The sequence below is a fragment of the Saccopteryx leptura genome, chromosome 1 (assembly GCF_036850995.1).
Source record: "Saccopteryx leptura isolate mSacLep1 chromosome 1, mSacLep1_pri_phased_curated, whole genome shotgun sequence".
Taxonomy (NCBI): Eukaryota; Metazoa; Chordata; class Mammalia; order Chiroptera; family Emballonuridae; genus Saccopteryx; species Saccopteryx leptura.
Window position 1 is genome coordinate 133,269,246 of NC_089503.1, and position 70,294 is coordinate 133,339,539.

The window sequence follows — 70,294 nt, forward strand, 5'->3', positions numbered from 1 at the left end:
CCTGTTAAATTTAATTTTCTAAATAAAATTTAAAAGAGAGAGAGAGAGAACATAATGGTTTCAGTCATAAAGGATAGCTCAGGTTGTAGAGAAACTTTCCAGTCATAAATGACAAGACAGGTTAGAGGAAGAATGTTTCCTGTTGTAAATTATAACTCATGTGATAAACATTTCAAATCATAATTGATAATTGAGGTGATAGAGCACAAAATGTTTTCAGTCATAAATTGTAACTCAGGTTATAGAAGAAGTAGGTTTCCTGTACTAAATGATAACTCAGGAGAACATATTGTCTTCAATCAGAGATGAAAAGTCAGGTAATAGAGAAGCATTTCCAGTCATAAATGATAATTCAGATGATAGAGAACAAAATGTTTTCAATCATATATCTAACTCAGATAATTGAGAAATAGGGTTTCCAGCCTTAACTGTTAACTTAGATGATAAACATTTCCAGTTATAAATGATAATTCGGCTGATAAAGTTTTCCAGAGGCAGAGTCGTGGTGCTAGTCACAGAGGTACATCCACAGAGCCACTGCTTCCTTACCTGGGCCTTCAGGGGGTGGATTGCACTAGGAAGCTGAGCCTCCAGATGGAGGCCTCACTGGCCCTGCACGGCAGCAGTAAGTGATCATTCCGTTCAGGCCCGGGTACTGTTTACTGCACGGTGCCATTGCTACAGCAGGCTTGAGCAGCTCTGACTGAGTGTAGGTGTGATGATGGCTAAACTCAGTGATGTCAGGGAAGAGGTGGCAGTGTGGGGGCCACTTTCATCCACGCAGGCCCAGCCTCGGGAGGCTGCATCACTCTCCACATGTGGCCCGGGGCACCTTTCCATGGAAGCTCTATGTATGCCACCCCTTGCTTACCTGAAACCCATGCACTCTTATTAATCGATGTCACCCTGTTAAATTTAATTTTCTAAATAAAATTTAAAAGAGAGAGAGAGAACATAATGGTTTCAGTCATAAAGGATAGCTCAGGTTGTAGAGAAACTTTCCAGTCATAAATGACAAGACAGATTAGAGGAAGAATGTTTCCTGTTGTAAGTTATAACTCATGTGATAAACATTTCAAATCATAATTGATAATTGAGGTGATAGAGCACAAAATGTTTTCAGTCATAAATTGTAACTCAGGTTATAGAAGAACCTGAGGTGTGCTCCCACAGGCCACACCAACTCAAGGGAAGCTGAGAATGCATGTTGAACAATCACGGGTGGGTTTGGGGAGCACCATCTCTGCCACGATCTCCTCGGAAGGCCCTCCCCAGCCCACCTGATCATGCATCCCTGTTTCTACGCCACCTCATCTTCCCCAGGGTTAGGGCCATCCGCTCACCGTGATAGGCCCCAGCAGAACCAACCCAGCATAATTTTCCCAAAACTAGTCAGTGGCCTTTCCACACATCCCCTCAAAAAATATAACCTTGTGCCAACTCTCTCTGGCCTCAAGACCTGTGCAGAAGTGGCCAGGGGCTTCCTCTGTGGGCTGGGGCAAAAATGGCTGAGGCTGCTAGAACACCTGTACAATTGGAGATCCCAGAGGATGGTGGCATTTCCTCTGCTCCATGTGTCATTAGGAACGACACACTTGGCAGTTGGGGTGACCCTAACAGTAGGTCCTTGCCTGGGGATGAGAGCTATCCTAGATGAGAAGGCCAAGTAGAAACCACATGGGGGCAGAGTACAGGGTGCACCCATCCTCAATGTCTGCCTACGGCCTGGCCCTGCCGAAACCGAGGATCCTGGCATGACCGGACTCCCTCAGCATGGCTGAGCAGTGGTTCCATCAGCCTGGCCCTGCACCTCTGTGCCAGGCACAGCCTCGTGGCTGCTGCGCCCTATAGAACCCATGGCTCATGCCATTAATTTGAAGAACTCAGAAAGGAGTAGATGTTGTCACATGCACATGGCTTCCTGATGGTGCATACTCTCCCCTGCCTTGAGTCTCATGACCCTGTGGACTTCTTGGGGATAGTGCTGTGGTCCGCATTACCAATGAGGAATGAGTGGTCCACCACTGGAACATGGCTACCTTCACCCCTTCACAAACCTGCCTTTTTTTTTTTTTTTTTTTTTTTACAGAGACAGAGAGAGGGATAGATAGGGACAGACAGGAACAGAGAGAGAATAGAAGCATCAATCATCAGTTATTCATTGTGACACCTGCGTTGTTCAGTGATTGCTTTCTCATATGTGCCTTGACCACGGGCCTTCAGCAGACCAAGTAACCCCTTGTTTCAGCCAGCAACCTTGGGTCCAAGCTGGTGAGCTTTGCTCAAACCAGATGAACCCACGCTCAAGCTGGCGACCTCGGGGTCTCAAACCTGGGTCCTTCCACATCCCAGTCTGACGTTCTATCCACTACGCCACCGCCTGGTCAGGCTCAAACCTGCCTTTCATAGGCAGGGCAGAACCTCCCCATCCTTGTCCTGGGCCAGTGGGAACATTTTGCCTTGCCAAGCAATGTACACCTCAGGGATTTTGACTGCATCCTAGAATTGCCCATGATAGCCTGCACAGTGTCCTATTTCGGGGGGGCCCAGGTATAACCACTTCCTCATACCTTGTCCCTCCCATCTCAAGCAGGGGCCTCCTCTGGAAGGACTGGTGGGTGTGGGGATGGCCCATACTCCTTCTCTTTACTCAGGTCCAGTGAGCTAGCTCCTGAGACATGACGGGCTGAGAACACCTGTGTTCCCAGGCCCTGCTCCATCCCCTCCCCTGCAGACACGCACACGTAGATAGGTATCTGTATACACACACACACTCACAGGTAGATACACATGTACACACGAACACACATGACTTGTGGGGAGGAGAGGGGGCTATGAGGCCTGAACAGGGACACATGGTCTGGCTAACCACTCTTTCCATCCAGAGGCATTGGTGAGCCTTGAACTCCCTCCAACCCATCCCACAGAGTGGTGTTGCCCTCTAGTGGCCCATGGGCAGACACGTCAGCCGCACCCACAGAACCTCTAGAACCCATTTTCTGGGAAAGGATCGGTCTGGTGGATGGATCCCCCCCCCCATCTCTCATCCTCAGCCAGCAGCGCCTGGGCTCTAAGGCTCTCTCTGAGCTCTCTTGCCCCTGGCTGTCTCCCTTGCTATGTCTATCTCTACATCCTCAGCACCCAGGGGTTTCCCTCTTATCCCCAGGCCCCTGCCTCCCGACTCAGCATCTGGACATTGGGTACTTCAGGAGCAAACCTGTGAAATGAAGTTGTTTCACGGTCCCCACCTTCTCCGGCCCCAGTACTAGGTCATGGAGCATCCCACCCCCTCTGCCCTGGTGCCCACGGACTCCACCTTCACCTCCACTATAGGAGGGTCTTTAGGAAACCACCGAGTCAGGCTAGAGCTCCAAGGCAGAAGTCGCTGGGTCTGGTTCTGGATCTGGCTAAAGCCCAGGATGGTAGATAGCACAGAGACAAAACCTCCATGTGCCACACGCCTTGGCTGTGGAGCAACCCCTCCCCGTTGCTGTGAGTGCAGTTCCCATAAAACTGGCACAGCCTCTTCTGCCTTGATTCTCAAAGACAGAACAGGCTAAAAGTTAAATCATCATGTGAACAATTTTAAAGTTATATTCAAAGCAGTTGAGAGTCATAAGAGAAACAAAATGAGAAAATTCTGGAAAAAATCTTTTAATACTTAAAAAGTTATATAACAAAAGGTAACATGTTCTTTAAAAATGTGTACAAAACAGTAATATAAAATTTACTTTGGCATAAGATAAAGGCAAAACATAATGCTCTGTGGAATATATCAATTATTGACCAATTATTTATCTCACATCCGTTAATGTGAGTTTTCATTTGAACTGTGATAATGTTCTGAACAGAATGGGAGAAATACTGCTGCACTGCTCCCTGCGCTGATTCTGAGGGCCTTTTGACACGTTTCAAATGAACGCCGAGGGCTGCACCTTTCCCACAAAGAGGACCGTGTCTGACTATTATTAAAAGCACTTTCCCTAGAATTTTTTCCTTGATTTCTATAACACAGAAATAGGTTTTCCTTACTCATTAAAGTCTTTGAAATGTCTACACTAAATAAAACAAGCTCACTTCAGATAGCAAACGCCGCCTTCTACCTTGAGTGAGGGATGTGTACATTTTTAATGCTAATACTGTATACATTCTTACTGACAGCGATGTAGTTTCTTTTGTTTCCCTAACCTATATTAATCGTCATTTTTAAACAAAATGTCAGTATTTTGTGTTCTATTGATCACAAGTAGGATGAAATAAACACATCTAGGCAGTTCTTTACAAAAAGACAACAGAACTTGTATTACCCTTTAAAACATAAAAAAACCCAGCAGACCACGTGCCTCCTACCATGCATTTAAAAACAGGTAAATACAGCATACTTCTTTTCACAGCGCTCGGCTCTGCTGGTCCATGCCACGTTGTACGAAGATTTCTAGGGAAGTGACCCCACTGGTCGCATTCATGATTTGAAAACCACAGGCAGGGGAGCCCAGATCAAGCACAAGAGGAAAGTTTCTTTCTCTCTTCAAACTGCTTGTCCACCGCCAGAGACAGGGCCTGGAGGAAGCCCTCAATGGTGACAGTAGGGGCCTGGAAGGATATGCAATGGTGGGGTGACCCTCACCCTTGGGGGCCACTGGCGCACCCACCCTATATCCATGACTCAGACAGCAGAGGGGGAACTCCAGTTCCCCCAGGGGGAACTCTCAGTTCTGTGTGAACTGAGCCCAGACCTGAGGGGCACGAGCACATCTGTGGAGGCTTGTGTGTGGGCGAGCAGAGACATATAGCATGGCCACCTCCTCCCACAGGGCTGGAGAGGGCCCTGCCACTGAGGCACCAGGGAGAGCGCCTCCTCCAGCCCCAGGAGCACATCCCCTCAGAAAGTAATATACAATAAGGCAAGCATCTCAATGGTATGAAGTGTGGCTCCCAGCAAGGCCACGCCCTGCTGGGTGAAGTGGGAGGAGTGAGAAGAGTGCCCAGAGGGAGGCCAGCTGTGGAAGACTCACCTGAATGTACAGAGCATGAGCCAGAAAAGGGAGTTTTCTTAAGACACGGCCGCTGAGGCCCTCGCTTTTCCTGTGAATGCAATCAAGTTTGGGGACGTCAATTCCACAAGAACAGTTGTGCGTTTCAGGACTACTTTGCCCACCCCTGTCTCTGAAGGTCCCTGTCCCACAAGCCCTCTAGCTGGCTGGCTTCCCTTAGTCCTCAGTTGCTGCTCCAGGTGGGGCAGGGTTCTTGCTGCTCTGATGAGGCACCTAATGGCACCGTTGTGCTCAGGGACCACAGTGCCTGCGCAGTGGCAGGTTACATCTTTACTAACTTTTGCATAAGTCCCCGGACTGCTCCCCTCTGTGCCATCTCAAATGGTTTAAATCTCTTCAACAGATAATCCAAAACAATAATCTTTTAAAAATACTGTTTATTCTATCCCTTCATTCAAAATGTTCCATGTGCCTCAAGACCTCAAAGGCACAAACTCTCTTGTCAGAACTCAGAAGCTTCCCCAACTTGGCCTATAACCAGTGCCCACAGCCTTCCAGATTTCTCTCCAGTTTATCCGAATTCTAACTGTCCTTTGAGCCTCTGCTCCACTTTCCTACCTCCCCACCTCCCCTTGATCCCCAAAACCACCTGAGCATTTGAAAGTACTACCAGTACTGGACCTCCATCCTCTGGTTCAGGAACTAGGGGCCTAAGGGTATTGGGGGCTCTCAAAGCTCCCCCAGCCGGTGTGTTGACTCAGGACTCAACTCCCTGTACTCTGACCCTAAACCACTACCTCATATGGCTACAGTCAATTATGACTCCCCGTTACTACAGTGAATGGACTTTTCTTGGTTACAAGCACACGTGCCAGCAACTCTCAATGCTCACGTGTTAGGTATTTCTCTCAGCAGCCAGGGCAGCTGGACCACACATTCCTTTATTTCCCAAAATACCAAGCATAGGACCCTGAAGTTATTTACTTTGTTTATTTAAGTAAAAGCTCCCATTTTTTCCTTGCCAATTATGTAAAATTTTAACAAACATTGTTTAAGAAATGCATCAAGAAAGCCTTAATCTGAACAGCTATCTTTTCAGATATAAGCATAGCACTTTTTTCAGCTATCAGAAGGGCAGCTGACCTTATCTTCTGGTCCAGAAACCTAGGGCCCAAAAGGGATTGGGGGCTCTTGAATCTCCCCGAGCCTGTGTGTGATGACTCAGGATTCAACTCCCTGTCCTCTGACCCCCAAACCATTTTCCCAGACAGCTACAGTCAATTATGACTCCCCGTTACTACAGCAAATAGACTTTCTTGGTTATAAAGATGAGGTCCATTCTCACCTTGAAATTTCACTCAAAAGAAGGCTCAACTTTGACACGTTGTTTTCAATGAAGCCAATCATCTCCAGCTCACGAAGGGTCAGCAGCTGCTGGCGAGGGTATATGATCTGACACTGGGAAGATGGGAAGACAGGGGCGGGAGCCACATGGTCAGCAACAGGACAGCACTGACAAAGCCCACACAAACCACATCACATCTTATATAAGTGCAAACGAGGTCATTTCACATGCACAGCTGACCAGGAGACAGGCTGGTTCCACTCTCCCTTGCAGATACCACAACACACCTGCCCCTGCTTCTTCAAAGTCAAGAATACAAACAACAAAACATATCTCAGAAACCAGCAGTGATCCAGCCTCTTCTATGCTTTTGGCCAAAATGTGTCTTCACCACGTGTCAACATGGGAGTCCAGTCTGGTATTCGGTTTCAAGGATGTGACACAATCCAGAGATGTGTGTATGTGTATGGGTGTGTGCGAGGTATTAAATCCCACCCCACCAGCAATTACAAGATGCCATTACTTTGATCACCATGTAAATGCCCATTTGTTGGCTAGTTTGGTTACTGCCCATGTCCCTCCCTTCAGTGCTCTGATACTGAGCACACATAAGGTCCCTGTTAGACTGAATTATAAGAGACTGACTGAACATTACTGTAGTCACTGCTATCACTAGAACATGTGACCAAAGGGATGAACACTGTAGCCAATGACACGTTGTGAACCTCTAGTTAGGATGACTTCCCTGTGAACTCCAGTCAGATAATTCCCTGTGAACTAGGACCTCTAGTCAGATGACCCCCCTGTGAACCAGGCCCTTTATTGTTCTTTCAGGGGAAGAAAACAAGGCTCACTGAGCATGTCACTTGCAAAGGACATGAGAACCGGAACTTAGCAATACTGACCATAGCCCACACCCCTCCCACTCACTCATCACCTGCAGGTAGATCAAACAATCATGATGATGTTTTGTGCCAAAAGAGCAACAGTATTGAGTTAAGTGGCTGTAATTTTGATTAGCACAACTTGTCATATACAACTGAAGTTTTCAATCTAAATGGTTAATGCCGGGTCAAGACAATTTACTGCATACTGAAACTAGCCATTTCAAGCTATGTCAGGGAATTAAGAAAATGTAAGGAATCTACTGGTTAGTTGAGGGGAAAAAACCGAAGTACCTTCATCAGTTCTTCCAAACAGGAGAGGTAGATCTTGAAGATGGCTGCCGCAGAAGGTGGCCCAATATACTGCTTGATGTCAGCCCTGTCCACAAAGGCCATGTCAATCCTCTCCGTGATGTTGGAAGTGGTCAGAATCACCACATTGGAGTGCCTGGAGGCAGAGGAGCAAGTACCAGTTAGCCTGTGCCTCTGTGACTCAGTTATACCCTCCCTACACAGGGAGTGTCAGGAGATGCCTTGAGGATTCTGGACATTTAGGCCTCATTCAGCTAGCTACACTGTCAGTCCCAATACTGGTCCACGAGGCCCAGCAACTCTGAGATCCTGGCCACAACACAGCGTGCCACGCCAGTTTTCCAGGGGCCTTTGCCCTGGTGCTTCTCTGCCTTCTGAAAAGCCCTCCTGGCTGTTCCCTCTCTTCTTTAAATTGTGGTAAAGGTCTAATCCCTGTAGAGCATCCCCGACCGCCCCATCTCCTGAACCCCCAGCACCCACACCCCGCCTGCCTGGACACAGTCACACAACTGCTCATCGATACACCATTTACTCCCTTTACCAGCTGCTTTCCCTTCTAGCTTTCAAACTCCACAAGAGAACCGCCACGGTTGCTCTGCTCACTGACATGGGCTGGCACAGAGCTGGCACAAGATGCCCTGGGAAGCATACTTCCCAGCCTGGTGGGCTTAGGCACAGGGGCTGTGGCAGCGCTGCCCTCAGGGCCCATGGTCAGCAGACAGATGGTGCCCAGGCAGCCGTGTGGCCGGGGAAGCACCTAAGAAGGAAGATCAACTTCACCTGGACTCTGGCAACAGGCACACAAGCCTCTGCAAGCAAAACAAGGGCAGGGATGGGAGCACAGCAGTTCCAGGAGCCTGGGCAGAAGGGACTGGTGTAGAGGCTGGGTGAGCAGGCTGCTCGGTGCAACACCCCAGTGGGGATGCAGAGGGTGCACGTAGCTGAAAATGCAGAGGGTGGGCTTTGTCACGAAGGTCGAAGCCACACAAGGTAGGCGGGCAAGGATCACCCAGAGAGGAATCTGAACCAGGGTGTGAAGAAACATGAGGCAAGGAAGACAAGAGCAAAACCAGAGGCACATGCGTGGGCTCCTCGTGCCCCAGTGACAGAAGTGTCAGGGTGATCCCATTCCTGGCCTAAGCGGTGGGTGCATGGCACGGCCATCAGTGTCATGGGAACACAGAAGCTGGAGTTTCAGGGCCAAATGAGCAGTTTGGGAGTTTGTCTGATGCCTGGTCATGGTGGACACACAGACCTGGGGCCGGGACATGCCCACCAAACCCTGAGTGATGCTAGAGGACAGAAGGCTATGAACAGGCTATGCAGGGACCCCACGAAGAGATGTAAGAGGAACTCCGGCAGCAGAAACTCAGGTAGTCAAGAGTGGAGACAGGGGAGTCAAATGCCCTGCAAATTTCCAGGAGGAGGAAACTGAGCACTTGGGCAAATAAGGGGCAAGGGTGGGGTAGGGGCAGGGCAAGGGCAAAAACCAGACTGAGAAGCAACTCAGGGAGGGGTGGAAGTAGCAACAAGGAGGGGCTATACTTTTCCACAAAGCTTGCCTGTACAGTTTTAGAAGGGCCAGAAGTAAGAGACGTCTGTAGCTGACCCCAACAGACAGCTGCATCACCAGGAAGCTAGAGATACTCTCTATTGTATAACAATGGTGAAGGCTGGGGTAAAATATTCCTTAGCATAATTTAGTTTCCTGTCACTCCACATTCAGAATGTCGCTTTGGAGCCCTAGGACCCTGGAAGAGATGCCAGAGAATAAACATAAGGACTCTGGCTGACAGGGCGTGGGGCGGAGGAGATGACAACACTGAAGTTCTTTCTGTAAACAGCTGGGGTTCTGGTCTGGATATTACCTCGTGAGTCAGGTGAGTGGGATTCCCTCTTTAAAGTTGGATCAACTTTGGGTACAGTGAGCACTAGCCCCAGATCTGCAAGGCTAGCCTCTGGAGACATGAAACCTGGCCTACAAAGGACGAGCAAGGGATGCTCCCCCTGCCAGGCACCAACCCTGACACGACACACCCAGCTGTGCTGGAACTGATGCATGGACACAGCAGTGACCACTCTTCACTTTATGTCTCTCTGCAGGATGTGAGTGTTCACCACGCCCAAGTTCTGTCTTACATTTTTAATACTTTAAGAAAGTAAAAAGTGCTGAATTTCTTAAAAATGTTGCCTTAAAGGTAGAAAAAGAGCAAATAGTCAATGCCAGAGCATTTTTAGTTAGGAGAGCTGAAGTAGGGTCCAGAGGTGTGTGATCCTCACACATCTTCTCTGTGACTTCTCACATAAGGTTACTGGGTGTCAGAGCCTTTACAGACAGCCACCACAGAACAATGTTTCAGTCAACACCGAACTGCACATAGGATGGTGGTCCCATAAGATTACAATGGATTAGAAGCAAAAGGTATTATTTGCAATACTTAAAAAAAAAATGTAGACCCGACTATAATGCTGAATTTACTGCTAGCTCTGGGAGGCAAACAGATGAGAAAATTCAGCATGCTGTCTTCCCGCTCTGCACCTGCCATGGATAGGGCCCCAGGGCTAGTGAGGGAGAGAGGAGGGGAGCCCAGGAGCGCGCGCGCGCGCGCGCACACACACACACACACACACACACACACAAACTCACTTTCTTTGCGTTTCTCCTTTTACTATTTCTTGTCTCAGGCTTTACCTCTCTGGGACTCTCTTTCATTCTGTTTTCTCTTTCTTCTCTTCTTTTCTTCCTTCCTCCTGACATCTAGTCTCCTCAGTGCTTCCCTCCAGAACCCTCCCCCGCCCCCACAACATGTGTGTACACATAGACTTTCTCTTCTATACCGTATTCTTGCTGCAATTTTCCTGTTTAGGTATGTTCAGACACACAAACACCATATGTATTCAGTACAATGCCATGCTGTACAGCCTTGTAGCTGAAGAGCAATAGGCTGTACCATACAAGCTGGATATGCAGTGGGCTATGCCATCTGGGCTTGTGCAAGTGCCTCTACGATGTTCAAACCACAACAAAATCACCTAACAATGTATTTCTCAGAATATATTCCCATCATTAAGTGGTACAGGACTTTATTACCTTTTAATTTGATCAATCTGGGTCAAGACAGAATTGACCACACGAATGGCATCCGAAGGCTCGGTGCCTGCCCTGCAGGCATTGCGGGCAGCTGTGAGGCTTTCCACCTATGAGGATCAAGCAATGGATCAAAAATTACAAACCTGGCAGCCACAGAACACGTCAACCGAGTGAACGACATATGAATGAGTGTACAGGTACCCAGGTGTGCCAGGAGCTCAACATGTGGGATGCAAAGGACAGGACTGCAGGAGACAGTGACTGCCTGATGGAGGCTAAACTGAGCAAGGGGTTGGTTGTACCCTGGTAACAGTAAGAGGCAGTCAATCTTGAATTTCCTCCATCACAGGTTTAATGCCCATACATGCCTACCTCATCAATCAGCACGAACACCAGAGCGTCTTTGTCGTCAATTAGATCCTGGATCTTCTGGAACATCTTAGTTACTAGCTTGCCACTCTGGAACCAAAACACTGCACTCATCATGCTGCCTGGTGCACACACATCTCCCTGGCATCGTTCTGACCCCAAGTGCTCTGGCCCATTCCTGACGGCCCTCAGAGAACTTCCTAAACCAGAGAAGCCAGGTCTGCAGGGCGGAGGTCAACCCAAAGGCCCTCTCTCCCTGTATTTTGTGCCATAACACTGAACTTGGGCCCATACTGACTCCCGTCCAGGGCCACAGCTCACCTGTCTGCTTTCCTCCTATTCCCCTTCCCAGCTGTCCTCACATCTGGGATTAAGATGAATCACGGGTGCTAACATGCAAAGGCGCACCCCTTATAGACACTCCCTGTCCCCACTCCCATCCACCAAAAGGGCTTAATGACAGGGCTGCCAGGGCAGGTACTTCAGAGGTGAGGTATACTTGTGCTGTCACCTTGTCTGAGCCCCTCAGTTCATAGATGGTGGAATAAGGTTCAGAGCCCTGAGGGCATCCTTAGGTGCAGGGTACAGTCCAAGTTAGAACTCTGGATGTCCTCGCTCCTCAGACTATGTTAAATGTCCTGTCCCACCCACTGGAAGGACTGGATGTGCCCAGCCTCTTGGGTCTCAGACTATTTCCAAGATACTGCTTAGCTCTGGGAGTTTCCTCTGACCACAAAGTCAGCCACACAAAAAACATCTGCCTAATATATATGACACCTTCTCCACTACATGGTTGGCAATCCAGAGAATTAGAGTTAATATTAATACTTACTTCTGAAAACCACTTAGAAAAGAGGCTGTGGCTGTTTATTTCAATTAATTGGCCATACCGGTACCTAGGATGACAAGGAAGAGTTAGACAATTACTTTACAAATCAGCCCTCTGGCATCCCCAGTGGCAGCACTTTTGCTCCTTAAATGCAGCATCTCTTAGCTGCCCAGCATGGTGAGAAGTACCAGCTTCAGTCATTATAATGACTGCCAAAGAATCCAGGCCCCTAGCAAGCTGCAAACTAAATAAGTATAAAAAATCTAGCAGAATGCAACCAACAGTCCTGGTTGAATGAAACAAATTAAGTTTTTCAAACTGAATAATATCTTCATTGGAATTAAAACAAGAGTAAAATCACTCTCATTTTTAATCTACTTATAATTTATATTTATGCTTAAAAGGTACTACTGCTACTAATACAGCAAACAAATCTGAACAAGCATCAGAAGTTTTGACTGGAGCTGAATATTTTTTCCTCCTTCACAAAACCTTAAAGAATGTGACCATTTGTTTTCTAGCACAAACCCTAGGAGCCTGTACGCTCAGATGGCAAAAAGTGAACCTAACACACTGACGGAATGACACCCAGCACTAACACCCTAGTCACTGGGAGGTGGCTGAGGCCTGGACGCACTTTTTGCCTGGAATCACACAGGAAACCAGGCTACGGCAGGACAGAAGCTCACTCCCAGGTTCTCTCCAGTTTCTTTCATATCAAAAGTCCACAGAAGGAAAAGAATTGTTTTCAGAAAGTATCACTGACTTTCCATTTATAAAAGAGAAAAAGGCCGCCTAACCAGGCAGTGGCACAGTGGATAGAGCGCTGGACTGAAATGCGGAGGACTCAGGTTCGAGACCTGAGGTCGCCAGCTTGAGCACAGGCTCACCTGGTTTGAGCAAGGCTCACCAGCTTGAGCTCAAGGTCTCTAGCTCGAGCAAGGAGTCACTCGGTCTGCTGTAGCCCCCGGTAAGGCACGTATGAGAAAACAATGAACTAAGGTGCCGCAACAAAGAATTGATGCTTCTTATCTCTCTCCGTTCCTGTCTGTCTGTCCCTATCTGTCCCTCTGTCTGACTCTGTCACAGAAAAAAAAAAAGAGGAAAAAAAGCCCTGGCTGGTTGGCTCAGTGGATAGTGTCAACCCAACATATGGATGTCCTGGGTTTGATTCCCAGTCAGGGAACACAAGAGAAGCAATCATCTGCTTCTCTCTCCCTCCCGCTACCCCTTCTCTTTCTCTTCTCCTCCCACAGCCAGTGGCTCAATTGGTTTGAGCATAGCCCCAAGCACTGAGGATAGCTTGGTTGGTCCAAGCAGCCTCAGGTGCTAAAAATAGCTCAGTTGATTCGAGCATTGGCCCTAGACGGGAATTGCTGGGTGGATCCCAGTCAGGGCACATGCAGGAGTCTATCTCCCCTCCTCTCACTTAAAAAGAGAGAGAGAGAGAGAGAGAGAGAGAGAGAGAGAGAGAAAGACCATTTACTAATTCTGTTCACAAAAAAAGGAAAAGAGAAAGAGACAACATAACAAAATAAAGACTGGCTTGAGTATTAAAGTTAATAATAAAGCATTTTGATTAAGTGAGCAACAAAGGCCTGCTAAGCCTTCTTTTTATGGTTTATAAGACATAAACACATTATTTCCAGATCTTTAAATAGTCTGTTGATTAACAATGGGGATACATTCTGAGAAATGCATGATCAGGCGATTTTGTCATGAGAACATCACAGAGGCACTCACACAGACCTGGGTGCACAGCCCACTGCACACCTGGACTCTATGGTACAGCCTGCTGCCCCTGGGCTACCGGCCTGTACAACTTGTTACTGCGTAAAACAACACGAGATTACATCTAGCACAAGAGAAAATGATGCAACAAAAGACACAGTAAACATGCATAAGAAGCCAGCATAACAGGGCACACACAGTTTTACAGCAAACTTTTTTGTAAGTAGAAAAAGTATACTTTAAAATAACAAAAAGTACAGTAAATACGTAAAGCAGTAACATCATCGTTTATCATCATTATCAAGTATTATGTAATGCACGTAATTGTATGTGCTCTCCTTTTATGTGACTGGCAGCATAGTAGGTTTATTAAGACCAGCACAATCACAAACACACGAGTAATGTGTGGTGCTCTGACGTTATAATGACTACAGTGTCACTAGGTAATAGGAATTTTTCAGCTCCATTATAGTCTTATGGGACCACCATCATATATGTAGTCCATCATTGACTGAAACATAGCTATATTATGCATGACTGTACTGGGAAAACTTGTATTTCTAGTAATAACATCTTCACTCTCTGGTGTTTTGGTAAAATACCCCTAGAGATCTTTAAAACACAGGTACATTTCAATACTTCAACACAAAAGCCAAGTAGCTAACCATAAAATAAAGGGTTGAAATAAATTTCCCTACACAAAAATACTTAGAAGACATTATGAAAAGAAAGTAGATATTTAAAAGTATATCTCATATGCTTGACCAGGCAATGGCACAGTGGATAGAGCATCCGACTGGGATGTAGAGAACCCAAGTTCGAAACCCCAAGGTTGCTGGCTTGAGTGTAGGCTCACCAGCTTAAGTGTGAGGTCGCTGGTTTGAGCGTGAGATCATAGACATGACCCCATGGTCGCTGGCTTGAGCCCAAAGATCACTGCCTTAAAGCCCAAGGTTGCTGGCTTGAGCAAGGGGTCACTCGGTCTGCTATAGCCCCCTGGTCAAGGCACATATGAGGAAGCAGTCAATGAACAACTAAAGGCGCCGCAACAAAGACTTGATGCTTCTCATCTCTCTCCCTTCCTATCTGTCTGTCCTGTTTGTCCCTCTCTCTGTCTCTGTTGAAAAATAAAAAGTATATCTCAAAGGATTCCCTTTTCTAAAGCCAAACAGCAATAACAGGTACCAGATTTACTTTCTGCCTTAATCAATTAGAAAACCAGACAGAATTAAAAAAAAACAGCATCTGTGAAGTGCAATGTACAACAGGCACCGGAGGACCGTGACCCGAGAGATGGGAAATAAGGTAAACACTATAATTGCCAGGCTCTCTGCTGGAGCATCTGGAGAAGACCCAAGAAGAGCACAGCCACTGTGCTGAATTGAGAAAAAAGAGGTCACAGTTCAAAGAGCCTGAGGCAGCAAGACTCTGTAGAACAGAGGTCTGGAGAGGAGGGAGATTTTCAGGAGCAAAGCACCAGAAATCATCCTGAGGTCCCGTTAAGTCTTTTTGAACATTTGGACATCTATGAAAAGGAAAATCCATGAGGCTCTCCAGATCTGTGAGCTAAACAGTTCCCGGGATTCACACAGACTGGGTGTGTTCAAGTTCTCAACAGCCAAAGCAGAGAATACTGTACTTGTTACTCATTCAAGGTGTTCAACTGAAACCCCAGAAGTAGAGGAAGAATTAAAACTAGACTAAACCTAGGCCCCTTTCTAACAAAGCTTAAAAATAAACCTCAAAAGGATCACAACAAATCATGAGTAACTGAAATGCGTACCAGAACAAGACCCAACAGTTTTTAGAGAACTTAGGTACTTTGAATCAGTGTCTGCATTCAAACAAAAATTACCTGATATGCCAAGAGTATGAAATGTGACCTGTAACCAGAAGAGAAACCAGTTGATAGGAAGACTCAGAAATGATGATTATGGATTTAGTCAACAAGAACATTAAAACAGCTATTACACACTTGTTCAAGGATTTTAATAGAACATAGAAAGTGGAAAGTATGAAAAGAACCAAACAGAACTCAAGAGGAAAAACAATTCTCTATCAGCAATGAAAATTTCACTGAGTGGAATTAAATGCAAATTAGATACTGCAGAAAACTGTCCAAAATAAAACATGGATAGAAAAATTTTTAAACCTGAATAAACAAGAAAGTGTATTAGTGGTCTGTCTATGAGACAGTACCATGTAGTCTGACATTCAGATAAATAGGCTCCCAGAAAAGGGATGGTGGGCTGGGATGTGGGAGAGCAGGGAAATCAGTTGAGAAAATAATGGCCAACTATTTTCCAAATGTGATGAAACCATAAACCACAAAACAGACAAAACTCAAGGAGAAACAGATAAATCCACCATTAAAGGCTTGGCCATTCCTTTTCAGTAAGTGATAAAACAGCAGACCAGACAATCAGGGACATCAATGACCCTGAGCTGACACCTACAAAACAATCCACCCAACAAGGGCACAAACATGCTCTCTGAGGTGCACACAGACAGTCAGCAGGACAGACCACATGTTGGTTATTAAGCAAGACTCCATAAATTTAAAAAGATGGAAATCATAACTCAAGACTATGTTCAGTATAGAACTATAGAGGAATTAATTTACATCTAAGAGATGTAAATTAATTTACAACTAAGAGAGGAACCTAGGATTCATGTAAAGTTATTAAACAATAAAGATAGCTTCCACTATTATAAAGGAAAAGCAGGGGATCCCATTCCTGGTACATACTCTCCTCTATTTTACCAAAGTTACCTGCTTGAAAGTCGAATGGTCAATTTCTGGGCCAGAGCTCTACACAGGGATGTTTTTCCAGTTCCTGGAGGACCTATAACAAAATTTAAGCAAAGACATATTTAAGCCAGTGCTGTAACAAATTTCTTAAAACAACAGCAGTTGCATTTTCCACAAAATACAAAATAAGGAGCAGAGAGTTCAATACTATGAATGTTATTACAAGAACTGCTTGTTAACTCACAAATCTTCTAGCAGCATAAGTGCCATAAAATATTATCAGTACACTTTAAAAGTTTTCCCCTCTTTCTTCTGAATTTGAATTTACCTTGTGTTTCTGTTCTTAGCTCCCACCACCTCTGACACAAGCCCTACTTCTGGACCCAGGGGCCCACTCAGCTCTCTGAGTGAGCACTGCACTTCCTGGTCTATGTCTTCACTGACACCCTCCTTGTCCCCCTCAGGTCCTCTAGGAAATTCACTTAATAAGGCACCTTTAAAGGTCAAACACACCTTTCTTACTAATCATCAGGACTCTTAGGCACTGAAGCTTGCTGTGTCTGCAGCTCACAGCAGCACCATCTTTCCCTACGGCTAATTCTATGTGGCCTACACCCCACAACAAACCAGAGGGTGAAGGCAAGGACCCCGACTGCACACCTTCTTTCTCTATGTGTTACCTAGCATGCCTTGTGGAAGTTCTAAGGTGACCAATGTAGAACAAATGCATCTAATAGAAAATGCTGACATATTCAACTCTTGATTTTCTGCAAGCACTTTCAATAAAAGAGAAAATATCTAACAAGTTCTACATGAAAAATAATTGAAATACCTATTGATGACTGCCTACTCTGATTCTGCTATCAGAACAATATCCTGAGGTATCTACTTAAATGACACATTTTAAAAGTGTATACAAGCATACAATCTTAACTGAAATAAAAAGGCTATTACCCTGAGCTCCTACCTCACTGAAACTTGAGTATACTAGATTTCTTTCCACCTAGTGTTAAGAAAAATACCCACCATGTTCCTCTAAGAACGAGACAGCATTTCTGCAGAGTATGGTTTTGCAGTTTACTACTCACAATGTAAAGCTCTAAGAATGCTACAAAGAAATATGAGAAATTCCTTTTCCAAGGAGTTTATGATCAACTGGGGAAATAAGAGTTAATTGAAAAGTTTAATAATAATGTAAAAAAGTCACAAGGCAGTAATTGGGTGGCTGCCAAATGAAGGGTCAAGTAACAAATGCCCAGAGTAATGTGAGCTGCATCAGCTTCACAGAGAAGAAACGTTCTAGGACAACTCTGACTCCACTAGAACAAAACTACAGGAACTCCTCGCAGAAAGATAACGGTGCGAGTGAAGCCTGGCATCCCACAATCTATCTTGTCAAAGGCAACCCCGCATGCTTTACCGTGAAGCAGCACCACCCGGTTCCAGGTGATGAGATTGCTGTTGACATTCCTGTCTGAAAACAGTAATGCTGTCATCACATAATCAAGGAGCTGAGTGAAAAAAGGAAAAATAAGATAAAGGAGCCAACAGGCAAAGGTTCCCACTATATATGCTCCTACATGAGCATGAGGAACAGGAGCAAGGCAGCTTTCCAGCAACTGCCACCACTAAACATTTCCTAGATGCACCACAAGCTTCATTTTAGAAGGTAACAATATAGAAAAGAATAAGTTCTGACTATTACTATAACAAACACAAAGGATAAGCACAAAGGTACTGTTATTTAGAATGCATCGATCACACAAAATAACTAAGGGACTAGTCAAGTAGGAGTAAGCTCCTTCCTTGGGGCTGACACAACAGGAAGCAAGCACATGGCACACTTACTAAATAACAACATCGGCCAGGACTCCCTCATCTTGCTGTGGCTGCCCAGAGTAGCCTGGGGAGATGGGATACAGACTTCTAGTGTCCCCCACGGCATGCAGAAGGACTCTTCCTCTTGAAGGGGGTTTGGATGCACCGGTACTTACTCAATCCTGCCCACGTGCTCGGTCTGCCCTGTGGCACTGTCCCACAGCCCCTGTGAGTTCCTAAGAGTGAAACCTCACAGAAGCTGTCTCACATTTGCAGTCTCCCTCCTCCCCCTCAGGAGATGCCCCCAGAGATCAACTCCACTTGGGAGCAAGCCTAGAGGAGAGACGTCCAGATCACTGCTGCTGGCAGACAGAAGCTCCCAGAAACCCATTTGAGTCAATGAGCTTTGAGGTGCTAAAGAGCACCACAATAATGACTCCACTTCAAACAACAGAGCCTTTGGGAAAAAAGTTCAACTCACGTGAGATTTGACTTCCACATCATACACCAGGCTGTCCCACAGCCCATGGAATTCAACTGTGACAAAGTAAAACAAAAAATTAACTTAGGAAAGCAACCATTACATCTATTAGTTAGATCTGCCCTGAGCTACCGATGCTCTCCCTACTCCACACATGGTAGGCTAAGATTCTGATTACAGAGAAGGTAAATTTTAAAAATTTTTCTTAAAAGGCTCTGGCCAGTTGGCTCAGTGGTAGAGCATCGGCCTGGCGTGCAGGAGTCCCGGGTTAGATTCCCAGCCAGAGCACACAGGAGAGGGGCCCACCTGCTTCTCTAGCCGCCCCCCCCCCCCTCCTTCCTCTCTGTCTCTCTCTTCCCCTCCCGCAGCCGAGGCTCCATTGGAGCAAAAGATGGCCCGGGCGCTGGGGATGGCTCTGTGGCCTCTGCCCCAGGCACTCGAGTGGCTCTGGTTGCAACAGAGCGACGCCCCAGATGGGCAAAGCATCGCCCCCTGGTGGGCGTGCCAGGTGGGTCCCGGTCGGGCGCATGCGGGAGTCTGTCTGCCTCCTCGTTTCCAACTTCAGAAAAATACAACAAAAATTTTTTTTTCTTAAAATAAAACATGTAAAACAAATGCCAGTTACGTAGGACTTCTGACAGATAATTAACTGGGTAAGTTACATTTTGTCATGTTACGTAGTCGTCTTTTGTGGACCTGTGCTTTATACAGCACAGACCCTGAATCCACTACTCTGCCTATAAGCCAACACTTGGGCAAGGCAGACCAGCAGATCGAGTCTAGCCATTAGGACATCAGGCATAAAACCTGACGGCTGAGTTAACCCTAGGATTCTGCCTGCAAGAAAACACTGGCAAGTCCACGAGTAAGCATTGAGTTGGTAGGAAGGAGTGGTCCAGTAGGACTGACCAACTTGTCAGGAAAGAAGAGTATGGTCACATTCTCAATGAACACCATCTTTGAGGAACCAGTCCAAAGGAACTCTCTACTTTCCCCTTTTGTGATCTACCTTCCATTTTGTAAGAGATAAAATGCCCTAAAATTCTACAAAACAAATGAGCAATAGCTCTTTGGTTAACTGACTTGGCAAGTCTTAGGTGTGTGTCACGCTCTGACCTCATGGACTCAGCACATTCCACCTACTGTTACTATCACCCGTACCTGCAGGCAGAACCCAGTGATTTGCTGCAATTATGTTTTCTGTCTCTTCTTCCAAATTTTCACTGGTGGGGCCATCTTCATTCAGGTGGAAGATGTGAAGTGCAATAGTGCACGCACTCAAATCGATGGGCTGTGATGAAAAAGAAAACCAAATCCATCTATAAAAATGGAAAATCACTTGCTTTTTAATTCTGAAGTTCATTTTTAGGGTTAAAGTAAAAAAATAAAGATTAAAGGTGCAGCATAAGAATGAAGAATGTCAAAGTCCCCTATATCTAACCTTATAAATGTTAGTCTATAACATGTCCACATATTTTTGACTCAAAACTGATTATCAGTTTTCTAACTGTGTCTTTCCCACTTACTAGAGCTTGGAGATATTTTATGCCAGTAAATACAAATCTCATTCTTTTTTATTATATCATATTTGGTGTGAATGAGTCAGATGTTTAACCAATCTCTGATGGACAGTTAAAATATTTCAAATTGTCAGCTATCATAAACAATAATATTTGTCCATGTTCTCTACAAAACTACATAATTATCTATTAAGATAAATGCCTTGAGATGAATCTGCAGTCAAAGATGAGAACGTTAAAATAATTAGCAGTTAGAATTCATGTCCTCCAGGTAGGCTGTGCTAACTGTCCCTCCACAACAGTTCTGGAAAGCTCCCCAATTCCACTCAGGCCAAAATAGAGCACATTGACATCAGATCTCAGTGTGGATAAAACTCCATCAATGCCACAAACGGTCCAAATATATAAGAATGAGGAGGTCCACCACAAAGCGTTATTTTATTTCCCAAGTTGTAACTTTATAAGACAGAAACTGTCCAGGTATCCAGTGATGCGTCTTCCAGAGACAGACACTTTGGGCTTTTTTTTTTTTTTGGTGGCAGAGAGAGTCAGAGAGAGAGGAACAGATAGGGATAGACAGATAGGAAGGGAGAGATGAGAAACATCAATTCTTCGTTGCAGTTCCTTAGTTGTTCATTGATTGATTTCTCATATGTGCCTTGACGGGGGGTGGGGGGTGGGGTGGGTACAGCAGACCGAGTGACCCCTTGCTGGAGCCAGCGACCTTGGGCTCAAGTTGGTGAGCCTTGCTCAAACTAGATGAGCTTGCACTCAAGCTGGCAACCTCGGGGTCTCAAACCTGGTCTTCAGCATCCTAGTCCGACCCTCTATCCACTGCGCCACCGCCTGGTCAGGCACTTCGGGCTATTTTTACAGTGGTGAGAAAACTGCCCTAATGCATCCACACTGTCACACAAAGCTCCTCTTAGCTCTCACACATGAACTCTGTAAGACAGTGGGTGAGATTGTCCTTATGCTGGTTTAGATGAAGAACTTCAAGGCAAACCCATTTCCTCATCTCTGTTGTCCCAACACGTCCTATGATCCTAACACATGCTGAGCACTCCATAAATTTTGTTGAAAGAGAGAGAAGGCACACAGGCCTCATCAGCGCAGTCCCTATTCTAAGGTGCTGCATGCTAATTCCTGGTTTCCAACCTCTCCCTGACTGTACTAACAGCATGCTGAAACTGGGACCACGACTACTCCCAGCACCTGGCTCCTGCCAGGCAGCCAGTACTTGTTTGATCATCAAACAAACAGGTAAGCAAAGCAAACCAGTTTCTGATGGACATACACTCTCAAAGCAGCAAGCACACATGTACAGCATGAACTTTCTATTCAGCTAAAGGGTTAACTGTTTCTTGGCACTGGGAATTAGTAACTTACCTGTGGGTCTTTAACCTTTAATTCTGTGTCAACAATAGACACAGACTCCACATTTCTGGTCAGAAAAGGTTCATCAAATTCAGTCCACGTGTAATCACCAAACACAATATTATGTCTGTTAAGTAGCTTTCTAACACTCGGCTTTATATCTTCTTTTTTTGCCGTGCTGACAGACAAAAAAAAAACCATGTAGATCAGTACTGGGTTAAAAAACAAGATTTTAACATTATTAAAGAAAAAATCAGGGCACACAGAAAAGAGTGCAATAGTTAACAGTACAGGAGAAAGTGGGCCTGCATGGGAATCAAACCTAGAGCCACTCCCTGACGGGGGAGCCTCAGCCCTCCACCAGATAAAGGGGCAGGAGCAAGAGCTGTTGATTCTCAGTACACTGACTGGGCTTCTCTGAAGATTATCAATACATACAAAGTGTTCAGGACGATGCCTGGCGCACAGTGAGCACCCAAGAAATGTTGGCTATTTCTATTAGTGAAAGAAGGAAACCCCACAGCTGTGGGGTCAGGTCAGGAGTCCGCACTTTAACAAGTGCCCAAAGCCGGGCATTCACATGAGAAAACCTAACACTTCCAGCTCGCCGTTCAAGGCTCCACTCAGCCCACCTTGCCACCTGACCGCCACGCTGACTGATTCTGAGATCACACCAAATGTGGATCAGTAAGGCGTGCCTCTTTACACGAAAGCACCTGAGACATTCTGGTTCCAGTGGCAACATCTACATTTCACCTAGAACCGAGCTCTTGAGTATTCGGCCTGTCCCAGCTTACAGCTTTCCTGGGCTGCACCCGGCTGAGCTCCGCGTGGGTTCCATTCAGGTTCGGGCCATGTGGGTCAGGACCAGTGGGTCCGGCGCAATGGGCTCTGGCCGCCGTCCGGACCGAGTGTCAGCGTTAAGGGCCACCCCCAGGACGAATCCACTGAACTGTCCCGGGTACTATCCCGCGGATCGGCCCGACTCACCTGTCGCTCCGCTGGTGCACCTCCACATGGACGGTCGCCGTCTCGGCCACGCAGGGCAGCGCCTGCTTCAGGTCGCCCACGGCCTGGTCCATGGCGCCGCCGCCCCGCCGCCAGCAGCAGCGGGTGCCTGGCCCGAACCTGGCCGCCGCCTGACGCCCAGCACCGCCACCACCTCCAAGTCCTCCACAGCCGGCACCGGAACCACTGGCCTCGCTGGCCTCCCGGGCCCCGCCTGCACTTTGAATCTGCCGCGCGCAGCGCGCCATCCCCTGACCCGGAAGCGCTCGGTCCAGCGAGCAGGGAAAGGGGGAGTCATTTCCGGCTGCGGGACCTGCTTCCTCTGCGGCCCCACGGCACCCACAGGGTGAGGCGGCAGGCTAGCCAGGCTGCGGGGGCGGCGGCTACGCTCCGGGCGCGCTCGCTGCTGCCCTCCGCCTCACGCCGGGGCCCCGCTGCCGCCATGGGCAAGAAGCACAAGAAACATAAGACCGAGTGGCGCTCGTCGTACGAGGGTGAGGGGGCGGGCGCGCTTTGTGACGCCGAGCGGGGTGGGCGTTCGCGCGTGCAAGGGTCCCGGGGACACGCTAAGGATCCCGGGCTGCGTGCTTTCCCGGGGGGGCGGGTGCCTGAACTCGCGGGGCGGGGGCTCGAGCTCTCAGTCTGGTCCACCTCCCAAGTTCTGGAGAATAGCCAAGCATCTAAGTTGGCTCGTCCGGGTTTCCGGGAGAGCTCTTAGCTAGCTCCTCGGTCCTTCCCCCTTTCCCTGCCCGTGGCCGGTCCTGCAGCTGCTCGCCCGGTGTGAGCGGACAGCGAGGGGGTGAACTGGGGCTTGGGGATGCGGGATCGCGCTGCTGGGTCTCAGGTCCCTACCGGCCTTGTTGCTTTCTCCTCTTTCTGGCTTCCTGAGGGTAATGCTCTGAGAGGGAGGGAAGGAAATGGAGAGGAAAGAGAAACTAACATCCAGTCACTCAGCTTCACCCCATCGTCTTTCCCTGATGGCTTTAGCGTTTCCCTGCTCCACCTTAGTAGGGCCAATTCTCTTTTTTCCTGGGTCTCAACAGTGTCACCCACCTGTGTGGTGTTTTCTGTAAGCCCACATGGTGAAGGCCACCTTCTCTTTCTCTACAGATTACTCAGACAAGCCCTTGGAGAAGCCCCTGAAGCTGGTCCTCAAGGTTGGAGGGAGCGAAGTGACTGAACTCTCTGGATCTGGCCATGACTCCAGTTACTACGATGATAGGTCAGACCATGAGCGAGAGAGGCACAAAGAGAAGAAGAAGAAAAAGAAGAAAAAGTCAGAGAAGGAGAAATATTTGGATGATGAAGAAAGAAGGAAGCGAAAGGTAAAAGGAGGTCGGTGCCCTGGGGGTGGTGGGCGCAGACAGGAGTACTGCAGGGCTTAAGAGGAAGAGTGTTTTGTGTGTAGCAAAACAGACCACAAAGGTAGCTGCTTCAGTTCTGGCTCTTGGTGTATCACTTTTCCCCTGACCCCTGCAGAAGGTCTTTGTAAAGGTAGGAGTCGGGAGTGAGAAAAATGTTAGCTGTGTTTCCCCTTAGAAGCAGGGGGTTTGTTTAGAACTGTTTGCATTGCTCTTACTGCCCTGACTGCCTCAAAGGAAGAGAAGAAGCGGAAACGGGAAAAGGAACACTGCGACACAGAGGGAGAGGCCGATGACTTTGATCCTGGGAAGAAGGTAGAGGTCGAGCCGCCTCCTGATCGGCCAGTCCGAGCATGCCGGACACAGCCAGGCAAGTGCTGGCATTTCAAAGACTTTTCTTGGAGTGTTGGAGCTTTTCACTGTGAAGCAGTGGTTAGTACCGTGTCCTTCAGCTTTGGGGTAGAAACACAGAGGAAAGAACAGTGTTTTCTCTCCCAAGGCTTATACGAAATACAGCTGTATCTGAGGTTCTTGCCATCATCTTTGAATTTCTAGAGCAGGTTTTGGTCAACTGTTGCTCCTGGCGTTTTTTTGTTTTTTTTTTTAAGCCAGTGAGCTAAGAAGGTTATTATAGATGGGAAGAGGCTAGTGTTTCAGTCAGTTATTCAGGACTTCAGAAACACTGGGAGCTGTGCTGACTCCACCAAAGGAGAGCTTCTGGAATCCTGTGATCTGTGTGTGGTCACTTCCCTCAGAGGATTCCAAATGGTCAGGGGGTTTGCTCTTTGGGTGTTTCTTTTTTGCTGAGGAGGTATTGCATTGCGATTGTGGTGGGGTGCTGTTTTCTGCAGTACTCCTCCCTGAGCAAGCCATTGCCATGGTGAACAGGTAGGACTTGGGGCTGATGAGCATGTTGGGGAGAAGAGAAGATCATATGCAAACGACATTTTATTAAGTGATTGTGTCTGCAAAGTTAGTACAGTCACCAGCAATGTTAGCTTAATCTGCCTTTCTTGGGGTCATGTTATTGGACGCCTCTCACCCAGTATGCCTGAATAACTAATGATCACTTGATGCTTTCTTCGTCACTCTGCAGAGTTTCACATTAGGAACCTGCTGGTCTGCACTCCTGTTGTGCTTCAGTCTCGGGTCATCAATGGAGAATGGCATTTAGAAACCAAAGTCTGGTTGCTGGGTGTAGCCACTAGTAGACAGAACTAGGAAAGGCTGTTACATACATTTAGCTTCTAGAGGGAACCTAGACTGACGACTGTTTACATTCACAAAAACCATGTTTTCACATGTGTGCATAGAGCCATAGCAAATAATGGCTGTGCTCACAATAACCCCTGTACAGTGTGTATTCTTATCTCTGTTTTACATGTGAAGAACAGACATATCCAGAAGTTTAGCACTCTGAAGTAAAGTGATAGTTGATGAATCCAGGATCAACTTCTATATCCAGAGCCTTGTTTCCCCCTGTCTGGAATGTACTAGGCTCAGTGGCGATAGGGGCTGGAAGTAGGTTGATGACTGATAGCTATATATTGTTGTTTTAAGGAGTACTGGCACTTGGGTTTGGGGACTGATATGCCCTTTCTACCCAGCTGAACTTTGTGGGGGGCAAGGCTGGGTCTGGTTTATCTTTGTGCCCAGTTCTTATTTGAACCTTCTCATTAATCTGTGGACCTTGAAACAAATATGTACTATGAAATTGGAGCTCTCCAGTGAAGTGATATCAAAATCTTTTTGCTCAATTTTATTTTTTTACTTTTAAATCAGCTGAAAACGAGAGCACGCCTATTCAGCAACTACTAGAGCATTTCCTCCGTCAGCTCCAGAGGTAAAGAGTGTTTCTAAAGAGCTTGTGCTTGGGGGCATTTGGGTATCCTTGTTCTTGCCCCCACCACCATCATGTGTGATGCAGATACTTTGCTTCACTGATAACGCCCAGTCTGATGGGGTCGGCAAGCACCATTCAAGAGCAGAAAGGGGAGGGCTCCATCAATGTGGGGATTGTCAGAGATGTTATGATGTAGATGTCATGGCTGCAGCCAGGATGCTAGTTTTGGAATATTTAGTATATCCAAAAATACCACAGTTTTTATTTATTTATTTTTTATGACAGGGATAGAGTGAGGGACAGATAGGGACAGACAGACAGGAAGGGAGAGAGATGAGAAGAATCAATTGTTCATTGTGGCACCTTGGTTGTTCATTGACTGCTTTCTCATATGTACCTTGATGGGGGGGGTGCTCCAGAGCAAGTTACCCCTTGCTTAAGCCAGTGAGTGACCCTTGGGCTCAAGCCAGCGACCATGGGGTCATGTCCAAGGTGCCCATGCTAAAACTGGATGAGCCTGCGCTCAAGCCAGCAACCTCAGGGTCTCAAACCTGGGTCCTCTGTATCCCAGTCTGATGCTCTATCCACAGCACCACTGCCTGGTCAGGCCAAAAATACCACAGTTTTAAAGAACATAAAGTTTTTTTATTTTTAAGAAATAAACTTTGGTCAATTCTATTAAAATTTCCTATTGTGAAGGATTTTGTACCTTTCAGACATTTAGATTTAGAGGTTTTCAGTTTAAATATATACTGCTTACAAAAATTAGGGGATATTTCAAAAATGAATATGAAGTGATAAAATATCCTCTAATTTTTGTGAGCAGTATAGATGGTTTTGGAGGTTTGCAGTTGAAATAAAGATGTTTCTGTTTTCAGAAAAGATCCTCATGGATTTTTTGCTTTTCCTGTCACGGATGCAATTGCTCCTGGATACTCAATGATAATAAAGCATCCAATGGATTTTGGCACAATGAAGGACAAAATTGTGGCTAATGAATACAAGTCTGTCACGGAATTTAAGGTAAATTAATTTCAGTTTCCAATATACTGTAATTGTTAGGAAGCTCTGCATTAGTTTATTCCAGAAAATGCGTCCTTCATGTTAGGTCATTTCCAGTTGCAAGTTTTTGTGGGTGTTTCTGTATTTGGGTTGATGTTTCACAAACATAGCATCAAGGAAATGGGTTGGTGGTAATTTTCTCTGTATTTTGGTCTAGAACAGTGTTGTCAGTCTTTTTCATCTCATGGCACACATAGACTAATGACTAAAATTCTGTGGCATACCAAAAAATATATTTTTAGCTGATGTGACAAAAAAATAGGTATAATTTTGACTCATTCACACCAGACAACTATTGCTGTATTGGCTGGTTTTTGTTTGTTTGTTTTGATAATCTGAAGGAAAAGAAGTCAGTGCCCCTGGGTAGGCAGGTATTGCATGTTTTAAAAATTCTTATGGCACACCAGTTGAAAATCACTTGTCTAGAAGCTGTCCCATATGTTACATGCTATTTGAAATGTATTTTTTTTTTTTAAGTTACACTGCTAGCATAAATGGTACATCTTGGGTCAAGCAAGGATGTGTATATTTGGCTTGGTTCCAGCATGGGTATTTTTAAAAATATAAATTTCCTAATTCTTTGTTTTGTCTTATAATAACTGAGACTTTGGGTAGTTTTTTGTTTTTTTTTTTGTTTTTTAGGATAAATTCTTACATTCCTTGAATCCTTTACTCTTAATCTTTTTAGTACTGGTTGTGAGAGGTAGAAATTAATTGGCTTTGAAACCCTGGGTGGTCAATCAGAACAAATGCTTGACAACATTGGCAGTAATGTCATTTAGGAAAGGGCATTCATTAGGCTTCTTTCTTAGGTGTGTTAACTATGTCTATGAGGATTTTTGTTTTTGCTTAATTCCTTCATATTTTTTACCTAGCCTGGCAGCCCCCTTCTCCTCTGACGACTGTCAGTTTGTTCTCAATCTATGGGTCTGGGTCTATTTTGTTTTTTTATTTTGTTCATTAGGTTCAACATGTGAATAAAATCATACGGTACTTGTCTTATGGATCTATAGAGCATTATGCTAAGTGAAATAAGCCAGAGAAAGACAATTCAGAGAGTGTCCTGAACACTACACATTTGGAATCCATGATGGCCGGGAGCCAAATTTAATGAAAGAGTCAAATTTAGTTGTTTTTCACTTGATAGCCTCAGTCTCAGCCCTGGGGACACTGTCACAGTGGCTTTAAGGTTCCCAGATAGCACACGCTATGTTGGTATGTAGCTTCAGTGGTCATTGTACATCCTGGTATCTAATTCACCTGTGATAGCTGTGTGCTAAATAATTTGGTTAGGATGTTAAAATACTGATGTTTCAAATAACTTACTTTTAATATAAACTGTTAAATAAGACTGTCTTTATTTTAGTCTTTTTCTAAAAGCACTAGAATAACTGTCAGTAGACAATTTTAAATCCTATGGAAAAATCCCCAAGATAGAGCACATGACTATGCCCACCTCTCAGTTCATCTCTGGACTTTTGCTTAAGTTAGCTGTTGGTCTTTGCTCCTATACATGTCTGAGTTCCTCCCAAAGGGAGGGGAGAGAAGTAGAGGCAGCCATCATCTTTGTCTTGTGAAATGTACATATTATGCTCAGAAAGAAGTACTGACTTTGTTTCATGCAAATTAAGATCAATGAAACAATTACAAAAATTTCTCTGAGTTTTAAAGTTATGTATTTTTCGCTTCATAAGACACATCTGACCATAAGACATACCTGGGTTTTAAGGAGGAAAACAAGAAAAAAAATATTCTGAACCAAATGGTGTGTTAAAATATTTAATAAAATACTGTATTTTTTGCTTCATAAGATGCATAGGCATTTTCCTCTCCACTTTTGGGGGGAAAAAAGTGCACCTTATGGAGCAAAAAATACAGTATTATTTTAATGAAAGAGCCAAATTTAGTTGTTTTTCACTTGATTTCTAGCTCATTTTTACCTCTTTGACAGGAACCAAAACCCTTTGCTATTGTCCATGAGGTGTTTTAAACTTGATGAATTTTTTTTTCTTTTTTCAGGCAGATTTCAAACTGATGTGTGATAATGCAATGACATACAACAGACCAGACACTGTGTACTACAAGTTAGCTAAGAAGATCCTTCACGCAGGCTTTAAGATGATGAGCAAAGTAAGAAAGCCACTAACAGCGAGGAGCCACAGAAACAAGAGTTCTCCTCTTCTACGTTGTTTATGCCTAAACAGAAACTCACTCACAGTGAATGACATGCTTCCATCTTTCCGTCACTGGCCACGGTGTGGACCCCTCTGCTTTAGGGTAGACTCCCAAGCTGCCCTGCCCATGTCCCTCTCCACGCCCCTCTCCTTCAGGCACTCTCTGCTCTTGCCCTAGCTGTAATGTCTCCTTAGGGTAGGTAGAAAGTTCAGGATCTCTTTATCTCAAGTCGAGGTGTCTGTCTCACTCGATTGCAGCCATGTGTTGGGTTTGTTTTGTGTGGCTCCCTCACCGAATCCAGTGAGGACATCCTGGCCATCCTGAGTAGCTACCCAGGTCTGCCCTGTGAGCCAGGTTGCATGTGTCACATGTCTAGGACCAATGCCTTATGCCTGATGAGCCTGTAGGTGAGGTGCAGCGCTGTGCCCTCTGGCCTGTCCCCCCTCTGCCGTCTCTGCATGTCCACCAGATAATTGGCTGCACACTTTGGTGTTGACCCCATGACCACCTCCCGCTGCACCGCATAGGTTAGCTGTTGGGCCAAGTGAGGCTGTGGCCATCCCCATCCCATCCCATTGTCATGGCACCTTGGCTGTGAGGGAGAGGTAAAGTCGTGCTGCTCTGTCCTTTCTGATTCTAGGAGCGGCTGTTAGCTTTGAAGCGCAGCATGTCGTTTATGCAGGACATGGATTTTTCTCAGCAGGCAGCTCTTCTGGGCAATGAAGATACAGCTGTTGAGGAACCTGTTCCTGAAGTGGTACCTGTACAAGTAGAAACTGCCAAGAAATCCAAAAGGCCGAGTAGAGAAGTCATCAGGTAAAGAGAAGTGCACTTGCCCGTGGAGTCAGATACCCACCTCGGGAAGGCGGGTGCTCGCCAGGAAAGCAGGGCAGGGACACGGGCCTGTGTTTCTGCTGGTGTCTCCAGTGTAGCTTAGAGATGGGCTGCTGTACAGCCTGGTGGGAGGATCACAGCTCCCCGGAACCCCGGAAGCTTAGACCTGTGTTCAGAGGGCTGTGACCATCCTTCCTTACCCACCTCAAGAGTGAGGTGCCCATAGTATGTGGATAAGGAACCTCACCATCACCATCAAAAGGTATCAGAAGACCATAGGATCCTGCAGTCGGTTCTGCAGGAAGTGGTTGTTTGCTGTGTGATCCATGCTCTCCACATGTGGACCACCACCATCCTACTGCCAGGGCAGTAACTTGTCCTGGAGGAGAGTCAGTGTCACACTGGTGGACATTGGAGGCAAGAGGGGTGAAACAGCCCCCACTGCATGCACACAGGCTCTGTCCCAGGTGGGACCTGATGAGCTCATCTGTCCAGCCCTGCAGCAGGTCCACTGGTCACTGCTGTTCCCACATGTGGCCTATTTATGAATATTTGTTGGCCATTTACTCCAAAGAAATTCCTCATGTGCAATTCACATGCCGGTGACCTGGGTTTAATGTCCTTGGCTCAGAGAACAAAATTGTGTCACATTGGGCAAGCAGCATGCATGGCAGCATGCATTTCCCACCCCGCTCTAGAGCTCCCTGCTCCTCTAGCTGTAGACACTAGACTGGAGGAAGGGCCTCCCCCTAGGCTCACATCCCCAGGCTGGGCTTGCTTCCGTGGTCCTTGCAAGGGTCTTGCCCACCTGCTTCTAGAACCTTCCACAGTAGAGCCTGCCTTCCTTGAGTGCTCACCTGGCACCTCTCAGCTGTTTGAATCAGGAACGCCTCCACGTGGAACTTGAGGCTGGTCTGCTCCAGTCTTGAGGCATCCCTGGGACCTTGCCCTGGGGGCTGCTCTTCAGCCCAGCAAGCAGCCTCACACTCCCAGGCTGCTCCCAGCTCCGGCTCACTGCCAGCGCCTCAGCCCTCCACAGTATTTTTTCCACTTTTTCTAATGGTGCTTTGAAGGAGGCTTTAACCAGTGAGGGTCCTGTCATGTGATGTCTCTTTTTTTGTTCTTAAAGCAACTGAAACATGTACAGATGTGAGAAATATGGAAAATTTACTTGGCTTAAATTAACTGTTTATCTTAATGAAAGGATCTTGTTTCAGGAAGTGGTTAGGACTAAAATGAAAGGGAGCAAAAGTGCATTTGGTGTCACTGGCCCTTTGTGTGACTGGGGGCATTAGGGACTGACCACAGTGGGGAGGGGTGAACTGGTGTGTGCCGAGTGCCTCCTGGTGACTTGTGTGGTTCCTGCTTTGTAGCTGCATGTTTGAGCCAGAAGGGAACGCTTGCAGTCTGACTGACAGCACAGCAGAAGAACACGTGCTGGCCTTGGTAGAGCATGCGGCGGACGAGGCTCGGGACAGGATCAGCCGACTCCTTCCAGGTGGCAAGGTAGTGCTCCCTGACGTGTTTTCTGCCAGGACAGTGGCACAGCCGTCAGAATCAGGATGTTATGTGTGTCTTTGAGCTTTGTTGCTGTCATGGGGTGCCTTTTTCTCTGGAGGGTCCAGCTCAGGAGTGCATGCTACAGTCAGGGTCATCCTTACTGGCCATTGTAGACATTGGCCGTGTCTCCTGGGTGGGAAAGGGGTTCTCCAGGGACAGACACCCGGGTCAGGAGTATGTTAACCTCCAGCACTCAGTGGAGGCTGAGCCCGCCAGGCTTCTCTGGTCCATGTTAATTCTTCTCTCTTGTACGCACATCTTTGTGTGTCCCTGCGGTCACTCATGGATTTGATCCAGGTCTGGCTGGTGGGGGCCTGTCCAGTGGGCTGCTGGTCCTCAGGAGGAGATTGCACCATCGTTTGAGCGTCTCTTTCTCTCTGACACAAAAAGATGTTCTAGGCCAGCCCATCCAGGAGTTTAGGTCACATATACAGCTTTAAACTTCCTAGTAGTTGTGTTTACAAGGACACAAATGAAATTCTAATATATTTTATTTGACCTGATATACCCAAAATCTTATTTCAATATGTAGTCTAAACTAGAATTTTACATTTTTTATGTACTAAGTTTGTGATTGTAAAAAATTTTGAAATAACTTTTTGGATATGTTGGGTTATATCAACTCTATTAAGATTAATTTTGCCTGGGTTTTTTTTTTGTTTGTTTTGTTTGTTTTGTATTTTGCTTACTTTTAATGTGCTTTCTAGAAAATTTGAGGCTCCTTGTGTGGCTTACATTGTCATTCTGTTGGACCTGCAGGTCTGTACCCCTGTTGCTCTTTAGCTGTGGACTTGGTTGTTTCTCCAAAGAGCACTGGTTCCTTAGTGGAGAGTAGTGTTCGGAAACCCAGACCTGTGTGCTGTGTGGCCCTCAGTGGACAGAGCTAGAAAACACTGAGCCTTCAATGCCGTCCGGTATCACTGGGCCTGCTCTACTTTTCTCCCTTTCGGTTTTGTAATTCCACAGTTAGAAACCTGGCTTCCATTTCCTTTAATATTCATTTCATCAAGAATAACCAATCTCCCATTGCCTTACCCTGCTTGGGCCCTGGTTCCCCTTCTGGGCTTGCTGCTCCCATTCAGACATTTGGGCCCCCAGCTTGTGCTCCAGCACCTAAGACAGGTGGCCACCCTTTTCTGCCCTATGCACACTGACATACAGGTGAGGTGCCTTCTCTTCCTCATTTTCTTCATGGCCTGCAGAGGAGCAGTTGGTCTTATTTGGTGGTTGATTTTTAAATGGAAATAGTTCCCAAGTGCTTTAGAGATGGAGGCTCTGAGCCAGGCGTCCCCAAACTATGGCCCGCGGGCCGCATGCGGCCCCCTGAGGCCATTTATCTGACCCCCCGCCACACATCCGGAAGGGGCACCTCTTTCATTGGTGGTCAGTGAGAGGAGCACTGTATGTGGCGGCCCTCCAACGGTCTGAGGGACAGTGAACTGGCCCCCTGTGTAAAAAGTTTGGGGACCCCTGCTGGGCTGTCCATTGATAACATGATGCTTATTGACCAGTGTCTTGTTCTAACTCGTGTTGTTGAGGCTTCTGTCTTCCTGTGAAAAATTGTTTCTAGATAAAGATTTCTGTTTCAGAAGCTCCCTTGTAGAAGTGTCACGAAGAGCTTTTCTAAGAAGTTTTTTCATTGCACTTGTGTGCATTATTTGCAAGTGGGTCTTAACCTCTGGGGAGGGGTGTGAGGGGGCTTTTAGTCTTTGTTCGTGGAGAAACGAGTGACCTTTGTGGCCTTGCAGGATTTTCCAAGCTAGGCCATACTGCTTACTAGGCCTTAAGTTTCTGGAGCGTCAGTAGAAATCTCAGTTCTAGAAGCTGAGGGCTGACCCCTCTGGGAGAATGTGCACTCAGCCGTGCTTCCTTGCAGATGGGCTATCTGAAGAAGAGTGGAGATGGGAGCCTGCTCTACAGCGTGGTCAACACGGCTGAGCCAGATGCTGACGGTAGGTGGTCCCTCTCAGGGCTCAGTGTTCTTTTACACCCTCCTATTGTTCTACTAACCTCTGTCCTAGTCGATGATTTTAAAACCTTTTAAACTGTTTGTGATGTCTGTTTTCCCTGGAGCGTGTGATGCCAATGGTCAAGTGTTGGGTGAGAAGCCCTGTTCGGTTTCCTGCTTTTGCACACCCCTCCCCACAGTGCTTTTATGGCAATTGGACTGAGGTTGGTGGTCCAGTAAGGGCAGAGGTGCTGGCCTGACCTTTCTGACGGGTCCTAGGACAGTCAACAGAACTGGAATTGCACTCCTGCAGAGCTCCAGGCTTGGGACTAGACTTACTATCGCGAGGTCAGGGAGGGCTCCTTTGTCAGAAACCAGTGCCCAACTCAAAATTTGAAAAAGGTATCTCAGCTCAAATATGAGTTTTAGAAGAAAAACTCCAGTTGATTATTATATCAAGGAAGATCATGAAGGAGGTATAAAATACTGGTTCCATCCAGCCTATATGATCATTTTTGGTCTTTAAAAGTATTTTATGCTTTTCCATCTCCTTGAAAAAAGTTTTTTTGGGGGGTTTTTGGGTTGTTCTTTTTTTTTTTACAGAGACAGAGTCAGAGAGAGGGATAGATAGGGACAGACAGACAGAAACAGAGAGAGAGAGATGAGAAGCATCAATCATCAGTTTTTTGTTGCAATACCGTAGTTGTTCATTGATTGCTTTCTCATATGTGCCTTGACCGTGGGGCTACAGCAGACCGAATAACCCCTTGCTCAAGCCAGTGACCTTGGGTCCAAGCTGGTGAGCTTTGCTCAAACCAGATGAGCCCGCGCTCAAGCTTGTGACCTTGAGGTCTTGAACCTGGGTCCTCCGCATCCCAGTCCGACGCTCTATCCACTGTGCCACCACCTGGTCAGGCTCCTTGAAAAAAGTTTTAAAGACTTGTCCTTTGATGAAAATCAAAACTCACTGGAATTGAATATGTATACGGGCACACACACACACAGAAAATTAAACACATTTTTGGCTTTGTGCACATGGACATGGGCCTGACATGCCTGGTGGCGTTATTTTACCTAGCCCTTGGCACACAGGTTTATTTATTTATTTTTTTGTATCTTTCTGAAGTGAGAAGTGGGGAGGCAGAGAGACAGATTCCCAGCATGCACCTGACCAGGATCCACCCGGCATGCCCCTAGGGGGTGATGATCTGTTGTAGCTGGAGCCATTCTAGTGCCTGAGGCAGAGGTCATGGAGCCATCTTCAGTGCCCGGGCCAACTCTGCTCCCATGGAGCCTCAACTATGGGAGAGGAAGAGAGAGACAGAGAGAAAGTAGAGGGGGAAGGCTGGAGAAGCAGAGGGCACTTCTCTGTGCCCTGGCCAGAAATCGAACCCAGGACTTCCACACACCGGGCCAATTCTCTACCACTGAGCTAGCCAGCCAGGGCGGCACACGGATTTATTTAATGTATTCTGATGTATACAGAGTACAAACTGATCAGTTTCTTTGCTGTTTAGCCAGAATGAATTGTCCTGTTTTTTGTAAAAGAATATACAACTTGCTCAGCAGTTAGCTGAGAGAACATGAGGTGGAGTTTCTGATTGGAGATTTGAAGAATCCTGTCCAGGTCACATGAATAGTGTGTGAGGGACAACTTGATTGTAGGTAGTGTGCAGCCGGATGGTATACAAAGGCAGGGGCTCCGCAGTCGCTGTTAGAATGCATACAGCCTTACTTAGAGGTGGTGAGTGTTCAGTTTGAAATGTTATGTTGCTGGTGTCATGGTTAGCTGAAGTTTTACATTATGTTGATTGGGATAATCATGAAGTGAAACTACAGTGCAGTTAAGGTTTGAGAATGGGAGTTGGCTTTTGTAAATTTGATTTTAGATGGTCTTTATGAAGAGCCTCTGGGCCCTTTCTCCCACACAAACCTACTATGAGATGAAGAGAAGAGTGCTCTAGGTGCCGTGTGGGGCTGGGGGCACCGTGAGTCACCGGCTCCCAAATGGCCTTCTTGCAGAGGAGGAGACCCACCCGGTGGACCTGAGCTCACTCTCCAGCAAGCTGCTCCCCGGCTTCAGCTTCACCACGCTTGGCTTCAAAGATGAGAGAAGGAGTAAAGGTGAGTATGCGGCGAGTGTGGGTCCGTGAGTCACCGCAGAGGAGTGAGCTCTCAGTTCCTCCTCCAAGGTCTTCTGGACTCACCTGGTTTCAGAACTATGTCCAGATTCTAACTTTGAAACCAATAATAAAATTGAAGTAGTAGGAAAAACATAATATTGGGCATGTTTCTCCTTTGCCATCTGCTTGTCACTGATGGATGGTCTCGGCCCTGCACTTGTGGAATTCTCCAGATGGCCACCCCTGTCTGCCGTGATAGCCGGACTCTTGGAGCTGGTGGTGTTGATCTAGCAGTGGAAATTTTATTTCCTCCAACCATCACATTTCATCCATTTGGAGAGGGTGGTGACGCAGCCTGGAGCCGAGAGAGATCTGTGTGACTACAGAGATAAGGGAGGGTGCAAGTGCACTGGCTGCATTTGTATCTGGCCAGCTTTCTGGTTTGTCTTGAAGTGTCCCGTTAGGATGTGTAGCTCTTTTGTTCCTGGGGACATTTTGATTGTCACTCTGGGGTGCTCCATTGTCACACTGGGGTGCTCCTGGCATCTAGCAAGTAGAGGCCCTGGTTGCTGCTTCTCACCATTTTGTGCCCACAACACAAATCTTCTGGCCCATCAGCATCCATGCAGAGGCTCCGGCACATACCCCTTCAGGGCCGTGATCTCTGATTCCCTCAGCACCAGCCAGCCTCTGTTGGCGCGGTTCTCAGTGATGTCTGGGGCATGTGCCGGCACCAAGAAGCCCTTCTAACTAGTCACGCTCACTCCCCTATGAACCGTTTTCTGTGGTCATTGGCCCCAGAGGTATAAGAAAACAAGGGTGATGAAGTGATTCTGCTAATTATTGCCCAAAAGCTTTTATTAGTTCAGCTATATTCACTAATTCAGCAAAAATTTCATAGAGAAGAAAGGGGCTACTGGGGGATGTGTTGTGTAAGCATGTGGGTGAGCAGCACACAGGAGAAAGCTAGATTGCATCTTGTGACAATGTCATTTGAGAGTAAGCCTGATGTTTCTTATGATTTTCCTTTTTCTTCCACTCCCAGTCACATTTCTCTCCAGTGCCAGCACAGCACTGTCAATGCATAATAATTCTGTATTTGGAGACTTGAAATCAGATGAAATGGAGCTTCTATATTCAGCCTATGGAGACGAGACAGGTGTGCAGTGTGCACTGAGGTAAGCTGTGCAGAGACCTGTACTTTTAGCTTGCTCTGAGGCAGTGGCCATTTTTCTGTTGAGCAGTTCAGAGCCCATTTGGGGCAAGTGGAGGACACAACCATGGCAGCAGGTTCAAATAACAAAAATTTCCAAGTTAGTTTTGCTAACTCTTGTGATATACTGTAGGCTGGTCGTAAAGTTCAGGTAACTCAATCACAATTTTAAGAAGGTGATGATCTGGGCTGTAGCTCAAAAAAAGTGTGTGTGTATATGACCACCTGTTTATGTTTGGGAAGAGTTTGTTTCACAGTTGTACTGAGAGGTGGTTCTTGGTGGCTGTAGTAGTCAGCTGGGCTGCGTAACAAGCCCCACTAGACAGAGCAATAAACAACTAACATTTATTATCTCCCAGTCCTGGAGGCTGTGAGTCTGAGATGTAGGTGTCAGCAGGGCTGCTTTCTCTGGAGGCCTTTCTGTGTCATCTCGTTGTCCTTCTGTGTTTCTATGTCCTAATCTCCTTTTCCTATAAATACACCAATCATACAGAATTATGGGACACTCTAAACACTTAATTTTAACTTAATCACTTTTTTAAAGGCTGTGTTTCCAAATGCAGTCATATTCTGAGGGACGGGCAGGTTAGGGATTCAGCATATGAATTCTGGAGACAGAGGTCAGCCCTAACAGAGACAACAATATAATGTTGAAATTATAGATATACCATGTTTCTATAGAACTGTTATTGTATGTATTTTTTTATTTTCTATGGCAAAGTACAATTTGGTCACTCTTCTTGTGAAATTTTAGGAATATTCTATGGTAAAGAAACTTATTAGCCTCTGAGAAATAGACTCTTTACAAATTATATTTTTGTTTTATTCTGTAAAGAAATGACACATGAAAAAGAAAGAAATCAGCTCCTAATACAATAAATGACTATCTAGCCCAGATGTTTGTGAGACAGAAGAAAAAGTAGAAAACCAAGGAGAAAATGTCTGACATGAGAAGATGGTATCACAAACTGGTGACGCCCCCCTTTGCTCATGTTTACCCTGGCGGCGTGCCCACAGCTCTTCAGAGACACCATTCCTCTTTTGTTCAGGTAGCACCATGTAGCTGGACCACGCTTGCCTTCCCCAGGAGAGTAATCCTGAAACACGTACAGATTCTGTGTGCCATGCAGAGAAAGTCACAGTGCATGAGCAGCAAATAAAGGCAGGCAGGCGGGGCCTGGGCTTGGTACCAGGGCCTTTTCCTATTGGACTCCCCATACCAGCTTCCCCAGACACTTGGTCTTGAGGCACTTCCAGACCACCTTGTGTGTGTTCCAGCCAGTCCTTGCTTCCTCTCAACTGTCATGTGGTGGTTTATCATAAAATGTTCCTGGTAGAGACTTGGGTAGTATCACTTCCAGACGAGCAACCTTCCTCAGTCTGTGTGAAGGAAGGTCTTTGAATTCTGGGCAGCCCTTTTGAGCCTTTTCTGGGCTTTGATGCTAGGATCATGGGTTTTCTGTGTGCTGCCTCGTTTTAAATTTTTTGGTTTTATTTTGTTTTTTAAAGCATTCATGTGGCCCGAAAACCAAAGTGAAACTAAAAGGTGACCATGGAGAGCCCGGCTCCTACAACTGCTCCCTTCCCTCCCTAGTAGGTAGCCATTAAAACTGCATCTCTCCTCAGTCTATTTGTATTTTTAAACCCCAAACAAACGGATATAAATGTGCTTCTTTTACAAAAGTTAAAGTCATCTGTGTGCATATACTGTTCCTGCTATTTAAATTTTTTTCTTGATATCTTTTTAACTTTTGGGGGGTCGTGGACCACTTTGAGGATCTGATGAAGTTTGTTGATCCACTCCCCAAACTGACCACATCTGAGCAGTTTGCAGCACTCAGAACTTCTCATGGAGGAGCAGCTGAGGTGTGCTCATGTCACAGATGTCTGTGCTCAGGATCACCAGCATTGGTGGCAGCAGGGTCTGGAGGATGACAGCACATAGCATTTGTGACAATGTGTTCTCTCCTGACCCTTTCCAGCCTGCAGGAGTTTGTGAAGGATGCTGGGAGCTATAGCAAGAGAATGGTGGACGACCTCCTGGACCAGATCACAGGCGGAGACCACTCACGGATGCTCTTTCAGCTGCGGCAGGTGGGCTGTGCTGTGCTGTGCTGCTGCTCCCGTAGACGAGCCGTCCAAACGGCTGGCTTCTTAGGGACATGTGTGCTCTTTTTAGGTCAATGCTGACAGTTCTTCCCTCACTGATTTTTTATTTTTACTTTTGTCAGTTGTCTTGAAAAGAAACTTTTAGAAATCCTCCCTATTTATCACATACTCTTTATAATGTGTGTGTACCCGGATGTCTTTTATCTGCTGTTATTTTGCTTTGTCCTGAGGAATTGTTTTATAGTATAAATTTGCTGACAGTGAATTTGCTCAGCTTTTTTTTTGAGAAAAGTCTTTATTTTACTTTGGTTTTCAAAATTCCCCAGGTATAGAATTAATAGGTTGATGTTTTTTTCCTTTCTACTTGGAAAGACTTTGGCTTCCACTGTTTCTATGTCTGCAGTCATTTTTATCTTTGTTTTCTATTTGTAATGTATCTCTTTTGGTCAAGAGCAACAACTGACAAACTGGCCATAAGCTAAGAATTTTTTCTACTTTTTTCAAAGGTTGTAAAAAACAAAACTACAGACCATACATGGCCCTCAAAGCCTCAAATGCAGGGTAGACAAAAGTAGGTTTACAGTTGTGAGTATGCAAATGTTTATTCTTACGTTATTTATTTATTACAATATTATTTATTTGTATCCCTATATGAACAACTGTAAACCTGCGTTTGCCCATCCCTGTTTTCCTCTCCGTCCCTTCAGAGAAAAAGTCTGCACTGGGTGCTTTAATTTTTCACTTTAAGTGTAGCTAGTTTCAATTTAGATATGTTGAAAGTGCGAGCTATAAATACTAGTACAGCAAAAGTACATGTTAGAATAAAAATGTCTTCAATAGTTAAAGTGAACTATGTTAAAATCAATTGCATATTAAGGTTAATTTTAACGTTGCTACTAGAAAATTTTTAATTGGGTATAAGCTTTCATTGTATTTTTGTTGGATTTTATTCTCTTCCTTTAAAGAAAGTTTAGTTTGCCAGAGCTACTACTTCTGAATCACCTGATCCTCTTGCAGCTTGTTTTTCAGCTTTGTTACGATGCATCTAGGCAGCCTTCTATGGTCAGTTTGGCTTAAATACTAAGGAGTCGCTCTTTTGAGGTCTCTTCTGGTGGCCCTAGTTTTGGTGAGGTGTCTGCTTTGTCTGGGTGGAGTTCAGACATGTCTCACCCTGTGTGCCTAGCTCCGTTGCATTTCATCTAGATGTGCACAGGTTAGTGTCAGCCCCGCTTGGGGTCCTTCCCGGATTTCTGGAGCTCCTGCTCTGAGCAGTGTGCTCCTCTCCAGAGCGAGTGTCCTCAGGGCACTGATCTGGCCACAGTATCTGGAGCATGCATCTGCATGTATCTTTACACTATGTGGTGGTCATAGCAGGAGACCTGAATGTGTTAGCACCGCAGTTTCCTTTCTGGGTTGCAGTTTGATCACTTTCTGATAAGCAGTTTGTGTTGCAGAATTGTATAATTTTAGATGTGCTATAGCATTAAGTAATACTAAAATGTATACGTTAAAGGAAGCTGATATGGGGTAACAGACATTATAAAATATGGCAGTACTTTTTTTCTGCCTAGGAGTTTGTGAAATTTACAACACAAACAAATCTCAGAAACATTTTGGATAGTAGGTCCCAGGTACAAACCTGTGCGAACTGATTTCTGTTGTTTGGGTACATACACAGAACTAGGGTATTTTTTAAGGTAACGCTCCTACCAGGTTATAGAACAGTGGCTCAGTGCAGCATTCAAGCTGCAGTCACACAGTAGGGGTCAAGCATAAGTCCTCTTCCAGGCACTGTGCAGGCGGAGGAAAAGAGTATATGGCCCCGTAGCTCTGCCCACCTGAGGGCAAAGGCACCATCAGGCATCCTGCACTATCAAGATTCAAGCTGGTCTTGGGAATCTTTCAGGTTAAACCACCCAGGCCTAGTATTTTCTTGAGCTTCCCTGAAGACCCAGAGTACAACATCTCACTTTTTTCTTTTGTTTTACATCATCTGATGTGCAAAAACAAGGTTGGGTATCCTCTCACCCCTTCAGCTCTGTCTTGCCCCGGTGCTGTCCTGGGCATTCAGTCCGCTGGAAATCATGACTGCTGCTGTATGAATCAGATCCTCTGTGGTGGGGTTAGCTGTCTTACACTGCCAGCTGCACAGAAGCACTGAGGCGCGGCTCTGATCCACAATATAGTGGGAACGTAACGAGCACAACCCAGGAGTGGTGAACAGGTCGTCACGTGTGTCCCTGGTATGGATTAATACCCTATATAAAATCGTTTGGAAAAACTGGTTTCCTTCCTGTTTTGCTTTACAGAGGAGAAGTGTCCCAATGAAGCCCCCAGATGAAGTAAAGGTGAGTTCCATGGATGTGTAAGTAAAAACGTAATTATTAGGGTCCAGCAGGACGGTTGTGGTCTGCCTCTGAAATGGGATGGTGGGGAAGAGCTTCAGGTATTGCCTTATTTAGGAACTAAGTTTCTGATGAGTAAGATTAAGTAGTAGTCTCTTTTCACTCCTTTATTTTTAATGACTTGGGGTAAGGGAGGTAAATTCACAGCATGTTCCTCCAAATCCAAACTCAGGAATTCATGGTTACCAGGCAGGGTGGGCCTATTCCAGGGCCCACAGGGCATGCAGCAGCATTGTCTCTGTGGTCATCAGGGCCTCATGTAGACGCTCTCTGTTTGAGGAAACTTAGTTGTGATCTGGCTAAGGTTCCCTTCTTTTTCCTGTCCCTTGGGAATATCGTGAAGTGCACATGCTAGAGCAGAGATGCCAGGATGCTGGGCAGGGCGTTGGGCCCGGGGCCACAGTTGTTACCTGGCCTTGGTGGTTGGAGGGCTCTCCTGGGGCAGGAGGATCAGGTGCCTGGCCGGTGGGACTTGTTGAGTGACAGACTAGAGAAGGTGACATGGTATTTCCCTGGAGGGTGTGCTCTCCAGTGTGGCTGTGTACATAAAGCAGCCAGGGTTCTGTTTAGGGACTCTGGTTATGCAGATGCCGTGGGGTGTTAAGAGCAAGCACCACACTCCTCTTCAGAAACTTGGGCCATGCTTCGTGCTGCCTGGAGCTGGGAGCCTGACACACACTGCTGTCTTTCGGCCAGAGCTTCCAAGGGGACAGCCGTGGGGCAAGTGTGGGCAGTTTTCAGAAGGGGCCTCCTGTTACCTGTACTGTCTCTTGTGCTGAGTGCCTCCTCCCCACCCCGGCCTTTGACCCTGTTGGCTGTGCCTGTCCCTGTGCTCAGCTCCATTCTGTGCTTTTCGGTCCTTGTGAGATGTGCAGCCTGAGATTGATATCCAGTGAGGCAGCCAACTCTGCTCACTTCATCCCGTCATACTCGTGCCCCTCATGGCCTCTGCGACAATGTGCTTGTGTCACCACTGAGGGCTCCCAGACATTTCTACAGCTAGTGTTCACTTTTGCTTTAGATCAACTTTAACATCCTCAAAGGTACAAACTTTGATGATAATGTATTCAGTGCTATCTAGAATGTAGACCTCCATGCTTAGCTAGAAGTGGCCAATGGAAACTGCCAGAGCAGTTTCTTGTAGGTGAGCCCTGGAGCAGTCTAGTGTCAGGAAGGCTCTTTGGTACGCACACTTGCGTGTGTGTTGGGGGTGGCGGCAGTGCTGTGCTGTAGTCTCCAGGGAAATCTGCTGCTAGCTGCCCTTCTCCTGATGGAATAAACTGTGAGGAGAACAGCTGTTTTCAGGAAGTCTTAATGAGCTCCCAAATAGACTCATGCTTTAGGATCATCAGATAAGCCTCTAACATCCTTGAAAAACACAGCTGTGGGATACACTGCTGAGTTGGAAGGGTAAGGGCTTTGGTGCTCAGCTCTGGGTGGTGTAACTAACAGCTCTAAACCTCAGTCTCTGGTTAAGAGGCTGGATGTTAACGGTGGGTTGTAGGAATTTGTGGTGACAACCTGGCCCATCGTTGGTCTCTAAATATGAGCTCAGCCTGATGTACTGATGGCCTGAATTATTACTATAACAGTTCCTCTTGGGAGAGATTGCTTATTAAAGTACAAACAGAGATATGTTTTATGAAAGCCAAATGAGGGAAGCAAATTCACAGATCACCATAGCTAAGAAAGCCCTGTGGCGGAGGTTCACACCGAGGCCAAGACAGCCCAACCAGAGGGTTCACACTGAAACCAAGGTGGCTCAACCACAGAAGATTCACACCGAGGTCAACAAAGCCTGATGGCACAGGGTTCACACGAAGGCCAGGACAGCCCAGCGGGCTTGGGCATCGTAGGCCTGGTGCCCCTTGCTCAGTAGCGGGAGCCTCACCCTGTCACTGGGCTCCTGTCAGTCTTTGGATGGGGATGGACACTTCTCCCTGCCGTGCAGTCTGGCAGGGCCTGTCTGAGCCCCGGGAGGGGACTGAGTGTAGTGGGAAGCCTGTAAAAGGTGTCCACACAAACCATGGACTCTCAGCACGTGTCATATGGAGCTTTTGTTTCTTAACTATTTAATGAAGAAACTATGTCACTCCAGACTGTTGTTTGGGGAGGACACGATCATTTGACACTATTCTCTAATAGTGACTTAGGATTCAGCACCCATGTAAGAGTATGTGCTTTGGCAGAGTTTCAAGGGCTTTAAAGTACCAGAGATGGGTCTTCTAATATCTACTTAAGGTAAATAAGTTAATCTTAAACTTCTAATATTCTAAGAGCAACAAATTGGCTGGAAGAAAATTTGTGTGTGTGGTAGGGTAGACTATTTCAGAGAAGGTGGACTGGCCATTTGTGTAAAATGTGGAGGGAGCTGAGAACTGACACAGCAGACTTCCAGAGAAGATGTGCCCCCACGGGGCAGGGAAGCAGGCAGGCTACAGTCTGCTCTCAGGGCGGCCTCACCGGGAGAAGGAAAGCGAATGCTCTGCTTTGAGGTCTGCTGTACTAGTTGTTCAATGAAGTCCCTGAAAAGTAGTTGTGGGCTCTTCAGGCGCTGTGTACCTGACACTGCATCTCCCACGTGCCCTCGCACCAAGTCCCCAGAGAGCCAGCAGCCTCACTGTGTCTGCCTGGCCTTGGTCTGGGTGGTGGTGCACTCAGAGCTCATACCTAGTGGACTTGGCTGTGCCACGGCTGGGCACTTCTTGGGACTGGACATGACAGAGCACAACTCTCCTGTCAGTGGTTGTTCACTGCCCACTTAGTAGTGTCTTTCCTTTTTTGTTTCCTGTCCTCTGCAGGCTGGGGACTCCCTAGGAGATGGTGGCTCTGTGCTGGATTTCATGTCAGTGAAATCGTATTCTGACGTCTCTCTGGACATCTCCATGCTCAGCTCTCTGGGTATGTTGTACTGGGCACATGCCTGCCTCATAACACTGTAGTTGAATTGTCAGGCTCAGCTGAAAGGAAGGGCCCCAGTCAGCCTGAGGGGCAGTCCCCAGGGACAAGGGCCGCTGCAGTGCTGCCTGTCCTTGTTTCCGGGATGGTGGCTGGCCAGGTCAGGTTGCACAGTGAGGGCGCTGCTGTCCCCAGGACCACCTTCAGCTGGCTCCAGATGAAGCTCTCCTGGATTTCCCTCCTGACTTCAGGCTCCATCTTTAGGATCACTGAGTTCTTCCATTCTGTTGGTTGGTACAAGCATTAGACCTGTTGTTAGTGCTCTTAGTGCATAAGTGTGCTCATGTGTGCCCATCAGTATGTTCCCCCATGGACTGTTGAACCCCCCCAATTCCCCGTGTGAAATGTCCTGTGCATCTCACACAGCACTCGATGCTCTGAAATCCTCTCTGCCATCCCAGCTCCCTGTTGACCAGTGGTATTTGTGGTCTATTTTCTAACCTTTTATTTTGGACACAGCTGTGCTTTCATCCGGGAGCAGCTCCTCCCCACCCCCGGGGGACTTGTGGCAACATCTGGATACATCTTTGGTTGTCACAGTTGAGGTGTGATACTTCTGGCATCACAGGAAGAGACCAGAGGTGCTGCTCAACCTCTGAAACGCTCGGGGAGAGAGCGCCAGCCCTGTGGTCTGGAGTGCAGAGGGTTTCAGCAGACCATGTTAAGAGCATAAAGTCCAGTCTTGTTTTATCATCTATTCTGACAGTTTCTGCCTTTTGGTTGGAGTGTGTTTAGACCATTTGTGTTTAAAGCAATTATTGATATGATTGGATTCATGTCTGCCATCTTGCTGGGGTTTTTTTCCCCACTTTTCCAGTATTTGGAGGTCCCCAGAATCACCCCCAGGTTTGGTGATTTCCCTAAGACTTAGCATATGGTTGTCTTCATGGTTGTGGTTTATTACAGTGAAATGATCCTGACCAGATTCCCCAAAGGAAAAGGCACATGGGGTGCATCTGGAGACCAGGCACAACTTCCAGGACCCCCCCCCCCATGTGTCCTTCAGTAGGTGCCTAACCCCCAACGTGGTTGTGACGGTGCAGCAGCTTTGCTTTGCACAGCCCCAGATTCCAGGTGACCAGAAGGAAAGCAGTATTCAGAATAGTCCTACCATTGTGCAAACAGCTTAGGTGTAGGGAGCCCCTCTGTGTTGGTGGTGGTTTGGTAATGCTAGTGGTCTAGAGCTGCTATGATAATGCTTTTCTACATGCCAGCTATCCTTATTTCTTCTGGCCGTATTTTAAGATTTTCTTATTATTGGTTTTTAGTAGTTTGGTCATAATATCCCTTATTTGCTTTTCTTTAGGTTTATTTTTCCTGGGTTATGTTCAGCTGCTTGATCCCAAGGATTTAGAGGTTTTATCAAATATAGGAGGTTTGGCTGTACCCCAGTTCTGCCCATTTGTTGTTAAGGCTGTTTTGGGCTGTCCTACACTGCATCCTCAAGGGCACTAGTCCCTTCTGCCGCGCTGACCTGCCATTGTCCTTCCTGGGGTTTTCTTTTCTATCCAGCTCTGTTCTGCTTTTTTAGTGTCATCATCTCATCCCTTTCTTGCCTCGTGGCCATGTTTTCTTGCCTTCTCTACACATGGAGTGTGTACCCAATTGTTGTTTTAACACCTTGTCTACTCATTCTGTGTCTCTGGTGGGGGCCATGTTTTCTTGCTTTGTTGCCTACCTAGAGGATTATTGGAGGCCAGACTGTAGTTATGCTGTTGGGTGCTAGATTGGATTGCCCGCCTTTGAACTATGGTGGACCTTGTTCCAACAGGCTGTTGGGCAACTAACTCAGAGCTGTCATCCCTTCCAAGGTGTGTGTTGAGGCATTCATAGTGCCACGGGGTAGGGTGAATGTGGTCCTACCCATCGGCTGCATCCTTCATGTGCTTGGAAGGATGTATGTGAGCCATTGAACTCCCTGGCAGGGCGTGGGGCAGTGGTTGGCCAAGACTTGTGAGCTCTCCAGGCAGCCTGTCTTCTCCAGCTCTTAGCTCCCTCACTGCCCGGCCATGCAGGTCCCAGTGTGCTCAGTTCTACTGCCTGCAGGCCTTGGTTGAAAACAAACATCGTCTTGTTTTCTGGTTGTTATGACAGGAGTGCAAGGTCTCTGTCCATAAAATGGCTCAGATTGCCCTGGACGGTTTGCTCAGTGGTAGAGCGTCAGCCTGGCGTGCATGAGTTCTGGGTTCAATTCCCGGCCAGGGCACACAGGAGAAGCGCCCATTTGCTTCTCCACCCATCCCCCTCTCCTTCCTCTCTGTCTCTCTCTTCCCCTTCCGCAGCCAAGGCTCCATTGGAGCAAAGTTGGCCTGGGCACTGAGGAAGGTTCTATGGCCTCTGCCTCAGGCGTTAGAATAGCTCTGATTGCGGCAGAGCGACGCCCCAGATGTGCAGAGCATCGCCCCCTGGTGGGCATGCCGGGTGGATCCCGGTCGGGCGCATGCAGGAATCTATCTGACTGCCTCCCCGTTTCCAACTTCAGAAAAATACAAAAAAAAAAAAAGGCTCAGATTGACATGGCACCTGCTTTCTTGTCAGGCACATTGCCCTCTCATCATTTTCCACCCCCTTCTGCTTGATTGTGTTCATCTGCCTTCACTTATGAGGAGTGGTTGTCCTGATTGTGTGTAGTGACAAGTAACAGATTGCAGTTGCAGACCAGAAGTGCCAGCATGTAGTGCTCAACGGGTGGCTGGGCCAATGTCTCGTCCTGTGCTTGAACAGGGAAAGTGAAGAAGGAGCTAGACCATGATGACAGCCATCTGAACTTGGACGAGACGACAAAGCTCTTACAGGACCTGCATGAGGCGCAGGCAGAGCGTGGGGGCTCCCGGCCGTCATCCAACCTCAGTTCCCTGTCTAACACCTCCGACAGGGATCAGCACCACCTGGGTAAGGCGGCCCTGGCTTGACCTCTGCCCCACATCTCCCAGCATCAGTTTGGGGAGAGAGCAGGAGCATGACGGTCAAGAAAGGCAGAGATCCTAGGAGGCTGGAGCTTGTGCGGGCAGCAAGTCCAGGGCCACAAGACTGCAGTACCCTGGAGCTCGGAGAACAGGCCTCCCTTGTCATGTGGCTGTACTGAGTGGAACTTAGTGTTGTGAATATTTGTCCTTGGCCATAAGATGCTGGCAATCTATATGTCAGAGCGAGTCCCAGGGGCCTTCACGCTGAAGCCCTTTGTGAGGCCAAGGCTGCGGACCCTTACAGCCATGTAGGGTTAGATGTTCATAATATTTGTTTCTTTCTACTGTTCTTGTGGTTAGTCCTAAAACAGTGTATTGACAAGTTTGTTCCTCCAGATCTTTAATTTGGGGAAAGTGTGACCCTCCTTGACCAGGGTGCTCCTGTGTTTAATGAATGTCATAGGCCGGCCAGGAGGGGAACCAGACATTTGCCTCATGGCTCCTTGAATATGTCTGTGCTACTATTTCAGTTCCCAGATACTAATGTTAAATTATTCTTTCAGAGAATAATTAATGGGGGAGGTAATCAGCCACAGAACTTTGGCAAACTGGTCCGAATAAGGACCAGTATTTTTGGTCCCATTAACCTTGTGATAAACAGTGCATGAAGTTGGTCCCAGGTAGCCCTGGGTTGGCTTCAGATCTGAGGACTCCAACATCCTGGTGGACTCAGGGTGACACTGAAGCCGATTCAGGGGGCTGGGGTTTGTTTGAGGGTTGCCCTAGCCAAGGAGCCTTGTTCCTGCAGGAGCAGTGGCTGTGCTGTGTGGAAGAGGCAGGGCCAGCCTCCTGCTACAGGGTGTCCGCTGCTGTGTCTGAAAAGTGGCCTTCTGCCCCCTCTCCAGGAGTTACAGGGGTGGCCTATACCCTGGGAGTGGTAGGGTGGTGACTCATACCTTAGGGGTGATGAGGGGGGTGGCCTGTACCACGGGAGCCATTGCTCTGGTTGAGTCCTGGGCTTTACTAACAGCAGTCACTCAGACACACACGATTCTGGCCAGGCGCCTGCACTATGTGTACAGACCTGATGAAATGTCTTATCTTTCCCATGATTGCAGGAAGCCCTTCTCGCCTCAGTGTCGGTGAGCAGCCAGAGGTGACCCATGACCCGTACGAATTTCTTCAGTCTCCAGAACCTGCAACCTCTACAAAGAGCTAGCATTGTAGATAGTCTTTAATTGTTTTATTTTTTTTAAGTTTTTATTTGCATGTACAGAGTTTTTGTCATGAGATAGACTTTCATGCTTCCTCTGGCATGCGGGAGGCAGCCTGGGGAAGTATGGTGAATTGTCTTGGATATCATGTCGGCTGCACGTTGATCCAGTGTTTCTGTAGATAGCCCCTGAACCCAGAATAGTGGAAATCCTATATAAAGGCTTATATCCAGATCATCTAACGCTGGTGTAGTCTGAGCTATGTGACATCAATAAAGCCCTTCCCTGTGGTTGGTGTGGATGCACCTGTCCCACCCCACATCCTCCGCAGTGGCCCTTGGGAAGCAGACATGGTAGAGCCTGTCTGCGTACTGTTGGGGATCCTGTCCTTTCCCACCCATCCCCCACGGCCCCACATTTCCAAGGCAATCATAGTGGGGCCACACAGGAGCATGTGGGGAGCCGGTCACACACCCTTCTGGCCCTGGACAGGCAGGGAGTTGAGTGCAGCTTCCCCTGTTCTCTTCAGTTCACGTGTCTGAGGAAGGAATATATTCTGCTGGAAGACTTAGATAGAGGTCAACTGCCCTGCCAGTTGTGATGAAGTGTTGTGTCCATAAAACATTTTTTATTCTGGATATATTTACTGGATGTCTTTATATTGGCAAAATATAAATACGGCTCTTAATAGAATGATACACAAAAAGTAATTGCTTAGAATTATTTACAGCATTGCCAAATGTCCTTTTTCTTTTTTGAGAGAAGCTTGGGTGAGAAACAGGAACATTGAGCTGCTCCTGTAAGTGCCCTGACCAGAAAATTGAGCCAGCAACCTCCACGCTCTGGATGATACTCTAACCAACCGAGTTATCTGGCCAGAGCTTCATTTTTATTGATTTTTAGAAAGACAGAGAAAGAGAGGGAAGGGGAAGGGACGCATTTGTTGTTCCACTCAGTACTGCATTTTTTGGTTGTTTCCCATGTGTGTCCTGACCGGGGCTTGAACCTGCAACCTTGTTTCGGGACAACGCTCTTAATTGACTGAGCTAGCCAGCCAGCCAGGGCCTAGGTGTACACTTTTAAGTGACATTTCAGTAAAAATCCTTTGTCACATGAGGTTGACTGTGTTCATTCCTCCTGCCTCTCAGCATGTCGCCTGGTTCTTGTCTTCCATAGTGACGTCTGGGGTCATACGCATCCCTGCACAACTTCCTCTCTTCCCTTATTGTGCACACATAAAACCAGAGAGTTGGTGACCTGGAGTGGGGTCAGCCCTGGGGAGAAGATGTGTGATTGCAGGGCAGTGTGGCATGTCTGGGCCCACAAGCACTGCTGGACAGGGTCCTGCTGGCCACTGCCTGCCTGGGCGAGGGGGCTGGCTGCAGTCCTGTCTGGAGTAATTAAGGGTGCCCTGCAGGTGTTTGATGAAAGGGGAGCAAAACATGTCACAGGTAAGGCATCAGGAGGCAGCTGTAACATGGGAGCAGAAAAGGAATTTGTTTTTTTTTTAGATTTTATTGACAAGGGAGGGCCGGCGAGATTGGAGATGCTTCACTTCACTTGTTCACCAACTGCTTCTCGCATGTGCCTTGACTAGTCAAGGCCAGGGTTTCAAACCAGTTACCTCATTCCAGGTTGATGCTCTATCCACTGCATCACCACATGTCAGGCAGAAAAGGATTTTTTTTTCAGTTGATTTTAAAGGGGAAGGGAGAGAGAAAGAGAGAAACCTCAATCTGTTCCTATATGTGCCCTGCCCAGGAATCAAACCCACAACCTTTGAATATCAGGACGATGCTCTAAACAACGGAGCTATCTGGCCAGAGCATATGCTAAGGACCATGACCCCACAGGCCACAGAGCTGCCCAGCCCTGCAGTGGCCCTCTGCCTCAATGCCGCTGCTGCCTCACTGCCCCCAGTCTCACCCCACCCCTTTTCTCTCCACTGGCACCCCAACTGCAGGGAAGCTGGGAGAGGCAGAATCTGGATTTCCGGCCTTGGGGTGGGGGGTGGGCTGTGCCTGCACCAGGACTCGGGTCAGATTCTTTGAAGATGGGATGGAGCTGATTTTGACTGGGACCCGCGGGCCTCTCAACTGAGGGTGCTGGAGTCTTCTTCCTGGAGCCTTTACTTCTGACGTGCGTTCTCCATGTCTGCCAGTGTGACATCAGGTATAGTTCGTGCTGGCACCACCCAGAGCCGCAGACCTCCCAGGAAGGAGCGGTCTCCACCTCTAGGGCCAGCCAGCAGTGCACACAGCGAGCGGCTGGAGGAGCTGCTGCCCTGGAGCCCGAACCTGTGGTGCAGCCTGGCACAGCTGGGAGCACACTGTGGAGGGGGTCCCAAGGCCTTTCTGCTCAGAAAGCTACAGTCCCGCAGGGGATGGAAATGAAGGAAGCATCAGGACTTGAGGAACCTCTGACCTAAGGTCTTCGTGTTTTGTTTAAATTTTTTTATTTTGGTAAAATTCCACATGACAAAATTAGCCATTGCCCATTGTCAGTATGCAATTCAGTGGCCTTTGTCCCTTCACAGTGATGTCACCACCATCTCCTTCAAATCCAGAGAATTTCTGTTACCCCAAAGGGAATCTCTGTACCCAGGCATGTGTGTGTGAGTGCCCAGGCATGCAGTGCCCTGTGCCCACCTCCGCTCCCCCATGTGGCTGCTCCGTGCCCCCCCTGTTCACACCAACCTCCCTCACCTGTGGCGGAGACCCTTGCAGTGTGTGTGTGTGGGGGGGGAGTGTTACAGGGCCTTGGACATGTGTGCAGCAGAGCCACACAGAGGTTCACAGAGCATTATGATAATGGTAAGTCATGGACGACCTGAATTTCAGGCGTGTTGATCCGTCACACATGGTGGGGTGTTGTGCATTCTATAAAATCAGTGCAGTGGTCTTTGTGGAGGGAAGGGACGACCACATGCTGCATGCAGTCAGAGGACAGAGCGGCTGTAACATGGGTACCACAAAACACTTGTCATGTGGAAGTCCTATATATGCATCTATGCACAGAAGACGCTGGTCCCAGGGTAGGGGTCTGGCTTTGCAGGTTCTCAGTTCTTATCTCTACTTCCTAATGTTTACACAGTGAGCAGGCCCTGACTTTGTAGCTTCTAAAGTTATTTTTGTGAAGCAAAGATGTCTGTAAGGTAGGGTCATTTCTCAGGTTGTGAGCAGCTGACATTCTGGCTCTGGGTCAGTCTGGAAGTCTCCACCATCCACAGATTTAGAGTTCCCTAGTAATGCATTCCCCACCCCTGATGCCTGGTGGCCTTATTCAGTATCACACGGGAACTGCCCTGGGGCCTGTCGACCTTTGAGACACCTGGTATTGAGGTCACCGCCTCTAGAGTAAGGACGGTATGGCCATCCTGCACCATCCATTGGCTGTACATGTGTGTCTAGAGAAGCATGTTCTGTGCATGAGGCAAAGACGGCATTAATCTTAACTTACCAGGAAGCACTTTCAAGAACTGTGAAGGCCACACTGATCAACAGCTTGAGAGATGAATCCACTGACACAGGAGCTGTGACATGCCATCCAAGAACTGTGTTCTTAAAGTCACATCCTTTTGGAAGTATAGGTACCTTGAAGACTGACCACCCTCTCTGGGGGGTGCTGCACCCTGGTTTTTAGTTACCGGTGATCATGGCTGTAGTATCTCCCACAACCTGGGGCCTCCATGTGCTGTGGACTTCTCAGGTCTGAGAACCAGTTGGGCGGCTCGATTGTCTTGCCTGGCTCTCTGGTAGCTCATTGACCTGGCACCTGGTGGGAATGTAGCAACAAGTGCATGGCCTGGGCAGTACCATGGACAGCGGTGCCCAGCTGTTCGGATAGCTCTCTGGTCAGCTGTGGGTGTCTTTGGGCTTTTACCTCACTTGGGCATGGTTTCTAGGTGGAGGTCAGTGCAGCAGACCTGTGTTGGTGCCAGCTTGGGCTTGCCCAGGCCTGCCCACAGTGGTATTGTTGTCTAGGGGTCCTAGGAGGCAGCCACCCACTGCACAGTGGCCTGGTCACTAGGCCTCCAGGCCCTGTCTCCTGCTCACCCGTGGTCAGGCCAGGTTTCTGAGACAAGTGTCTTTGTCATCCTAATGATGCTGTGCTCCTTTGTTGTCCCTTATGGTGGCACTGCTGCAGTGTGAGGAAATGGAAACCCAGGAGAGCTGAGGCCAGGTGGCTGGGTAGAGTGGAGTAACCACAATCAGAGGCCAGGCTCAGCACCAGCCATGTGAACCAGCTCTCCAACCAGCAAGGAGGTTCCTGGGCTCTCCAGAGAGGCTGTCGTAGCCACATGTTAGTGACACATGCCCTAACTCATGGAAAGCCCCTTCCCTCCAAATGACTCCCGGCCTCACCCAGGTAGCCTTGTAACCTGCTGGTTTCTCTTTGTCTTGTGCCTCTGTATGCCCTGGCTCAGTTGCACATTGGAAGACAGGCCCTTGGCCACACCAGGCAGCAGGGCTGCATACAGTCCTGTTTGAGCAGGAGGCACAGTCAGCCTTCCGCTGCAGAGACTACATCCCTGGCTCAGGTGACTTGCCCAGGTGCCAGGGGCCGATGGAGTCCACCGGAAGCCATCTCCGCTGATGGAAAAGAAACACGCCCCATCTACTCTCCCCACCCCCACCAAGGAAGGAGTGGGTGATTGCCCAGAATCTGGGGTTCTTCACATAGGAGTCCTTGGACCCCAGAGATGGGAACTGAAATTTTCTTGAGCTTAAGAATTGAGACACTGAGGGGAGAAGCAGGGAACAGGGATGGTGCTGTGAATCTCACTGGTGGCCATTCTCCAGAGAAACGCTCCCTGACATATGACTCCCCCTCGGCACAGCGTGTTCACATATCCCTTACTCCCTGACCCTTCTGTGTGGCCCTTTTGTGGCCACCACAAGGGCAGCCGACATGGCGATCAGGCTGAAGCATCTGTGTACCACAGTCCCCATGTCTGATCCAGAGGCACTCACTCTGGACAATGTGTCAGTCTCGATTCCTGCAGCCAAAACAGCTGATGGGGCCAAATGTGACAAGAAAAGTTGGGACTGCCTTCCTGGTCACCATGAGCTGTTGAAGCAGGAGGTCAGGGAGGGCTATGAACTGACTGCTTTGTCATTGAGGGGCTGTGATCAGAAATGTTTTACTCAACACTGAGGACCATGTAGAAACGGACTCAAGTGCAGGTGGTGAGAGCTGGTACTTCTTACCAGCTCACCCCATCTGAGAGCCTCCGTGCCTAATTCTCAGGGTCTCCACAGGGTTTGTTCTAATCTTCCCTCTCTCTTAGCTGGCAATAGACGTGTCCAGGGAACTGAGCTTTATGAGGTACCTTGGATTCTATTGTTGCCATGTCAACCAGGGAGATCCTGAGGTCCCATTTGGGTCATCTTCCTCAGTTTGGCCTGGGCTGAGCCAGAGCGTGTATGCTTTTTTGTTCAGTCAGGACATCTTTGATAGCTGAGAAAAGAAGAGTATGTTTTGCCTACGAGAGAGGTAGGTGTTTCACTTCTGTTCTCACCAGGGGACTAGCAGGTTTAACCTCTGGAAGTCCAGGAAGATAGTCCAGGACCCAGAAGAACTCAGAGCAAAATAATAATTCAGAAATGTTGGGGTCTGTGTTCAATGATGGGGTTCAGAAATGTTTGCGCAGTGCCTGACTGGTGGTGGCGCAGTGGATAGAGCATCAACCAGGGACACTGAGGTCCCAGGTTCAGAAACTCGAGGTCACCAGCTTAGCGGGCTCACCTGGTTTGAGCACAGCCTCACCAGCTTGAGTGTGGGGTCATCGGCATGAGCATGGGATCATAGATATGACCCCAGGGTCTCTGGCTTGAGCCCAAAGTTCACTAGCTTGAAACCCAAGGTCACTGGCCTGTACAAGAGGTCACTGGCTCAGCTGGAGCCACCCGATCAAGGCATGTATGAGAAGCAATCAATGAACAATTAAAGTGACACAACTAAGAGTTGATGCTTCTCAACTCTCTCTTTCTCTTTCACTAAAAAAAAAAAGGCAACGAGGTCATGTTGTCATAAAGATGCCAATAGTGTGTGTGGTGTGTATGGGTGTATAGTGTGGTGCATGTGTGTTTGGTGTATGTGTGTGGGCTGTGGTATATGTGGTGTGCGCAGCATTGTGGGTGTTGGTGTGGTATGTGTGCGTTCATATGTAGCAGCAATATCAGAGCTGTGTGTCGAGCCAGACGGGAAGGAGAGTGTTTTCCATTGCTCTTACTGTTGAGGCCTGACCAGTTTGTCTGCATGGCAGCAGTGGAAAGTGAGCTCATTGAAGGAGGATGAGCCTGCTCGAGTCTGCTGTTTGCTGGTTGGGTGTGGAAACCTGGCCTGGCGCTGCCTTCTTCTGTTGGTGGAGGCATGCAACCTTTACATTGCTGCTGCTCCAGCCCTGGGTCCGCACCAGCACACCTCCTCCGAAGAAGCATGGAGGAATGGCTCTGTGCCGCCAGCGGACAAGACAGCACTATTGTTTCATTTCTCTAAGTGTGGAGCGGGCAGGATAGCACTGAATCTCCAGCAGGAAGTGGCATTTCCCAGAAGGTCCAGCTCCAAGCAGACGTTTTGCGAAGTTGGATGGATGGGTGGCTGGAGGTGGATGCTCTAAATCCCTCTAGGGAACTGGGGCTGTCTCCAGACAAGGCACTTTGTCCACAGGGAGACAGTGGGGGCACTCACAGGAAGCCCACTTCATCCCAGAAGGAAACAGGAAGTGCCACATTTGTTGACAGCTAGGTATTTGGTCCCAGTTTGTTGTTTTTTTTAACTGCTCTGATCTCCCAAGAGATAAGAATTTGAACTAGAAAAGTACACCTTTTCTCTTTTGCACATATTTCAAACTGGGTGAAAGAACACTTGGTTTTAATTAATGGAGATGAGCAGACCCTGCTGAGAGGAGAGGAGTGGGATGAAGGTGTGTGCACCTTAGGGTGGGGGATGGCAATCCAGCCCTTCTGTTCCTGAAGGAACAGGAGAGTTCATTCGGATCCCATAGGCCGGCACAGCGCTGGGAGAGCCTCAGACTTCAGCTACCGCCTGCAGATCATCTGTGTCCTAGGCAAGGGGCGGGGGGGAGTGTTTGCCTCACACCCATAGTTTTGGCGGTTGTCATCTTGCTGACACTGTCTTCTGACCAAGCATGCTTGGTGACAGTGGCAGACTCATAGCCCTGTCATCGGTTGTTGCTTCAACTTGATTTCATTGTAGATTTGATTCAAACATAATTGTAGATCCATTTGCTCACCACTGTGGGTAATTTTCATATTTGATGGCATGAACCTTTTCAGTGTACTTTGAATCTCACGCATTTCAAGACCTTTCAGTTTCCCGACCACACTCTCGTGATCATTCGGTCACATCTATAATATTTTAGGTTCAAAAGACTATCAGAACTTGAAGAATTGTTCTGTTTTAAATTCTACCAAATCTGAAGCCAGTTACAATTCGTAAGTATCCATCTCTTGTAGGGAATCTTATTTCTTATTTTCATTTTTCCTGTCTGGCTCTTGGAGCATACTCCGAGTCTCAAGTTTTAAGTCTCTCTGAAGCACAGGCGCATTGTCTTCACTGTTTCTGTTTCCTCCCTCACAGCCTCTCCATCGCCTCTTCTGGGAACCCTCACAGACGGGGTTGTGTCTCCAGCTTCTGTCCTCCGTGCCGCTCAGGTTTCCTCTCACAAGTCTCAATTCTTCGCCTCTCTTCCAGGATCTGCGACAATTCCTTAATTTCACTTTCCAGATTATGGAACTTTGATTTTTGGCTATGTTTTTTATTTTTCTGTTAGTTGGCTCTTCTATCTGCATGGGGGTGTTATACTAAAATTACCTTTCTACTTGGTCTTTTCTTATAAAGGCGCTGTTCTCTCAGGTCTCCCTGAGATCCTCGTGTAACCCAAATAAACTCAGGGCCACTGTGGCCCGTGTCTACCTGGTGTCACACCCAGAGAACCAGAGCGGGTGACCGACAGCATCCAAAACCTGCTCTTAGGAAAATATCCAAGAGAATTCACAACTCATAAGAAAGAGTCTTAGAATATTTTTCAACATCTCTATCTATTCCCAAAGAAATACATTTATACCAGTTACATTTTCTGGGCATAATGTGGCAAAGTTTTCTAAAAGCTGTGGCAGTGGTGAAGCACGGTCCCCCCATCTCCCACTCTGGCACACGCTCTGCAGTCTCCGTGACGCCGTGTCCTTTCCTCTTCCCACGGCCCCTGCCCACCTGGCCGGCCAGAGGGGCCATGGCTCCTTCCCAGATGCTCTACCTGGGCAACACCAGGACGCCCCGATGTCATAGGCCTTCTCTCTCCCCACAGAAGGAATAACACAAAATTCTATGGAAACATAGTCTCTGGGTCTGTTCTTAAGGGGAACGTTTTGTGTGTTGTTTTTTTTTGGTTTTTTTTTTTCTGGAATTCTCAGGGAGGGTTTCTGTCAAAAGCATCACGTCATCACACCAGCTGATTTTGCTTTGCCTGCACCGCCTTAGTGTCCCCAGGGATGAGGGCCTTGTGCTGATGCGGGTTTTCATCTCATACTGGTGGGTCTTCTGATGAGTCTGTGTCCATTTATAAACAAGCCCTGGACTTGTTTATAAAGCCACTCCTACCAGGCAGTGGTCTGGTCCATGTTCCTGATCTTAGCCTTAGCCACGTTCTGCATCACTGTAAGCTGTCCCCTGGCCATGAGGTTCTGGTAGCTGCCCACACCTAGGGTCCTGGTGGGTGGGAGTTCCTTCGGTTCCTTGGCTCTATGGGCCACACGCCCTCTAAGAGCTGTGTTCCACAGCGGCCTTGGGGCCTGGCTGGACTCTGCAGGAGTTCCTTTGGTTCCCCTGTGGAGGGCCCTCTGCGGTTTCCAGCCCCAGCTCCAGCCCAGCCACCTCTGCCACCAACAGTGGTCCCAGGCGATGCCGGGCAGTGGGTCCCTACCCCTGGAGTCGCCCCAGCCATGCGGAGCTGCGGCAGTAGGCCCACAGCTTTCCATGCTCACCTTCATCTTGCAAATGGACTGCTGTGGCAGGGCGGAGATGGGTCTTCTCAGACTCCGCGGCCAGCGGGGTGAAGTGGACATCGCTGCCTCGCCTGTCCAGGGTGAACAGCTGGTGGAAGCTCCTCCATAAAACCCGTGTGATATCTTAGTCAGGATCGTGGCTATAGCCATGTTTTGCATTTTTATTCTCATGCTGCTGCATAAGTGGAAGTACATCACCTACGGAGTATCCTTTTCCTGGGGTAACACCTGCCTGTTGTCTAGAGTAGGGAGGGGCATTGGAAGGACTCCTCCTGAGCTGACTCCAGGTGCCTGCCTGCGATGCTCTCCTGAGCTCTGTCCTCTACACTCAGTCACCCAAGGGCCGTCTCCTACTCCCCGCCTCTCACCCCATGCACCCCCCTAACTGTCATGGTGCCCGAACCTCCCACATACACTCATACACACACTTCTGTTCTCTGTGTGGCTCACCATCTCAGGGTCCCAGCTGACAGTGCAGATGTTTACACAGGAAGGTCTACCCCTCACCTTCGATCGTTGCGGAGAGAGTGCGCCTGGCTACGAGGGGGCAGGGAGGGGCCTCTGGGGTGGGAGGCAGAGCCATGGGGACAGGGAAGAGGTAGAAGCTGGGACCACCACAGCTTTCCCTATGATGCACAAGATTTGATCTGTGTTGCCCAACTGAGAAGAGTGAGTTTAATAAGAACTTGAAGGAATGCTAACGCCTTGACAATGTACGACTCCAGTTTGCTTATCCCAGGCTCTGTCAGGTGTGTGCTCTGGAGCCCTGTCTCCCGACAGGGCTTTTCAGGTCAGCTCTTACACGGCTCGCTGATGGGTTTTCAGGTCTGAGATCGCCCTGGGTGGTTGTGCTCTGTGGTGCGCCCGAGAAGACATCTGCCTTTGTATCTCAGTGGTTTGCGTCAGGGTGGCTTGAGGTTTTGTGTTTCTTGTTCAATTCTCTTGCAACATCAGCCTGCTTGCAGGCCAGGCCTGTGAGTGCCAGCACCCCCCTTAGCACCATGGACTGTGTATGAGTTTCCCCTGGCTGCTGCCATAACAAGTACCACAGACTGGGCAGCTTAAACAAAGACCTTTATTCTCTTGCGGTTCTGGAGCCAGAAGTCTGAGATCAAGGTGTAGGCAGGGCCATGCTCTTTCTGAAGGCTCCAGGGGAGGACCTGTCCCAGGCCTCTCTCCCAGCTCTGCTGGCCTCAGGTGTCCTCTGGCTTGTAGATGGCCGCCTCTGTGTCCTCACATGGTCATCCTTCTGTGCATGTCTATGTCCTAATCTCTTCTTTTTCTAAGGACATCAGTCATCTGGGTTAGGACCCACTCTAACAACCTTATCTTAACTTGATCATTCGCAAAGACCCTGTTTCCAAACAAGATCACACTTGCAGGTCCTGAGGGTTAGGACTCTAATGTCTTTTTTAGGGACACAGTTCAGTCCTTAACTGTGGGTCTTGCTTTTGTGCTGGATTAACCCATTATCTTTTTTTTTTTAATTTTATTCAGAGAGAAGGGGAGGCAGAGACAGACTCCCGCATGCACCCCGACCCAAATCCACCCAGCAAGCCCACCAGGGGGTGATGCTCTGCCCATTTGGGGCATAGCTCCGTTGCTCAGCTTAGCGCCTGAGACAGAGGCCATGGAACCATCCTCAGTGCCTGGGGCCAACTCATTCCAATCGAGCCATTGCTGCAGGAGAGGGAGAGAGAGAGAGAGAGAGAGAGAGAGAGAGAGAGAGAAGTGAGAGGCAGAGGGGTGGAGAAGCAGATGGTTGCTTCTCCAGCGTGCCCTGACTAGGGATTGAACCCAGGACATCTACACGCCAGGCTGACACTCGACCACTGAGGCAAACAGCCAGGGCCTCCCCCATTATTTTCATTCTCTTTTGACTCAGAAGTCAGCCCTGTTTTGGCCCCGTGTTCTTTGTCCAGTGGTCATGCTGAGCTCGAATCTACTTTATGGTGCAGCAAGGAGTTCGGGCTCACCTGCACTCCCTGCCCACACCTGCCGTGGCCCTCCCCCACCCCCCATGGGAAGCTCAGCACCCAGTCAGGGCTGCCCCTACCATTTGTCCTAAGTGGCGCATGCAGGATGGCTTCCCTGTCCAGTTCCTACCACTAGGCACACCCCCTGTGTCACCTACCCGTGACATCCCTCAAGCCCCAGCTGCACTTGGGATCTATCCTCTGGCCACTGGGTGGACACCAGCATCATTTGACACCTGCAGAGACTGCAGCCCATGCCTGAGGTAGGCAGGGTGGGGCGCCCAGTGGGAACAAGGAAGGAACAGCAGAGGTGGACCTCTGTACAGAGCAGAGGTCAACACCCAGTGTTGGCTAATCTCCGAGTCAGTGCTCTCTTAGCTGTCTGATCCCTGTGGGCCACTGTGCAGAAGGCACTGGAATCTGATGGAATTTTGTTTAATCTGGGCATCCTGTGTTGTGGCCAGAGGCAAAATGAACTTGGGCACGTGGTGGAGAAGCTCCTAGTGAGGACAAAGAAGCTGGTATCTCCAGCATGTCTGGCTCTGACTCTGGGCTGGCCCTGGAGGGGGAGATAGGACGTGACTGTGGCAATGGGAACAGTGCTGTGGGCCCTGCTCTCCGCCTCTTCCTGCTACAAACAGGACAAGAGGTTAACAGTGTGACGAGGGCGTGTCCTGGGCTGGCGCCCTCTGCGCTGTTTGTTTACCAAACACAGATTGTTGCTAGGGGACCTTACAGCCTGTTCTCAGAACAGCTCCTGTGAACCCTCAGGGCTGGTCAGGCAGCTCCTGATTTGTAATGAAAGTGTGATCATGAACCCCTTTCCTTTCTCTTTATTATAAACTTGAACCTAAGATAAAATTGCCTCTAGAAGTAAAAGCAGGGCACCTGAGGGTGTGGCACCTACCCTGTGACTTTCCCATTCCAGGGGCTCAGCCCACCCTCAGTGAAAAGGCCACGAATGTGAACGGCCAGGTCATCTGGTGCAAAATGTGACCAGCTTTTGCTCAGCAATCATTCCTGTGGGTGATCTTGTGCCGGGGGCCAAGCGAAGCGTGGTCGCGTGCTGAGTGCTGGCCGACCCTTCAGTCAGGCAGCCGGGTGCTGTCTCTGCACATGAACTGCAAGGTGGACTTGTTTGTTCTTGGTTCGGACAGCTTCACGTCTAGGGAGCCGTGAACAGCTTTGCCCACTGCACTGAGGCAGGACACCACCCTAGACTCTCAGAGTCCCTTTTCTCTGAAAGCTTCACCTGTGTTCCCAGGGGGCATGTTCTGAGAGGTGGGCTGCTGGGGAATGGGCCACAGGCAGCTCTGCAGGGCTGGCCACGCAGGCCCTGGTCACTGCCCCAGCAACTCCACTTTGAGACTGAGGGTCCCAGTACAGACTATGCTGTCCCCACACCCCCTGGCAGTGGTCTCGTACGTGAGCCGAGTATGGATGTGGAGGCAAAGGCTGGCGGCAAAGGCTTGGGCCACACACCTGAACCCCGGCCTTACCTGCCGCCCAGAAGGAGGCCCCATCCAGCCACCCGCCCCGCTGGCTCCCCCAGCACCACCACCCCGCCCACCGGTCTCTGACAAAGGCCATTCTCCTCTTGCTCTACAGAGGAAGGGCCTGCACCTGGGCCACAGCGCTGCTTCCTGCTGTCTCATTGTCCTCAGCTGGCTGTCACCCTCCTGTGTCCTGCCACTTAGGACGTGCTCCTGTTACCCCGGTAACTACACAAACAGTGCTGCAGGCTCCTTGGGCTTCAGGGACCAGGTGCAGAGAGACCAGCGTGCCAGGACCTTGTTGGTATTACCAGCTGTGACAGTGAGGCCTGGCCCAGCCGCTGGCCACCTGCCCAATGGCCCCACACCCTGTACACGAGGCTGGCCTTGGTCTGCTCAACAGTGAAACAGAGGAGGCTCGGGCCTTTCCTCTAGCCCTACAAGGAATAGTGGCCATGGGAAGGAAATGGCTGCCACCTTATACCTCACATGGCACCAGAGGAGTCTGGTCAGTCTTGTCCCCTGCATCCCCCAGACCATGGTTGGTTCTTAGCCATCTTGCCCCCCACCCTTCCCTGGGCCCACCCAGCTCTGCACTGGCCCACCCCTGGTCCAGGCACCAGCTTCCCTATCTGACCTTCTTGGTGCCTCCCCTCACCCTTTCTCCGCTGTCTCAGGGCACCCCAGCCAGGTGGGCCCCATGGCCCTGGGTCGACACTTGCTTCCTGGAGGCCAGAGGATGAGGGAGGAATGAGCAGTTTGGCTAGACCAGCTTCCACTCAAGCTTGTTGCACATTGTAGACACTTGTGACTGGACCCTCATCAATACAGGGCCACGAATATAAACCCAAGCCCCAGAGCCCCCAGGTGGCTCCACACGGAAGCTGACCTTGCAGACAGAGTGACAGACTGAGCAGAGCCTGAGAAGGGGATTCCATAGGATGGAGCCCTATTCCCATCATTCTGTTCAGAGCCCACCCTGCTTGTGAGCCTTCTGTACAACCTCTGGAGCCTTTTGCATACAGCGGTGAGTCAGATGACACCCTCTGGGCACAGAGGAGACCCTGCTGGCAGGCAGCATTGCCCAGCATGCCCAGCTGCCCTCTGTCCTTCTGCAGACAGGCCTGTAAACCCTGAACCCTTTCTTCCTGACTCACAGCTTGTTCCTGGGAAGCAGGGTAGGGCTGATGGGGAGGCCACGCCAGTACTTCCGCCCCCTCTGTTTGGTTTCCATGGGGATGGTATGTTGGTCCCCAGGGGAGAGGAGGTGGAGAGGTGGGAGGTGAGGGCTTGATTTTACCTCTGAGCCCTGCAGTGTGAGGGGACAGAAGCCCGAGGGTCTTGGGGGAAGAGAGAGACAGCATACGCCCTCACCCCAAAGCACATTGGCTGGGTGTTTGAGTCTTCTCTCCCTCCCTCCCTCCCTTTCTCCTTTGTTTCTGATGATACGCTTTTTCCTAATGCCTCCCACACTCTCAGGTCTCGGCTGCCCAAAGACCACCCACCCCCAGCCTTCAGCATGCAGCTTGGTTCCCACCTCTGCACACAGGCCTCTCCCTTAGTGTGGGAGCCACACCCTCAGGTGAACAACCGTTTGCCCATTGTGAGGCCATGGTTCCAGTTTGAAAGCCTCCCTCTAGCAGGCCTTGCTTTGTCCTTCCTGCAGGGAAGAACGGGGGGCAAAGAGGCTGCCCTCAGTCTCTGCCACTCCCTGGGCCCACAGCTCCTGGCCAGGCACCAGGGCCTGGATACCTTGCGCCAGGCTGACCAGGCCTAGGGCTGAGTTATTTGTTGACCTTGCCACCCCCCTCCATGGGGTGATGGGTGGAATGTTCTTTTTTCCTCTCATCCGGCACGTGGTGTCTGTCTCCATCGAGCTGGCTGAAGCGTCAGACACCAGAATGACTACAGTCATCCACTGCCTCCCTTCAACCACTGCAAACGCTGCCATGTCATCACAGATCAGCACTGCTCTCTGTGAGGCCGACGAGCGAGTGCCGGGCCACCGGGCCAGGCAACGCTGATGGCCCTGTACCCACTCGATGGACAGCCAGCTGAATTCCCCAGTCTCTTGTGAGGGCCACTCGACACTGCTTCCTCAGAGAAGCAGGGGCTGTTTTCATGCAGCTCTCTGGTGCTGTGGCCCCCAGGCCCTCAGGCCCCCCACTGCCCTGCCCCTTGCTGATCTAGGCCCAGGAGAGCACTGTCTGTCTTGGGGTTTCTCAGATGAGTCCCCTGGCCCCACTGGATCACAGGGCTGATCAGAACCTGGGCCCCTGAGGGGCCCTAGGGACTTAAGTGGTTGGCCTGGCGGGAGGCCCAGTGGCTCAGGTCAGGACCCTAGCCCAGCTTCCAGGCTCCAGACCCTGGCACCAGGTGGCAGGTGAGGCTGAGGGAGGTGCCCCACCACTCAGGCACAGGTCATGCTGCTGCCGCCCGCCTGCTACAGGCAGAGGGGGCTCTGACCCCGTTCCTCACCTGCACGGGTTGCTACCAGGCTGCTTCTCCAAAATTTTTCCTTCCAGAAGCATGAAAGCCAAACATTGTAGCACCTGCAACAGGTGCATCCCTGGCTTTGACTGTTACTGCAAATGGTTCAACAACTGCATCAGGAGCAGGAATGACTGGTGAGGGGGAAGAAGGAGGGGGGAGGGGAGAGGGGGGGAGGAGGAGGGGGAGGGAGGAGGGAGGAAGAAGGGAGAAGGTAAGGGGGAAGGGACCCAGAAGGGCGTCTGTGGGCCGGGGGCCTTGTCAGTTAGAGCTGGGGGGCCATGAGGAGTAGGGGGCTGTGTCTCATCCCCCAGCAAAGCAGCTCTCAGTGTCCTTCCGTTCTTGTCTGTCTCTGAAACATGTTTGGATGGAGCTGTCCCTGGACGTGCCATGTCAAGCCTGTCTTGACAAAGTAAGTCACTGAAGACCCTCATTAGGGTTGATGAGGCGCAGCCCCTGTCCACAGAAGACAGCCTGGGCTGACAGTCCTTGGACTGCTGGCCCGGGTCCCTGTGCTTTCTGCCTGCCAGGCCCCGAGCACAGAGGATGTGTGTTGGGAGCAAGCACCCAGCTATGACAGAGGCATTTCCTCTGTGAGATCAGAGTGCGGGGCCTGTGGCTTTCACCAGGCTTGTCAGTCAGTGCTGCCGGCCTTAAAGAGCTGCGTGTCGCCAGGAGAAACATAAATGCTCTCACCCTAATCCGTGCTGGACTTGGAAAGAAAAGGCCTTTGCTGGCACATTTTGTGGCCTTCTGACTATGGAGGGGGGCTCCATTGCTTACCCACTTTCTGCAGCACACGTGCACGGGGCTCCCTGCCACCAAGCAGGGGAGAGAGACCACATGAGACATGCAGCACTTGTTCCTGCATGGAAAGAAGCTTTGCTGCTCGGAGCAGAAGGAATCCAAAGGTCTCATAATGAGAAAAACCCAAGCAGAGTTGTGTGACTGGAAGGGACCTGGGAGCCCTTCTCCTGCCTCCTCCCCTACAGAAGAGGAGCCCCAGGAGGGCAGGGTAGAACCCCCATCCTCATGGGGATGTCCCTCGCCCTCCATGCACCTCCTTAGGGCTGTCTGGTCAGCTTGAGGTCTGAGATTCAACCAGCTCTTGGGAGAACAGATGAAGTTGTGTGGCCCTGACCTTGAGGTAGATGAAGTGGGCCAGGCTCTGGTGATCACAGCTTCAGACACAGCGAGGCTGAGCGGGGTGTTTCCAGCGGGACCCTGCGTCTCAGGAGCCCTACCCACAACCACTGGCAGGGTCGGAGGTCAGAGCACATGCCCGGCACCCAGCCAGGAGAGGTCGGCTCCCCTTGGTAGGAGCACACAGTGGGGCAGGGGCACTATGTGCACAGAGCCGGCAGGTGGGGTCAGGGTGAGAGCCAGGGCTGTCGTCGTTGGCCGCGAGTGGTGGGAACAGACTGACCAGCATTTCTCCTCAGTTGCTTCCTGTCCCTTCAGCTGTAGGGCAGAGAAAGCTAGAGTGAACAACAACATGTAGAATATAAGTTCGCCAAAATTATATATAACAGAGGCCATGCATAGTACGCACCGGAGGAGAATGAGGAATGGTGCCAGGTTAAAGCTGGAGAGAGCTGTGGTGCACCACACTGGAGAAGAGTGAGGAGACGGTCCTTTGTGGATGTTAGAGGGGAGAGGACGGTGACAAGTGTGATCATTTGGTTGGATCTCCAGCCCCACCCTGTCCTGGGGGCCCACCTGTTGCACCAAGTGAGAAGACAGTTCTGTCCCGACAGCAGGACCAAGATGACCCTGAGGGGTTGGGGGAGGCACGAGCTCACCTCCTGGACGGGGCTGCTTGCTTCACCTCCGGGGCTCCCGGGGACCAGAGCTAGCTCAGGGTCACAGGCCTGGGCCTGGCGTCCCCACACTCACAGAGGAGAGCCAGCCCATGCAGGTTATCCTGAAGAGACACCCAGAGGGACAGTGGAGGGGCCCTCAGGGCCGTCTTGCCTGGGGCTGAGTCCTCGTCCACCTGACCCTCTTGAGAACACATTGTCACCCTCTGCCTCAAGATTGTGCAAAGAAACTTCAAGAGTGTGATGCCTGTGGCCGAGGCCAGGCAGGTTCACACTGGATTCGGGCAGACAGTAGAGAAACTGCGGAGCCAGAAAGCATTGGGCCATTCCTTTTAATAAAGTCTCACAACGGCGGATAAGCACACAGGCAGGGGAAACCGCCTCTCAGGCAAACAAACAGCAAAATGGCCCCTCACAGTGATGAGCAGGCAATCGGAACATCTGCAATCTCCCTGAGCGCAAGCACCCATAGCCTTATATAGGCCGAATACACATGTGCCTCTGCCACGTGCTCACGCACTGATCAGGTAAAGGGCTTGCAGCCGGTAAACCAGTGAACAAGCCTGAAACACAGCTGCTCGCCTCACAATCTACACTGTAGATGACAGGTTTCTTCCATGACAGTCCCTGTGTGAGGAGTGAGGAACAGTCAGCAACAAAATTACAAAACACAGCTGTAGACGAGATTATAGAGTGGTCAGCGGCACCAAGAGAGACAAATCTTTCCCGTCTGGCAGAATACAGGCCAGAGTTCTGTCTGCAGACGGCACAGTAGCAGATACCAGAGGCTGCCCCGGGTGGGCATACCAAACCTATTGGCCAATACACCAGGATCTGCTGGTTCCATGTGCAGCAAAATGAGAGAACTCATTATGGGCCATAAAGAAATTACAAAGGTGCATCTTCACAACGTCTCCCTGAGCACTTTGCCCAGGGACTTAACTGGAGGGCTATCTCCAACTCCCTACCTCAGAGTGCCAACAAGTCCACCCATCTTAGGTGGGGCGCCTGTACAGTCCAGGGCCATGTCCACTGAACCCAAAAAATGTCTTTGGTGCATCTCCGCAACTGGGTGAGAGCGGTTTCCCAGTGCAGGAGGGTGTCCACTGGAGCTGCCTCCCCCATTAGGGTCTCTCATACTGTCCAAAAGCAGCATGTCCATCCAACAAGGGAGCCGGTGCCCCCCTCTGGTTGCAGTCCAAGAGTCAGTCCACGATGGACAGCCCAGCTGTCTGTGCAAGTCACCCAGGTAAAGGTCCATTACAGCAACTAGCCACACAGCTCTTTATTAACACACCTCAGCACCTTTCCACAGTGTGCTTTCTGTTGCCACAAGCCCCATCAAGACCCCTCAACAAGCTCACGGGGCCTGATGGGGTCAAACACATATAAGACCTGTGTCACCTTAACAGTTCTCTTAGCTGCTGCGGCTGTAAAAAAAAAAAAAAAAAAAAAAGCTGCTATTACCTTCTAATGTCAATACCTGCTGCACATTAGAAGGGGACCAGTGGATTGTCAACTTCACATGGGGCCCCTGGCCCCCACCCGTCCCTGTCAGACGGGTCCTTGCCCTTCCCCCTATTCAGACGAGATCGGGTGCGTTCAGGGTGGTATAGCCACAGACACCTAACCCTTCCCCCTCTTCAAACTGGGACAGCGGGTCTTAGGGATCCTGTAACCTAAATGCCAGCCATTTTCCTGGCAGATGCCGGGCCACCCACTTCCCCTGCTTTTTCAGTGACTGGAACTTCTGTTCTGGCTCAAGCTGCCACCAAAGCTCTAGCAAGACTTTATTAGGCTTGCCATCTAATTTCTATCTGCCCCAGCTGCAATCAAATCTATCCACCTCTGTGTTTGGGTAACTTTCACAGGCCTGTTTCTCTTGTTAGTCGGGGGCAGGGGGCAGCATGGGCAGCAGCCCTCACAGTTTTGTGATTCCGTGCTACCTCCAGCTCCCCCAAATCTGCTACCATCTGTGTAATCACGTTTATAGGCTGTGTCATGTAGGGGCCCAGGATAGCCACTAGTGACCCAAAAAGGGCTGATGGGGTACTGCAGAGGATAAGATACCACATCCTGGCCATAAACACTTCCTCGTCTGGTCCACAAGACCCTGGGTGGAAAGCATTTTCATACCTAGTTCCTTAAAGACCTTTACTAACTCGCTATAGCACTGCCACCAACTCACTGCCCCCAGCAAGTCCCCAGCATTGTGCCAGAATGTACGAATGGTGGCCATCACCCATTCTAATAGGGTATGGTTTTCTGGGTTGTCACGGCAGTTCTGAAGATGCTGCCTCAAGGATGAGTGTGTGGTAATGGTGGCCAATTTCTCCACATCTGTTTCAGAGAGCATAATGCCATCCACCCCCTATGTCCCACAACCTCAGTAACCAGGCTGCCAGTGGCTCCATGGGTTTCTGCCTGAATTGCGTCCCCAACTCCATCAGATCTGCCTGGGTGTAGGGCCAGACCACAGAGTGCTCCACTACCTGTGGAGGAGGCTGTGGTTGCCTCTGAGGGATTCTTTGCTGCTGGGATTTTACCTTCTTGGCGACCACCAGCCAGGCTCTGAGTCTGCGGATGGCAGTTGCAGCCTGAGCCTCTCCCTCAGAAGAGGAGGAGTCGGAAATGCCTGCTTTCACTGACCCAGAGCCGCTCTGCTGGCAGGAATGCAGCTTCATCTTCTGCACTTCTGCACCTGCTTCTGCTCCTGCAGCTGCCGGCTCTCAGTCTGCACCCGACTCTCAAGCTCCTGAACCTGCAGTTGTTTCTCCAGCAGCTGTTGCTGCTAATGTTCAGTTTCCAGGGCAAACTGCAACTCGCAAACCCATAACTCTTTGTCCAGAGACCACTCCAGTTCCAGGTGCCATTGGTGTTCAGCCTGCACCTCACAATGCAACTCTCGAACCTGGTCGGCCTCCCTCTCCAGTGCTGGCTCCAGTTCACGCCCTCGTTGCTTCTCAGCCTGCAGTCTGACTTGCAATTGTTGGATCTGCAGCTCTTTTTCTAATGACTATTCCAGCTTGTGCCATTGTTGCCACTTGCTCCGCAGCTCACCCTGGAGCTTTCGACTTTGGGCTGCCTCTCGCACAGAGCTCTCGGTCTCCTCTCACAGGGCTGTAAAAACCACCCAGCCTATGGCCCCCAAAAGGACAGCCACGGGAAACTATATGCTGGAGAACAGCAACCACTCCTCTACCCTATCGGTGGCTCCATACCCATCTGCTCCAAACCCTGCCCACTATGCCAGATGTAATGCCAGTGGCCAAGACCAGGCAGGTTCACACTGGATTCGGGCAGATGGTAGAAAAACTGCCAAGCTGGAAAGGGTTGGGCCATACCATTTAATAAAGTCTCGCAACAGCGGACAAGCACACAGGCAGGGGAAACCGCCTCTCAGGCAAACAAACAGCAAAAAATGGCCCCTCACAGCCTGAATAAGCGGGAGCCGGGAAAGCAGACAGGCAGACCCATGGGCTGCAGGCTGGGGACACGATGGAACCCTGCACCGGCATTCTAGGTAGGCCCAGGTGGCTTGGGCAGGTAACATCCCACCTCTGAGACTTAGTTTCCCTGTTGTGAACTGAGGGTGGCCCCCAACCTCATAACATCTTGTGAGGACTAAATGAGATCATGTTATATGTTGTGAGGCAATATAAAACTGCAGCGTGATCAGTGGTGGTCACGAATCAGTGACATCACCTAGAGTGCTGGAAAGGAATACCCGGGACAGCGGGAGAAAAGCGCTGAGCTTTACGATGCAACTGGAGCAGAACTCAGAGTGTGCAGGCTTGCCCATGCCATGGGGACACTTAGGCACCTGGGCTGACTGGACCCCCATGCTGTGGAGACGTGCAAGCTCTGGTCACTGCGCCATCAGGGCCACAGTCACCCACTCTGAACCATGTCTCCTTCTCCTGCCGGTGCTTCTTCAGCTCCGTGGCGCCTGCATCGGCCAGTCACTGTGGTGGTGACTTCCCTTTGCACATTTTCATCCAGTACCACATCAACCTGCAGGAGCTACACAGGCTCCCCTCTGGCAGGACATGCTGCTGCTCCCCGGTGGGCTTCCCCTCACTTTCTCATGTGTCTCAGCCTCACCCTCCAGCCGTCTTCCAGGTCAAATTGTCCTTCCAGGGTGGTTTCCCACCTTTTCCTTGGGTGAGCGGGACGAGGCGCTGGAGCAGCAGGGTGTGCTGGCGCTCCTTCCGGGCAGAGAGCCCAGTGCACACATTAGCCCAGCAGCTTCCCAAGTACCCAGGAGGCAGGTTTGGGGCCCAGAGGCATCAGGCATCAGAGAGTGGGGTCCGCATCCCATCCCCCCACATTTGGTCATGGGTGGGAGCAGGCTGGGACATGGGACAGGAGGGCAGGGCTGTCTGGGGACAGGGTCCAGGGTGATATGTGACTGCAGGCTCCATGGGTTCAACACAGCTATCCACTCAGACTGCCCCGGGTACTGCCCACAGTCACACAATACAGCTGCTGATGGCCATCAACCTTGGGTGCCACATAGAGACCTGGCTCAAGCCCCTTTCTAAGTATTGTTGTAGAACAGAGCCAATAGCTGGAATCAGTCTACACTACCATGCCTGTACAAGCCCTCAAGGCTTTTTCTCACAATTTTTAGAAGCAACGTGGCTGTGAGCATCACAAAGGATCATGTCCTAGAAATGCCCTAAGGTGGTGGCTGTAGCCTTCTAGTTCAACTTGAGAGTGGCTGGTACAGAATGAACAGGGCCTGGCGAGACTGGGTCTGCAGGACAGGCTGGTACAGAATGGACAGGGCCTGGCGAGACTGGGCCTGCAGGACAGGCCGGGGCAGAATGAACAAGGCCTGGCAAGACTGGGCCTGCAGGACAGGCTGGTGCAGAATGGACAGGGCCTGGCGAGACTGGGCCTGCAGGACAGGCCGGGGCAGAATGGACAAGGCCTGGCGAGACTGGGCCTGCATCACAGGCCGGGGCAGAATGAACAAGGCCTGGCGAGACTGGGCCTGCAGGACAGGCTGGGGCAGAATGGACAAGGCCTGGCGAGACTGGGCCTGCATCACAGGCCGGGGCAGAATGGACAAGGCCTGGCGAGACTGGGCCTGCAGGACAGGCCGGGGCAGAATGGACAAGGCCTGGCGAGACTGGGCCTGCAGGACAGGCCGGGGCAGAATGGACAAGGCCTGGCGAGACTGGGCCTGCAGGACAGGCCGGGGCAGAATGGACAAGGCCTGGCGAGACTGGGCCTGCAGCACAGGCCGGGGCAGAATG

General features: G+C 49.1%; 2 protein-coding genes across 4 annotated transcripts; one reads left to right on the top strand and one right to left on the bottom strand.

The window, feature by feature from the left end:
* Positions 1 to 3,646: 3,646 nt before the first annotated feature.
* On the bottom strand, positions 3,647 to 22,755 carry TRIP13 (thyroid hormone receptor interactor 13). The gene is made up of 13 exons (XM_066360802.1): positions 22,494 to 22,755; positions 21,516 to 21,681; positions 19,768 to 19,897; positions 18,607 to 18,662; positions 17,728 to 17,818; positions 16,329 to 16,401; positions 11,828 to 11,891; positions 10,999 to 11,085; positions 10,627 to 10,733; positions 7,518 to 7,671; positions 6,340 to 6,452; positions 5,016 to 5,085; positions 3,647 to 4,593 (listed from the first exon to the last, which is right to left on the bottom strand). Exons 1-13 carry the CDS (start codon positions 22,583 to 22,585, stop codon positions 4,498 to 4,500), a joined length of 1,299 nt encoding a protein of 432 aa, XP_066216899.1. The 5' UTR covers positions 22,586 to 22,755; the 3' UTR covers positions 3,647 to 4,497.
* Positions 22,756 to 22,804: 49 nt separating this feature from the next.
* On the top strand, positions 22,805 to 49,338 carry BRD9 (bromodomain containing 9). Of its 3 annotated transcripts, none has more exons than XM_066375117.1 (16): positions 22,805 to 23,005; positions 23,622 to 23,836; positions 24,110 to 24,242; positions 25,655 to 25,715; positions 26,594 to 26,738; positions 28,797 to 28,907; positions 29,593 to 29,768; positions 31,160 to 31,292; positions 33,223 to 33,298; positions 35,317 to 35,418; positions 36,463 to 36,595; positions 38,613 to 38,724; positions 41,049 to 41,087; positions 43,946 to 44,045; positions 46,827 to 46,994; positions 48,127 to 49,338. In XM_066375117.1, exons 1-16 carry the CDS (start codon positions 22,954 to 22,956, stop codon positions 48,225 to 48,227), a joined length of 1,857 nt encoding a protein of 618 aa, XP_066231214.1. In that variant the 5' UTR covers positions 22,805 to 22,953; the 3' UTR covers positions 48,228 to 49,338. The 3 variants fall into 3 exon arrangements, with proteins under 3 accessions (XP_066231214.1, XP_066231222.1, XP_066231233.1); XM_066375125.1 differs by having other exon boundaries at positions 29,653 to 29,768; XM_066375136.1 differs by having other exon boundaries at positions 29,656 to 29,768.
* The last annotated feature ends 20,956 nt before the right edge of the window (positions 49,339 to 70,294 follow it).

Bases quoted from the DNA above. Each gene is read 5' to 3' on its own strand.
- TRIP13 (XM_066360802.1), bottom strand. From the start codon at position 22,585: ATGGACCAGGCCGTGGGCGACCTGAAGCAGGCGCTGCCCTGCGTGGCC. The intron at 11,892-16,328 runs GTAACTTTGGTA...TTGTCATCCTAG, and splicing joins ACCATTCGACTTTCAAGCAG to GTACCGGTATGGCCAATTAA. The intron at 4,594-5,015 runs GTGAGTCTTCCA...ATATCCTTCCAG, and splicing joins CTCATGCTCTGTACATTCAG to GCCCCTACTGTCACCATTGA.
- BRD9 (XM_066375117.1), top strand. From the start codon at position 22,954: ATGGGCAAGAAGCACAAGAAACATAAGACCGAGTGGCGCTCGTCGTAC. The intron at 24,243-25,654 runs GCAAGTGCTGGC...CTTTTAAATCAG, and splicing joins AGCATGCCGGACACAGCCAG to CTGAAAACGAGAGCACGCCT. The intron at 44,046-46,826 runs GTATGTTGTACT...GTGCTTGAACAG, and splicing joins CTCCATGCTCAGCTCTCTGG to GGAAAGTGAAGAAGGAGCTA.